The sequence below is a fragment of the Zootoca vivipara genome, chromosome 14 (assembly GCF_963506605.1).
Source record: "Zootoca vivipara chromosome 14, rZooViv1.1, whole genome shotgun sequence".
Classification (NCBI taxonomy): domain Eukaryota; kingdom Metazoa; phylum Chordata; class Lepidosauria; order Squamata; family Lacertidae; genus Zootoca; species Zootoca vivipara.
Window position 1 is genome coordinate 19,973,970 of NC_083289.1, and position 60,948 is coordinate 20,034,917.

The following is a 60,948-nucleotide window of genomic DNA, read 5'->3' on the forward strand; positions in this document are numbered from 1 at the left end:
TTGCTTTTGTCTTGCTGCAATATGTGCTTGAATTCTGATCCCATCTGCACTATGCATTTAAATTGGCATCATACCACTTGGAACCAGTCGTGGATTCCCAAAATGAATTCTGGGAAGTGTCGTTTGTTAAGGGTGCTGAGAATTTCGGAGACCCTGATTTCCCAAAAGGGTTCCCTGCCCTGGTTTAGACACTTAAGTCTTCTGTTGCCACGTTGCATGAGGGCAGTGGCCCATTTGCCCTAGTGGACCAGCCTCCACTGCATCTAAGTTATGTTTTTAAAAACCCATCATTAGGTCTTAGAATCATAGAGTTGGAAGGGACCCTGTGGATCATCTAGTCCAACCCCCTGCAAAGCAGGCATATGCAGCTGTCCCTTATGGGGATCAAACCTCCAACCTGGGGGTTACCAACACCACGCTCTAAACAACTGAGCTATCCAGCATCTTGTGATACTGAATGCTCCTATCCCACCAGGATCCACCTCCTAACCTGGCTGTCCCTTGAGCTCCCCGGCTCCACCTCCTGCCTCTGTGTGTGTTTGAGATGCAGAACACCAGGCAACCCCTGTGAAGCCCATTCTCATAGACTGCACACGGCCTCTGCAAAACTTCCCAGATTTCACTGCAACATACCTGGGGTCCTGTTCTTATAAGATGATGTGGGGGAAGATGCTCTGTAACAAGACGGGACAAGACAGAACCTTAAGATGTTCAAATAGAGTCTATGATGCCGTCCCTTCTTCCCATGGTGAATTCATGCTCTTAGACAGCCCTCCCAAACTTGCCACTCTCTAGGGCTTTTGGACTACGATTCCCATCAGCCAGCATGGCCGGTCATGGTTTGATTTTAAAGTATTTGTGCTCTAATTAGTCCTTAGTTTGTAGCCATGGTTTCTGTGTGGTTGTGCACTTTTAAATCTTTGTGTATCTGAGAAATCAGCAACCAAACAACAAAAGCAATCTAAATTATATGCCACAAGAATCTGAATTCTGTGTCCTGCATAGATTGTGTCAATTGAGTAAATTTGTATAATAATTTTCTTAATTTAGTCATGCAGCCATAAAGAGATGATAGATAGATAGATAGATAGATAGATAGATAGATAGATAGATAGATAGATGATAGATAGATAGATAGATGAGATCCAAAATAATGAAAGGACAGCTGTAGTACCCAAGAATTATGGCTCTTGCCATAACAATTTGTTGAAACTCTGCCCCATGCTCTTATTAATGAACCAGACTGGATTCTGCCACTCATTATTCTCAGGCACTACTACTTAAAGGTGAAAAGGTTGCAGCAAGTCCAAGTAGCTCTCTGCAGAAATTGCACATCTCTCTTTTATGGGTTGTTTAGCTGCAATTACTCTTCAGTACGGAGCCAAATGTACATCCCATAAAAAGCACTCTTCTTAGTAACATGCGCAAATGGCTGCCTCACATAAAATACCCATCATTCAACCATCGGTCTCAATATGCACCTTGCCCCTGAAGCCTCTTTTCCTCGGGGGAAGCCTCCAATTAACTGAATTCCTCCTCTGCCAAACTCTCTTAAAGCATCGGTAAGTAAAGCCAGCCAGCAAAAGATGTGAGGCTGCATGCGTCGCAGGCTCTGCAGCAAATCTGGCAGCAGTACCCAAGGCCCTTGCTATCTTCATCCCGGGGCAGTTCAGGGGCAGGGAAAGCCACAGGAATGCCCATTGCTGCTGTGCAGTGCCACCCTGATAATGGCCGGAAACTGTGCTGCTGCAGTCCAACTTGATCAGGAGACTTTGGTGGGATAAAAGACGTCCTGCTAGCTTGATAGACCTCCTTCAGACTCCTGCCAGTGGTAGTGTGAGGAGGAGGAGGAGGAGGAGGAGGAGGAGGAGGAGGAGGAGGAGGAGGAGGAGGAGGAGTCACCGGCCATTGAAGCCATGTGGCTGCCATGTTTGGCTCTACCCTGGCTCCTCCCAACATCCTGATCTCACATGCATGATGTTGCAACGTCATGCATGCAACATTGCCCCCCCCCCATCACCCTCATAAGCTGGCACCTCTGCTAGCTAGAAATCGTGAGCTACAGGTTCTTGAAATCCAGGCCAGACCCTGCTTCCTTCAGCACTGTACAACTTCCTTGCATAACCTGACCAACCATCTGCCTGCCTGCATTACCTGTATCGTCTGCCTTTGAGATGACCCCTCGCCTACCTTCAACCACACCAATCACTCACCCTGACAGCTAGCATCCCATGGACCCTGAAACATGACTGGCTGGCGGATCTCTGACCTCGCTGAGCTGTGATAGTATATCCGGAGAAATGGAAAGCACTGGGGGAGGATTTGCAAAGTGGAGGGAGGAGGATGGGGGAGGGTTTGCACAGGAAAACCAGTGGAGTGGGTGTTATGTACTGAGCTGAATCCTAGAACAATAGGATTCAGAATCAGCAGTCTGATTGGTCCGCAGGAGCTACCCAATCCAACTCCAGGTGGAAGTGAATCCGCAACCTGATTGGCCTGCAGGAGCAGCCAATCAGGTGGCTGGCAGAAGTGAATCTGCAACCTGATTGGTCCACAGGTGTAGCCCTGAAGTAGCCAATCACGCAAGGCCCATTGTGTAAATAATGTATATAAGCAGATGGTTTTGGGAAAAGAGTCAGTCTTCTCTTCTTCTCCTTGATGACTATGAGCTGAGTAAAGAGCATGAAATACACTCTCGACTTCAGTGAGGAAAGGGCCAAGCCGACCCTCTCACCTGCCACTTCTCGCCTGCAAATGCAAAACCTTGTTCTCCATTCAATGACCAGTCAGATGCTTGAGGACACGGGTAGGCAAACTAAGGCCTGCGGGCTGGATCAGGCCCAATTGCCTTCTGAATCCAGCCTGCAGACGGTCTGGGAATCGCCGCATGGATTGCCAGCATGCACATTCTTTCCCTCTCCCTCATACGGCGGCGGCGGCCCCTCCTCCCTCCCTCCTCCTGGCTTCTCCCTGCCCCGCCTAGAGGAGGAAGGGGGCTGGGCTTTGTTGGTGCCAGCAGCAGCAGCGCTTGAGCGGCCACCATTTTAAGCAGCCCCTCTCCGGAGCCCTTTCGTGTGCCACCCATCGTCCTACCGCCATCGCCGCCAGCCCCTGCCGCTCGCAACACACAGGTAAGGAGCCACCGGGGCTCAAGGTGCTCTTGCATCATTTCCCCCCCCAAAATATAGTCCAGCACCGCACAAGGTCTGAGGGACAGTGGACCGGCCCCCTGCTGAAAACATTTGCTGATCCCTGCCTGAGGACCATAGAAGTCAACTCCTAAGGGGTCGAGGTCCCTTTGGGGGCCCCAAATAAAATATTTGAGAGGGCGGCCCTCCCCAAAGTTGATGGGCACTGCTGTTCAAATGGTGTGCGTGCACCGCATCATGTGATCAGTTATGCGAGGCGGGGCTCCCCTGGCTCCCCCCAATAAAACAGATTTTATTCAAATGCTGCAGACCCAAATGCATCAACCCACTAGTGATTCCCAGCAACTGGTAAGAGTTGCTTACAATCTGCTGCCTGCACCAGCCACAGGTCAATGCAAGGCTGGGGATGTTGCAAATCTTTTGTGTCTGGTCTTCCCTTTCCATTCCTCCCTGCCCAGCCAGGAAATTTAGCCTGGAAGCCCACAGGCTGTGCTGAAGGAACAGAGAGGTGCCTTCTGTTGCATGACTGGAATACAAACGGATGGCATCCAGTTATCTCGGTGTCACACTCTGATCACTTGGAGAGAGGCATCATCATGCTTCGCTTAGCCTCCCTACACTCTGCATGTAACCAATGTGAAGCTTTGTATAAGGCGGGGGGAGGGAGGAGAGGCAGCTACCTTGTGTTGGTTCAGAGGGCACCGCCAGCCCTCTTATCACCTGGAAGGAGGAAGCGGGTGCCAATGGAGAGACAGATGACTGCTGCCCACACGCCCCATATAACTTGGATTAATTAACTGCCTTTCATTTGTGACACCTCAGCATGAATTTTGCATTAGGCTTGATTCAGTAAAGTTCACAACTGACACAGTCCCCTTTTTATGACAATCTTCTCAATTGTTCCTTTCATGGAAGAAAGGGGGGAAACACCCAACCTGGCTTTTAAAAAGAAAGAAAAAACCCTTTTCACATTTGAGGATGTCATAAAGATGTTTGAGCTGTCTCTGGTGTAGAGTTGCCTTTAATCTCGAGAAAGCGATTTTATAACCCACTCGTGCCTACAGCATTGTTGAATGAATACTGGGGAATGAGCCCCCCACCCCACCCCCATCCATTTACTCTATTAACGCAACAGGCTTTTTTATTTTATTAATGTCAATGAGAGGCAACCAAGGGACTTGCCTCAGTGCAAGGCTTGTCACGGCAAAAACATTTCAATGGAAGGAAGCTTAATGAAGGTGATGGATGTGATATGATCGCATCAGTGGGAATCCTCTGGAGTTTCTAATACACAGAGAGTAGATCTCCTTGGCCAATTAGGGCTGGCGGTGTTTATCAAAAGCAGAATCTACTCTCTCTTTCCTCAGTCTGGATACACCGAGTCGGACATCCCCAGAGATTTATCCCCCACAAAAAAAGAGAGATGATGAATGTGTTTTTTGAGACTTCGGAGGGAAATAGATGTTCATGCTCTTTCAGAGAGGAAGACAGGCAAAGATTGATGAAAAGAGGTGCCTATGAATCTGCGTATCCAACACGTTTACATGTCTGCCATGAAAGCAGAGTCTCTCCAGCTCATTCTGGTCTGAAAATATCCATTACCCACCCATCGCATCTTTTGAAAGGGAAATCTGAGCCTTTAAAATCCTACCCACCTCCACCTACCCCACCCCCCAAAATCAGGCATTGAACTATCTCAGTGTCTTTACCCTCCCTCCACTTCCAAAATAAAATTCATTTATGGGGGGGGGGGAGAGGGCAGGTGAATTGGACTCCTTCCTTCATTTGTTGACTGATTTTAAAAACTAGTCTGAAAGCCCATTACAAATCATTAAGGAAGCAAATTACCAGAGCCAGCTCTACCATTAGGCAGAGTGTGGCAGCTACCTCAGGTGGTGGCTTGCTGGGGATGTGGAGGCCGGTGGCAGAGTCCCTTTGGCCATTCTTCCTGAGCCACTCCCACCTGTTGGAAAGCAGAGCCCCATCTAGCTTGTTGCCCTCGGGTGAAGGGTGCTGACCTGTCACCATTTAGGAAGTAAGATTCAGCTACAGACATTGGCAAATTCCATTTGAAACTGAAATGGGAGTCATAATTGCCACAATTCACATATTTTCCTGAGGTCAGGAATAGAAATCAAGCAAGCAAACATGAGCGGTTCTTGCTATTGTTTTCTCAGTCCACATACATTACTTGCATGATTGCATTGCTTTTTGCATTGCTTTTCATGTTTCCCTTCCATTGAAATGCATTTAAGTTAATGACATAATTAATTATGTTGGTTTCTGCCATAGTGGATGGTGAGGTGAATAACATAGGTTTTAGCAGAAGGTGAACTGTGGCAGCAATGAAGCAGTGCTGATTGTGACAAACACAGGACAGGGTGGAAACTGCTTCCGTTTTGCATCCCTAGATTCATTTGCCTATTCAGTTTGCTTCTTTAATTGGAAATCCTTTTTTGGCAGAGAGGTCTTGTCCTTCACCTCAGCCTGGAAAATATATTGGGCTGGCCCTGCAACTTACTATTCACTCTCAGCTAGAAGGCTATCAAACAGGTGTGCCAGAGACCGAATAGCCTTCTTTCTACAGCATATACAAGACATGACATGGAGTGATTCTACACACGGGTGGGTGGGGGGGTGGGACACTATAAATAAGTCAGAAATTAGATAATAATAACAAAAGAAAATAAACCATATGAAAAATTGTGTTTAAATATTTCTTGCTCTCTGGCACCATCTGGTGTTGCATGTTTATAGTGCATGCAAATCGTTTCTTTACTAATGTAGCTGAGTCCTAGGTGAGCTGAGATGTTGATCTGATGGTTGGCACACGCCTTGGACTCCCATTATTAAGTAGTGAGGCAGGCGTGGCTTTAGTGCGGCAAGTGGGGTGCATTTTTTGACTGAGCAAACAAATAGAAAATCATCCTAGTGGGCTGGGCCTGAGCCAAGGTGTCCAAGGTGATGGAGGAGGCTGTGACAGCTTGGAGCCAGGCTTAGCATCTGACACCACCTCTGTAAGCGGAGGCTTCCCAACATAATTTTATGGCCCATTCTAGCCTGCAGAGTCCTTCCCCAGGAACATCAGCGTCCAAGTCCTAGAACTCCTCCCACCCCTTGTGCTGATCTGACCAGTCTCTCTGAGAAGACTCCATACATCCTTTGCTCATCCTTGCTCAGGATGGGGAATAGATATTGGCCATAATATAGATATGGAAGCATGGGAATGATTGTGGAATATGAATATAAAATTTACAGCATGTTATGCTCTAAGCGAAAATTATATGAAAATGATATATCGATGGCACCTAACACTGAGTAAATTTGCAAAAATGTATAAATCCAAATCAAATAAGTGTTGGAAATGTAAAGAGAAAGAAAGTGGTCTTGTAGTAAGGTTAAAGCTTATTGGGAAATGATATAGAATGAATTGAAAAATATGTTTAAAATAACGTTTGTAAAAAACAACAACCCAGAAGTCTTTCTTTCGGGAATTATACAGACAGAACTACCCAAACTGTATAGAAATTTATTCATGTATGTGACTAATTACATGATTACAAAACTAATCTTTATTTTTATTTGTCAACCAAGTCTACCACTAATCTAATGTAGCTCCACTTGGGAGACTTTTTGCCGTTAATGCTTGGATATAGGTTTCTGTGTTCTTTGGTACTGTAAATTTGGATGTTTCTTCTCCCCTTCTGACACAGAAAATAGCAGGTAATCTGATGCAGATCTCCAAATTAGCCTCTCTTGCCATGCATCTTGCTTGGAGGAAACCACGTCTTTGGTCTGCAAGTTGTTTTGTGAAGTCTGGAAATATGGAAATTTCATTCTTTCCCCAAATTAGTGATGTTTCTGAGGACCGTTCATGTGTTGCTCTTAGAACCAAATCTCTGGTTTCAGTGTGGAGACACTCAACTATCACCAAATTAGAAGGAGCTGTGTTTCTTGGTTGTCGATTTGGGATTCTAATGGCCTGATTAATTTGCAATGGAGTATCTGGCCCCAGCTATAGCAGTTTTCTGAGAAGGTCCTCCAAGAACACTGGCAGATTGCCTTGAGTTGGAATTTTGCCAATACCAACTATGCGAAGCTTGCGTTTATGTGCTTGGTTCTCCAGAACTGTTATTCTGCTGTCCAAAACATTATAATTGGCTTCTGCCAAGGCTTCATGGAGTGCTAAACTTTTTTACAATCTCAGTTCAGTGCACACCCATCCCTCCTTGGTGCTGCTTGTTTAGAAGAGCAAAAACTGGGATGGGGGGTTGCTAAACTATTGTATCTATTAACAACACACAAGTTCAATATGCAGACTGTAAGAGATTATTGGAGTAAAGAATTGGAACTTTCATTACCCAGACAGTGGGAAAATGTATTAGCTTCAATACCAAGGTGTTATTAGATTTAAAATTAAGACCAATACAACAGAAAATAATAATAATAATAATAATAATAATAATAATAATAATAATAATATAGTTAGTTATATTCCACCCATCTGCCTGTGTTTCCCCAGCATTGGGCAGCTCCCAACAGAATATTAAAAACACAATAAAACATCAAACATTAAAAACTTTCCTAAACAGGGCTGCCTTTAGATGTCTTCTAAAAGTCAGGTAGTTGTTTATTTCCTTGACATCTGATGGGAGGGCGCCACTACCAAGAAGGCCCTCTGCCTGGTTCCCTGTAACCTCACTTCTCGCAGTGAGGGAACCGCCAGAAGGCCCTCGGCGCTGGACCTCAGTGTCCGGGCAGAACGATGGTGGTGGAGACGCTCCTTCAGGGATACTGGCCCAAAGCCGTTGAGGGCTTTAAAGGTCAGCACCAACACTTTGAATTCTGCTTGGAAACGTACTTTTTATTGGACTCCTTTACAATTGTATAAAAAAGTATTAGCTCAGTGTTGGAGATGTGGGATCACTATGTGCAGAAAAAGTTTTTCAGCAGAGAATATTTTATTGAACTATATACCTGCAGTATGGAAATTATCAACGGGACAATGGAAATGGATTTTCCGTGTCCTAATGGTGGCCAAAAGATTGATATTGAGGAATTGGAAAAATAAAGGTATGATACCCTTCAGTCAATGGACTGACAATATAACATCACTGGCAACTTATGAACACTCTGCTTACAGGCACAGAGGCTGTATTGATACATACAATAACATTTGGAATGAGTTTATGCAAAATGCAATAGGCTATTAACATTTACATAAGCATTAGTACAATAACACTATGCCAAATTCTACAAAAATGTATGGAGATATCGTACGTACATTGCTGTGGTTTTGTTTTGTTTTGTTTTTTGCATATTTTCGCTTTTATACGTATGTAGTTTTGTTGTTGTTTTTCTCCCTCTCACTTTTCCTTCTTTTTTCTGTATCACCTTATTACTTTTAAATGAAACCACCTTAATAAAACATAAATATTTTAAAAAATGAAGGGCTGTTCTTATTGTGGCCAGTCAAAGGTTGTGTAGTTTTGCTAGGGGGAAAAAACCCTAACCCATGTCATTCAGCCCAAGAGAATATCATGGCCCATAAAAGAATACGTAAAAAGAACACATAAGCCGTTTCTGATGCTGTTAGAATAAAAGCCTAGTTTTATGAACTGAAATGTAATTATGCCTTTGTTTATTGCAAGGATGGGTCCACCAAGCCACTTTTGAGGAGCGCAACATGTTCTGATAAGCGAGACTCTCGCCTGCCCCATGATCCGCCACCTCCTAGCTAAGCCTGCTGCCTTCAAAAACAGCTTCTAATTAATTTAACCCCAAGCACAGCACAGGCAAAATTTCCTGCTGGCAATTAACAAGAAAATAAAAGCCGGCATTCAGGCAGGATCAGGGGCTCCCTCCAGAGCCTGATGAGCCTGCAGCATGGGAACTAAACAGGAGTATCAAGGGGGGAACGGATGCCTCTGCTTTTAATTAAGCAACGGAGCACAACCGCTGATAATAAAACGAAACAGAGAGCCAAGGAGCCCAAACTGTTGTCTGTCTCAGCAGCCAGACATTCAAAGTGTTAGAGAACAAGAGATGGGGGGGGAGGTGTCGCTAAAAGAGGAGAGGAAACGCTATGTCAAAAAAACGAGGTCAGGAGAGAACCCAGGTGTGCATAAAATTTGCACATGCTAATTTATCTGGGCGGATGAAAACTCTGGGCCCCTCCTGGCTGACCTTTCCTTGCGGGTGTATTCTGCAACACGTCACTGATACAGCCATAGTGGTGGGTTTATACAGGGCCCTCCACACATAATTCCATTTTATTTGTTGTTCTGTGATGTTTCCCCAGGCCACGTTCACAACACACCGTATTTTTCCATGTATAAGACTATATTCCCCCCCCCCCATTTTTTTTTAGTGGAAATGAGAAACTGGGAGATACAGAAATTGACATATTCGCTTCCCCCTGCTCAACCCACTCTGCTTGCCAACACTTTGGGATGGCATTTTGTGAAAAGCACTTCCAAAACACACACTCAAGGAAAATCTTGCCAAGTAACACCCTCCATTTTCTGTCCTTATCGGCACCAGTCATCACTGAGTAATAGCTTGGAGTCAGGGCAGCCTGCTCTCTGTTGTATGTATGTGTGGCACTTCTTTGGATAAGTGGTTTTTACATGCGGCAAGGTGTGACATCAATCTAACTCTAATTGCCCCTGCAAGAAACCAGTTGTATTTTTGAAAATGCAGCCATGGCTAAAAGGCAAAGTTATGACTCAGGCAGGACCCGGTTTGAAATCTCACTTGTGCCATGAACTTTGCTAGGTGGCCTTAGAGAAACTACTCTCTCTCTCTCAGCCTCAGTTTCCCATCTGCAATATGGGGGTATTAATAAGGACCTACCTTACAAGGTTGTCATTAGTTATAAAAACAAGGGAATGTATGTGAAGCACTTTGAAGACTGAGAGCTAACTGGGTGCTTAGATTACCATTCTATCAGGATAACACATAACATGTTGTTTTCTTAAACGAATGATAGAATCAAACATGTGTGCCTTTGTGTATCATTATATATGAACACCAGCAATGTGCATAGCTGCCAAGTTTTCCCTTTTCTCGCGAGGAAGCCTATTCAGCATAAGGGGAAATCCCTTTTAAAAAGGGATAACTTGGCAGCTATGGCAATGTGCTCAATTTGTTATGTGTGCATACATGCATCATGTAGCCAGCAAGACTTCCATCTACAATCAAAACTCGGTAAATCAGTAATGTCTTTAGAGACTGCTTAAAACTCTAAAGCTAGGGACACAAAATTCTTGGGCAAAGATGTGGGGCTATCACTGAAAAGGCCCTGCCCTTGTCAAACCATAACCTGTGGGTAAACCATACAACTTTGTCCATGGAGTTTTCTTGGCAGGGATACTGGAGTGGCTTGCCAGTTCCTTCTCCAGGTGGATCATGTTTAGTCAAAACTCTCCACTATGACCCGTCCATCTTGGGTGGCCCTACATGGCATAGCTCATAGCTTCTCTGAGTTATTCAAGCCCCTTCGCCACGACAAGGCATTGATCCATGAAGGACGCCTTCATTCTTGGGAGAAAAGCAATGACAAACCTAGACAGCATCTTAAAAAGCAGAGACATCACCTTGCCAACAAAGGTCCGTATAGTTAAAGCTATGGTTTTCCCAGTAGTGATGTATGGAAGTGAGAGCTGGACCATAAAGAAGGCTGATCGCCGAAGAATTGATGCTTTTGAATTGTGGTGCTGGAGGAGACTCTTGAGAGTCCCATGGACTGCAAGAAGATCAAACCTATCCATTCTTAAGGAAATCAGCCCTGAGTGCTCCCTGGAAGGACAGATCGTGAAGCTGAGGCTCCAATACTTTGGCCACCTCATGAGAAGAGAAGAATCCTTGGAAAAGACCCTGATGTTGGGAAAGATTGAGGGCACTAGGAGAAGGGGACGTCAGAGGACAAGATGGTTGGACAGTGTTCTCGAAGCTATGAACATGAGTTTGACCAAACTGCGGGAGGCAGTGCAAGACAGGAGTGCCTGGCGTGCTATGGTCCATGGGGTCACGAAGAGTTGGACACGACTAAACGACTAAACAACAACAACAAAACCATACAACAGAGCCTCTGAGTCCAATCTCAGGTTATGTAAAGGACCACCAGGCAGCTGCTTTTAAATGATATGAAAGGGCAGCAAACTGTTAGTGATTTCATTGATAAGTATTGTATTGTATTTGTCCTGTCAGGCAGAGAAGCCCTGATGGGGTTTTCTGCCGCAGGTGGCAATCTAACTTGGCCAGCCTTAGATGCAGCTGAATTTGGGGAAGGGGTGGACACAGATCACTATCCTACCCAAGGAAGCAAAATTGTGACATCTTAGGAGCAAGCCATGCCCAAGACATTTTGCTGCCTGAGGCAACATTCCATGCGGAGAAGCTGACTGGAGAGGCAGTTGAATCTTACTTCTCCAGCATACTGGAGGCCAGCAATCTAGTTTAGAGGCTGAATAGCAGGCCTGGGAAATACATCACTCTGGGGAATAGCTGGGAGAAGGACGACTATTGCTGCCCCTCAGATCTGCCACCAAAAGTTCAGTGGAGTCTGGTCCATTAGGACAAATGGAGCACTGCTCCAAAACCTCATCTTTCCTTCCGTCAGCCCCCACCTGCCTGCCCTCTTTCTTACAACCAGTCCAGGAGGTGGCATTGCATGTCAGCTTCCTCCTCCTTTGTCTCAGTGCTGTGCCTTGTAGAACTCATCAGAGAGGAGGATGGGGAGAGAATCAGAATTAGTTGGCGCCACCTGCCATTGGGTCTGGCGCCACCTACTGTTGAGCTCCCTGCTTTCCACCCAACCAGTCCTTGTGGGAACCAGCCACCACTGCTGAGGCAATTGCCTCACTCCGCCTAATGATAGTCCGAATTTTCTTGGGAGTGGCGCTCTCAAGATGGCATTAGCTGCCTCCCTGGTGACGCATGATGTCCACACACTGTTTCATCTGCCTTGAACAGTTTGTTGTCAAATGCACATTTAATTCGTCCATTAAAATGCGTATGGTGGATTTACTGCTTTAATTGGGTTGTTAGCCCTAGAGAGCATTCTCTCCTTCCAGTTGCACTCCTGGGGGAAGACAGGCTGTGTGCTGGACGCTGAGGGATTTGGGAGAGAGAAACAGCAGCATCGTAGATTCCCAGCTATCAAGTTCAGAGACCAAAGTGCCACGTCTCACAACCCTTCATCCAGACAGCGTTGTTTCCTTGCCCTAACCAAATCTGAAGCAGGAGGGGGACAATTTGTCACATAAAGAGGCTGACCTCTTGCTGTGTTCGGAGAGACAGCTTTCACCTCATGAAGTCTCCTGACACGCACCCCATTTGGGACAGTGTCTGGCCCATTTTCTCCCTGTCTGACAGTCGCACATCATCGACAGTTCCCATTTGAAGACGCAGACACCCTAATTGACTCATGAAAAAAGAGAATGGAGGGGAGAAGGAGGGAGGGAAGTGGAGGGCCTCAACCAAAATAAAGCACCCTGAAGCCTTCCATCAGTAAACTTGTTGCCATAGGAACGGCTGGGCATTCTTGCTCATCCACAAGCACAGAGCTACAACGACACCTACAGATCAGTCGCAATACAGCAAAAGCTTCACAGGGTTTTGTTTTTTCATGGCTAAATGCCTTGGAAACAGAACTGAAGACCTGCATGGAAATGTGGTGACTTAGCATTCCCCCTTCCCCGAGGAGGGATGGAGAGCGTCCGACCCAAATGTGGCCTCCCAGACCTGTCTATCTTGGCCCTGCGGACTCTGTCCCTGGGCTGCATCTCCTCAGCCACGCCCCTCACCAGTACCTTCCTGGAGTGCTTTTGCCTGGCTGGAATGTGTATTTGACCTCCAGCCATGCCTTTTGCTTGCCTGGATGGAAAACAGATACGGATGCATGTAGAAATTAGCCTACTGCACAAAGCTAAAATAGCATTCATGGCTCCACCCCATTTTTGCCTCTGGCCCCACCCATGTGGATTCCAGAAGATTGCCCAGAAGGGAATGTGGCCCTCAGGCTCAAAAAGCTCCCCACCCTTGCCCTATAGAACAGGCATGTCAAACCTGCGGCCCTCCAGATGTTTTGGACTACAATTCCCATCTTCCCCAACCACTGGTCCTGCTAGCTAGGGATCATGGGAGTTGTAGGCCAAAACATCTGGAGGGCCGCAGGTTTGACATGCCTGCTATAGAATGTATGCCAGAGCTTACCAGGACTTAGCGCCATAATCTGAGGACCAGCCCTTTTTGCTCTCTTTCTCTGCTCTGCCGACTGCTGAGGTGGGATGAACAGCTGGCCCACCGCCTTCCATCTATCTTCCTTCTCTCCACACTCTCCTGCATGAAATTAGGCCAATGGACCATGGGTTATCCAGCCCTGTGGATATTGTGGCCCTGCCGCTTGTTTTTCATTACCAATGCAACGTGGACAATTATGCTATAATAAGGAATGGGGAAGCTTCTGGCCCCCTGGATCTCATCAGGCTTCAACTCCCATCATCCCTAGCCAACATGGTCAGGGGTGGTGGCAGCTGTGAACCAACAACATCTGGAGAGCCACAGCTTCCCCATCCCCATTGTCAGAGGTTGAACAATAGGGACCAGACAGCACTGTGACACAAACCCTGAACTAAGCAAACCCCAGATTTGTTTGCCACAGTGCACTGAAGTGCCACAAGAAGAGATGAAGGATGCCTTGAAAATTGATCACCATGATTGGAGTTTTCTTCACTCTATGCTTCTCAAAGCGAGGAGCTCCAAGGCAGCATTGACCCCCTGTTGCCATCCTCTCAAAGGAATAAGTAAAGATGCAGTGGGATTGCCCAGGGTAGTCCAGTGTCACAGCTAGGGGTGAATAAGGAATTTGAGTCAGTTCCTGTTTAAAGGCAAATTTACCCAATTTGCACTTTCTGAAACATTACACGGACCAGAACGCAGCCATCCATTTAAACTTGCACTTCCCTGAATTTTGCAATGCAGTTCTCCAGCCAGGTAATTTGTACAAAAGTGCACATGCTAAGGAATGCATTAGAGATGCATATATTAGTGAAAATAACATGCCAGATGCATTATATATGGGGAAATTGCTTTGCAAAAGATTCACATTAAATCCCGATGAATTTTCATTATGATTATAATTTTTTTTTTAAAAAAAAGCAGACTGATATGGAAATGTGGAGATCTGAATTTAAGCTTGGGAAAATGAAAACCTGAGAGAGAGAAAACTTGATATATCCATCCCTAGTTGCAGCTGAGTTGTGCTACTGGGAGAATTTTAGAGGCATCACCATTGCCCAGAAAGCACAGCTCCATCCCTGAGTCCTGGCTAACTCAGCAACAAACAGATTATGGCTGTAAGAGCTTAGATATTTTTCTGTCACAATGTCCAGTCTTTAAAACTCTAGGCCTTCAAGAAATCAACAAAAAAAGCACCCAGATATTCATACAGCACATAAATAATTGAATCCCCACCCTCCACCACCTGTCTGTCTTTCTTTCTTTCTTTCTTTCTTTCTTTCTTTCTTTCTTTCTTTCTTTCTTTCTTTCTTTCTTTCTTTCTTTCTTTCTTCTTTCTGTCTCTCTCTCCTGATTCTCTAGGGTGCCCTGATGCCCCTAAGCTGGCGCTGACAGTCATGGCAGGGGCAGGAAGAACCCACAAGTATCAAAATGGCTTGTGGGTTCATAGCTCAAGGTGCCCTTCTCATCTTTAAAATGGGCGCAATAAATTTTGTAAAACTTTTTTAAAGGACTGCCGCACATAGGATGTCATGGCAGGCATGCTATGAAAAAAACCTAGATTTTCAATTTGATCAGCACTTAAGTGGAACAGATCTGGATGAGATGATGTCCCATAAATAAGCGCTGAATGAATGACAACTCTGCTTCCACCCATGCAGAACTTGTTCACTGCCCACCCAATTGCCCACGCCCTCCTTTGATACCTCTCAGGGGCCCTTCCCTGCTCTCCAGTGCAGCACCATTAATGGATGTGTTCCTTTTGTGTCTAATAACCATTCCTTAAGAAATCAGCGGCTGGGAAGGCTAACAAAGCAGCTAATGTGCAAACCGTGAGGAGTGGGGCCCATTATCCTTCTGCTCTTGCTGGCTCCCACGCCATGGGCAGCAGAGTGGAAGAGCCAGCACCTTGTAATTAAGTGCAAACCAAGGAGATCAATTAAAGATGTGGGAAAGGGAAAGAAAGGGACGCATTGTCATAACAAACATGAGCATAGCTAAAACTGAGCAAGGGGAGGAAATGATAGGGTGGCCTGAAAAATTGGTTCTGGGCATAGCAATGCCTTGAATTACTGGTCTTTGAATTTTCCATGACCTCGCAGTTTTATTCAGTTTGCATTTAAAGGAAAACCTGCCAAATTTGCACTTTCCAAAACAAATTAGAAAAGTTTGTACCTTCTTCCTAGGGAACCCTGGGGATTGTAGCTCAGGGGGTCAGGGTGGAAATAGAGGTCGCTAGTGAGGTTTTTTAGCAGGTGTTGTAGTCAGGCACAGTGAATTAAATGAGCACTATCCCACCACACTGTCCTGAGAAAAAGCCCAGTCTTCAGGCTTCTCACTCCTTTCCCTTAGACTAGATAAATCCTGCTGCAGGCCTGTGCTTAGAGCCCTGCCACAAACTGTATGTAATCCCCTGGGGGGGGGGAAACAAAAACAAATTATTGTACATTACAAACACCTATGTGTGACCTGAATCAGTAGTTGAGATTCAGACATCACAGCGCCCATGCCAAGCTACCGTTCTCCTTCCCTGCCTTCCTTTGAACTAGATAAACCCTATTGCAGGCCTGTGCTTAGAGCCTTGCTGGGGACTGTATAGAACCCTGTTTTTTTAATATTAAAAAACACCTGTTACCTCACAAACATCTTTGTGTAACCTAAATCAGCAGTTGGGAGTCAGATATCACAGCAACCACACCAGACTATCAGTCCTTGTATTAGTGGAGGAAATAATGGTAGCTAAAAGTTATATTAGTTCTATATAACTTTTTAGTGTATGCATATCCAACCCGCCTTTCTACTTCTCCCTGTCTTTTCTATCTCTCCCTTGTGATGAGAAGGGACCCAGGTGGCGCTGTGGTTAAACCACTGAGCCTAGGGCTTGCCGATCAGAAGGTCGGCGGTTCGAATCCCTGTGACGGGGTGAGCTCCCGTTGCTTGGTCCCAGCTCCTGCCCACCTAGCAGTTCAAAAGCATGTTAAAATGCAAGTAGATAAATAGGAACCGCTACAGCGGGAAGGTAAACGGCGTTTCCATGTGCTGCTCTGGTTTGCCAGAAGCGGCTTTGTCATGCTGGCCACATGACCTGGAAGCTATACGCCGGCTCCCTCGGCCAATAATGCGAGATGAGCGCGCAACCCCAGAGTTGGTCACGACTGGACCTAATGGTCAGGGGTCCCTTTACCCTTTACCTTTACCTTGTGATGAGAGGGGAAGTCACATGTTGTGGTGTTATTGGTATAACCCACCTTACATCAGCTGACAACCAGCTGTGGGTTCTGATCCACCAACTGAAGACCAGTGTCATAGGAACACAAGAAGATACATTATAGTGTATCAAACCGTTTGGTCTATCTTGCACCATATTGTCTGCACCGACTGGCAGCAGCTATCCAGGCTTTCAGACAGGAGTCTCTTCCAGTCCTACCAGGAAACGCCAGGGATTGAACCATATACAGTGGTACCTCTGGATATGCACACCTCTGGTTGTGTATCCTTCAGGATGCGAACGCGGCAAACCCGGAAGTATTTTTCTGGGTTTCTTCGAGTGCACATGCACAGAAGCAGCACCTCCAGTTGCGAATTCTTTGGGATCTGACCGGAGTTCTGGAACGGATCCCATGTGCAACAGGAGGTACCACTGTATCCAGAATTTCCCGACATATCCGGAATACCACAGTTGGAAGCAGTGTCCAGGCGGAAATCGTTCGGGGAAATCCGGACATATGGCAACTCATGTTGGTAGTGTTGGTTTTGCTGGTTTTCTTTAAAAATAGCTCCAAAACTTCATTTTTTGAGCAAAACACTTTGGGCAAAACTTTATAATTTAGGCCTCAAAAAAGCCCAACTTTTCTGTCCTGATTTTCACAGTTTGAAATGTGACAACCCAATCTTTCCATTGCAAGATGCCCTAGACCAGGGGTCCCTAGACCAGGGGTCCCCAAACTACGGTCTGCGGGCCAGATGCGGCCCAATTGGCCTCCCAATCCGGCCCGCGGTGACCCCCGCCGCCCGCTGCTGCCGCCCACTCTTACGGCGCGCAGCACGGCGGCGCTTCCAGATCGGAAAAAAGCGCTGAAAATCATTTGTGCGCATGCGTATGGGCCTCTCCCGACCCAGAAGAGGTCATTTCTGGTGCACTTCCGGGTCGGGGGGAGGCCCATACGCATGCACACAAACGATTTTCAGCGATTTTTCCTACCTGGAAGCGCGCCACCGCGCCAGTAAATATGTGTGCGCATGCACACGGGCGCGCGCTCCCCTGCCGTCCGGCCCGCCGCGCGATCAGCGCAGCAGGCACCGGCCCAAAACCGGATAAGTCTGGGGACCCCTGCCCTAGACTGCAACCCTGCACCACTTACCTGGGAGTAAACCCATTGAACTCTGGCTTACTTAGGCACATATGGAATTGCTCTGCAAGGTTGAGTAACACTGGAGCAACTTACAGTAGGATGCTCTGCCTCAAAGATTGACGAGGTTTTGTTTTATTAATGTTCCAGAGTGTTTGTTTGCGCATGTGCATTTGTAAAGCTTGGTTTTGTTTCAGCCTACGCCTTTGAAGAAACAGAAAACTCTTACATCTTAATCTGAAACAAAGTTTTTCCCCAATGTCTACAGTAATAATAATAATTTATTATTTGTACCCCGCCCATCTGGCTGGGTTTCCCCAGCCACTCTGGGCAGCTTCCAACAAAGATTGAAATGTCAAACATTAAAAACTTCCCTAAACAGGGCTGCCTTCAGATGTCTTCTAAATGTGAGGTAGTTGTTTATCTCTTTGACATCTGATGGGAGGGCCCCACTACCAATAAGGCCCTCTGCCCGGTTTCCTGCAGCTTTGCTTCTCGCAGTGAGGGAACTGCCAGAAGGCCCTCGGTGCTGGACCTCAGTGTCCGGGCAGAACGATGGGGGTGGAGACGCTCCTTCAGGTATACTGGATCAAGGCCATTTAGGGCTTTAAAGGTCAACACCAACACTTTGAATTGTGCTCGGAAAAGTACTGCTTCCCTCTAAAGGTAAAGGGACCCCTGACCATTAGGTCCAGTCGTGACCGACTCTGGGGTTGCGGCGCTCATCTCACATTATTGGCCAAGGGAGCCAGAATACAGCTTCCAGGTCATGTGGCTAGCATTAGGCGAACCAGAGCAGCACACAGAAATGCCGTTTACCTTTCCGCTGTAGCGGTACCTATTTATCTACTTGCACCTTGACGTGCTTTCGAACTGCTAGGTTGGCAGGACCTGGGACCGAACAACGGGAGCTCACCCCGTCGCAGGGGTTCGAACCACAGACCTTCTGATCGGCAAGCCCTAGGCTCTGTGGTTTAACCCACAGCACCACCTGCTTCCCTCTAAATGTGCTTCAAATCATAGCCACAGTGGAAGCAGCAAAGTAATGACAAAGTAATTGCATCAGGCACCAGTTACCCAGAAAAAAAAGTTGCGTTCTCAAGCATACCTGCAGTTTAGAGAATTCTGTGTGAAATAGCCACTAAATTGTGAGTTTCAGATTAGGAATTTTTTTCCTTCACTAGAGGGCTCTCTCCAGCAAATAAGAATTCCTTCCTCATGTAGCAAAGGGGAAATCCCCCTAAAGGTATGAGCTGTAGAAGTACTTACACAAATAAATTCATCCAAGTAAGAGTTGCCAGCAGTCCAGCCTAACTGGTTCTTTTGATTTAGGGCCAGCTGACAGAAAAGCAAGATGCAATAAATATATTTTTCCTCCACAACCTTTAAAAAAAACAGCAACATAAAATCTGATCACATAAGTTCAAGGTGGCAGCTAACCTCTGGCTCACCAGATATTGTCCGGATGCACTTTTCATCTTCCTTGATGATTAGCTATACTGGCTGGAGTTTGGGCCTTAACAACATCTGGAAGGCCGCAGGTTAGCTACCCCTTGTCTAAGAATGTCACTACTTCCACTCCCTTTACCGCACATGCCTACAGGTGAAACTCAGAAAATTAGAATATCGTCGAGAAGTGCATTTGTTTCAGTAATGCAACTTTTTATTTTTTTTATTTTTATTTTAATTTTTACAAATGCTTTCTTTTGGAAATTCCACAGTAATAAAACAAATAGTTAAAGGTAAAGGTAAAGGGACCCCTGATCATTAGGTCCAGTTGTGACCGACTCTGGGATTGCGCGCTCATCTCGCAATATTGGCCGAGGCAGCCGGCGTATAGCTTCCAGGTCATGTGGCCAGCATGACAAAGCCGCTTCTGGCAAACCAGAGCAGCACATGGAAACGCCGTTTACCTTCCCGCTATAGCGGTTCCTATTTATCTACTTGCATTTTTGATGTGCTTTCAAACTGCTAGGTTGGCAGGAGCTGGGCCCAAGCAACGGGAGCTCACCCCGTCACAGGGATTTGAAACGCCGACCTTCTGATCGGCAAGCCCTAGGCTCAGTGGTTTAACCACAGCGCCACCTGGGTCCCTCAAAAACAAATAGTTACAATAATACAAAAAAACAAAAACAAATTATTATTAAAACAAATTGTTACAATAATACAAAAAAAAACCATCACTATTACATTTCATTAATTACATTCAATTTATAATTGACCCGCCTAATGACAAATAATTACAATTATAACAAATAAAGGCTTGACATATCTTGCTTTGCATGTCATGCATCTATCTCATATATTGGTTTCACCTTTTAAGTTGCGTTACTGAAATAAATGCACTTTTTGACGATATTCTAATTTTCCGAGTTTCACCTGTATTTCTGTTGCCCCATGATTCACCCATGAAAATGGCAGGAAATAACCATATGTTGGCATAGTGCCCGTTTCATCACTTCAGTCCCGTGATGTTCTGGGTTAAGGGGGCTGCTAACAGGTTATAATTTTTTTCCCTAGAAGCTAGCAACACATAAATAAGCACTAAACTTCCACTGTATTCCACTAGATTTCCAAAAGTGGCTCTTACACCTTGCATAAGCTCAAATGTAATGTGGAAATTAACAGGGAAACATCAGGGAAATGGAATGAACTGCTGTGTGGATGAAGCCCTAATTTAAGTAATTTATCTGGAACTGATATCAGAAAATGAGACGTGTTTGTAGAAGAATGGAGGCTCTTTTCCACAGCAGAGGGAATGATTATGCTAAAATCTTTCCCTTGGAAGCCGGCTACCCTCTTGCTGCCCCCACCCCAAAGAATAAAATAAACCTCATTTGTGTTGCGTGGGAAGACTGGGTGAATTTCAAAGCAACGCAGTTGCTAGTCTTAAACTATCAGTGTGATTTGGCCCAAACACAATGTCAATCTTTGATTACTTTCAACATCCTCCTTAGAGGCTCTCTCCCATCATATAAACATGGCCATTGTCCCAAAGTCAAGGGGGAACACTCCTTGTGAATGCCTAATTAGTTCCCCATTAGCAGCTCTTACAGAGAGCAGAGGCAGATTTCCATCTCCAGTGCCATCTGTTGTGCCTTCTCAGTCCTTTTGCATGTGAAAGTGTGCTCCTGGTTCTATATTTAATAGCAATGTGCTTGCAGCCATGGAGGCGGAGAAGAAATGCCATTTAAAGTTGGCAACTCAGTGCTTTGTTGTTGTGTCTGCCTTTATCCTGAGGTGGTGAGGCAGTGTGGCAGAGCTGTCCTCTCAACACCAGCATCACTGCCACTCTTTTTCTTCTTCTTTGGCGATCACTCGTAGCCGAGTAAGATTGTCTTCCATAAACACGGTTTTAACAATGAGTCCGTAAGTGACTGTGGAGGCCAGTTCTGGATCTACACATCCTTCCACAGTGGGGACATTGGTTTCCGGGCGGGAGTTGATCTTCAAAGTTGTCTTCAAAGCCCATGACACCTTTGATAAAGGCTGTTCTCCAACTGGAGCGCTTGCAGGCCAGTGTTTCCCAGTTGTCAGTGTTTATACTACATTTTTTTAAGATTTGCCTTGAGATAGTCTTTAAACCTCTTTTGTTGACCACCAGCATTACGCTTTCCATTTTAAAGTTTGGAATAGAGTACAGTAGTTGCTTTGGAAAACGGTCATCAGGCATCCGCACAATATGACCAGTCCAACGTAGTTAATGTTGAAGAATCATTGCTTCGACACTGGTGATCTTTGCTTCTTCCAGTACATTGATATTCCAGTACACTGATATTGCTTCTTCCAGTACACTGGACAGTGCAGGGGCAAGACAGCAAGGTCAAGGCTGGGTAGGCACATCGCTCCAGTATTTGAATGCTCATAGGAAGGGGACGACAGAGAAGGGGACGACAGAGGACGAGATGGTTGGACAGTGTTCTCGAAGCTACGAACATGAGTTTGACCAAACTGCGGGAGGCAGTGCAAGACAGGAGTGCCTGGCGTGCTATGGTCCATGGGGTCACGAAGAGTCGGACACGACTAAACGACTAAACAACAACAACAGGATGATGTTATGAGTAGAAGGGAGGGCAGATCCCCTTAAACTGTTGAATTTAGTAAATATCTGGAGAGAAGATGCCAGACACAGTGTAAAAATACAGGCCATACCGGTTTCCCTGTTCAGGAGGTCGCCTGATAGAGGTGCCATTAAGAAACAAAGAGAACAGAGTAATTGGCCATTAAGAAAAACTGGCAATGCAAATATTGTTGTTCCCCTGGCCCTGAGTAGTGGACAGTGACAAAAGAGTTGGGAGGGGCGGGTTACCAGGGCTACAGGGGGTATGATGTCACCACAGGGGGAAAGTGCCCTTCTGCAGGTGTTTTTTTGGGAAGAGTGAGAAGGAAGTGTGGGGCAGAACTCCATGTGGGCTGACTGGGAGAGGCGGTCCCCAGAGACTGGGGAGCTGGCTTCTGTTCTGGACCGAGCTTGCTGAAGCTATATAAATAAAACTATATATCTTAAAGACACTACAGTCTCCGCTGTGCCTCATTTTCTAAAGGAAGACCCCTGGAATTTCCCACCATTCGGCAGAGATTAGAGCGGCCCGTAACAATATGCAAGTCAAGGGCCTGGATGCCTTTTTGCTATCTACTCTCTTTGATGACATCCTGAACAGATTTCAACCCCATCTTGGTGTTCTGCTTCCTGGAATGAGCAGAAACAGAAATGCATCTGGGCTACTTCCAAACACAGCCACCGCAGTTTGTCGTGGAAGCGAATTTCACATTCTGAAAGACATCACCTTCTCCCTGACCATGTGACAACATCTGGAGGATATCAGGTCGATGGGGGGGGGGGGGGGGAACTCAACCAAGACTGGCACGGTTCTTGAAGCATGCAAAAGCAGTCAGGTTGATGCTCCTTCCAAAAACGCTCTAATACAGAAGTGGAGAACCCAGGGCCCTCCAGATAAAAGAAAGAACTTATTTATGTAGCACATAGTTAACTTATGGAACTCACTCCCACAGGATGAAGTGATGGCCACCAACTTGGATGGGTTTAAAATAGGTTTAGACAAATTCATGGAGGAGAAGGCTATAAATGGCTACTCAACCTAATGGCTATGTGATTTCTCTAGTGATGGAGGCAGTATGCCTCAGAATACCCGTTGTTGGAGGCCATAGGAGGGGGAAATGCTCTTGGGCTCAGGTCCTGCTTGAAGGCTTCCCACAGGCATCTGGTTGGCCACTGTGAGAACAGGATGTTGGACTAGATGAGCCACTGGCTTGATTCAGCAGGATCTTCTTAAATTGCTGTGGTTTCCAGCTCCCGCCAGTCCCAGCCAGCCTAGCCAATGGTCTGGGATGATTGGAGATGAAGTCCAGTAATATCTAGAGGTTCCCCACACCTTGAGAGCCTGTGTGGTGTAGTGGTTAAGAGCGGTGGATTCGTAATCTGGTGAACTGGGTTCGCGTCTCCGCTCCTCCCCATGCAGCTGCTGGGTGACCTTAGGCTAGTCACACTTCTTTGAAGTCTCTCAGCCCCACTCACCTCACAGAGTGTTTGTTGTGGGAGAGGAAGGGAAAGGAGAATGTTAGTGGCTTTGAGATTCCTTCTTCTGTAACACATATGGTCACATCATCAGGTGCTCTTGTTGCTGCTCACGATGAGAAGGGATAATTGACATTTCATTTTGCCTAGAAGGAAAACTGACTGGCCCCTAATGCAAGGCAGCTTTTCAGACTGACAAGGCTGCTCCCTTGAGAATTATGCACTCCAAGCTCAGTCCTGGGAACAGTTGCAAATAGGCACTCAGGGCAAAATGTCTCATCAGCATCTTCATGCTTCTTAAAATTGCTGTTGGGCAATCTTTTGTCCTAACAGTACCACCTGGGGAAGCCATTGGAGATGGCAAAGAGCAAATAGCTCATTGTTAAGTGAATCTGATGGGCTTTATTATCCTGGTGCAAAAAAGGGGCAGCGATGCTGAAGTCCACAGAGCTGCACCAGGGTGTATCCACTTCATGGGGCAAGAAAGCCCCTTCCGAGACAAGGCTCTTTTCTGAAAGGTTTGCGGATATTTCCTTAGTAGGCTTTCTCTGCAGACAGCCGCTATAAATTTTCCCCTATCCATGGATGTGGATGGCAGGCTGGGTTAGCTAGAGTTTGCTGAGGCAAGGGTTTTGCTTGAGGGGCAGCCCACTGAATTTGCTCTCAGAATTACGGTAACAACTGCTGCATTTATGTTCCTCGGTGGATCTTTCATAAACTGGAGCGGTAGGGGAGAGTAGGCAGCCAATTATCACCATCATATTTGATATCGCTTTTAGCCATATTTATTACCATTATAATTATTTCATATTTTGCCGTGAGCCGCTTTAGAAGGATTTGTAATCTGAAAGGTGAGGTATAAAAATAAACTCCGTCTAATGCTGAAATCGCCGCTGGCTCAGAGTTTGAACTTATGGAGACACTGGTGAACAGCCCTGGGACCTCTGGGTATAGGGTAGTGTATAAGTTGAATAAATAATAATAAATAGAGAAGGAGAAGACCCTAACAATGACATGTCTAGCAACTTACTCTGACAAAATTGTAGTAAGGCACCCACAGAAATAGAGTTGAAGGTACAAGTGCCAGAAAAATAGGGACTTCTGCCCAGGGCAAAACAAGATCTGTCAGCGTATATGACAGTCTGTCAGAGAGACAGTGTGGTATAGTGGCTAGAGCACTGGACTAGGACCTGGGAGACCAGGGTTCAAATCCTCACTCAGCTATGAAGCACACACTGAATGACATTGGACTGGGACCGTATCTCAGCCTAGCTTATATAGGCTAACCAACTATTTAGAATATTGATGTGTGTTTTAATCTGTTTTTACTTTATGGTTGATTTTAATTTTTGAATGTTTAACATTTTTTTCGTAATATTTTTATTGATAACTTTATTAGTTTAACTTGTGTGTGTGTGTTTTAAAAAACAATCAAGCAGTGTATGAATTTTATGACATAAATAATAAAATAACCTACCGCACAGGGTTGTTTTGAGGATGAATTGAGGAGTGGGGGGAGCCTTGCATGCCACATCCAGCTCTTCCTAAGCAATGTAATATGTAAAATATGTAAAAAAAATTGTAAAATAAATAATGTAAATGTAATAAATAAATAAATAAAACGTGAGGGGTGGGAAACAGAAGGAAGGGATGAAAAGAGGGGGGGAAAGACAAGTGTAATAAAAGACTGATACAAGTCGATGCAGTTACCTAAGCTTTAGGGGTTGTTTTGATTGCAGATGTGCACATATTGACTAAAACTGTTGAACCATGCAATAAAAAAAATTTTATTCTAATTTTGAGGCGCCTGTACCTTTAAAGAAAACAACAACAACAACCAGCCTGTACTGTACTCCTTTCTTTCCCCCCCCCCGCCCCTTTGGAGACTTCCAGACCAATCCTACAGCTCCACCCAAGAATCTTTTCCCCGCCATCTGATTGGTGAATCAAAGCGCTGAGCCACTCGCCTTTTCTCTCCCAGGAGACGCATCGATTGGTGCGGCTGGGTCACTTGTCACAATGCTCCCTCCTCTGATTGGCTGCCTTGCACCGTAGGCTGTAACCTCCACCTCCTGTTTGGGGAAACTAGTTACTTTGATCACCCCCCCCCCCATTACATTGTATCATGTGAGTGAATTACTTTTAAGTGGCGGGGGAGAAGGCATGAGTGCTAATCAGCGGAGGGATCTACTGTGATCTGCAAAGTGAAACATCACCCTGGAGAGATTCTGAATGTGAGTACTGCACTGTACTTTTGATAGGCGCTCTTTTATGAAACATCCTCCCTGGGGGCGAAGAGGAGTCACACCGGAGGGAAGAGTCGATACCGGAGAGGTTAATATACAGAGCGCTGATATGGATGCAAACGAGGTCCAAGTGGGGGCATTGCTGTTGCCCTGAGCAGGTTGCTTTTGAGCCCTGTCTGGACAATCCAGCTCCGACGAGGCAGCAGGAGAGATCAAGGGTTTGGAGAGAGGGCTCTGCTGATTGCTGCCTGCCACGCTTCGCGGAGGGGGTTTAAGCTATTTGCAAAATAATGCTGGAAATAACTAGAAAGGGAGGAAGAGAAAGCGATGAGGAGGTGAAAATTCCCTGACTTTGAATAAACAACCCGCAACGCGTCCAAAATCAGTATTGCTGTCTAAGTTTAAAAACTAGAGGTGGGTTCTATTCTCACCCCCATCCCGATTATTTTATCTTTTGTTGCAAAACCTTTTGGCTTGCAAACATTTTTTTTAAAGGAATGCTAGCTTAAAAACATTGACATCTTTTTAAATATATAGTCATGGGTGTTGGAAGGGAAACGTTTTCTTGCGGATTCCGGTTAAAAACATGAACTCCTTTGTTTACTACATAGTTATATGATGGCATATGAGGTTAGGATAATACCAGGACGAGCCTAGGGTTCGCCGGTATGGGATCTGAACTTTGTTGTTGTTGTTGAATTAACACCCATCTTTTTTCTTGAGCTGGTTGTTTTAAAATAAACTCCGAAAAGTCAATGTGGGATTATTGTGGACGGATGCGTGCTGTATATAAGTGTCTTTTAATGTGTGTCTGTGGTTTTGAGAGGAGGGAGACTTTACAGAATAGCTTTTAGAAGGTGATGTGGACTGTAGCATAATTATTTCCAGAACCCTTTCCTGCTCTCTTGAGTGCATTCGAACGCCCAGGGAGACCTTAATTAGGGTCATGGATTGCTACTTCCCTACACTAAATACCTAGCTTCCCTGCTGATGCTGGTATATGACACTCTGGAATGATGTGGGCTTTGTCTGCTGAGCTAAGACACAGCTTTAAAATCCATGATCACCATTCTTTTTTGTTGTCCAAATTCTTCTGAGATATATATTATCAAAACACACACACACACACACACACACACGCATGGAGGTGGGGGAGAAAATAATATACAGTATTGTGTGACCTATATCAGAGTATTACCGGTATGTGTGTGAGACTAAGAGACTGCAGGAAGCTTAGCTAACTGGATGTGTTTGTTCATTCATTGCATATAGCTAGAAATACACTGAAAGTGATATTTGGGTCACAGGGTGCTGTTTACTGCAAAAAGCCCCCATTTCCTGCAGTACTTAGCTAAGCTGTTTATAATCTTACCCAGTACTTTAAAATTCAGCAACAAACAATGGATCTTGCTTTGGAGGGAGTGCATGCTAGGAAAAAAAAGAATGATTGGTTGGAAAGTGACACCCAGAGAACCTTTGTGTGTGTGTTGTGTTCCATTGTATACAGAAGCACCTGGTTCAGGCTAATATAGATTGAATTGCTTGCTATTTAGGCTACGGTGGTGGTTGGTTTACATACTTCTTCCCTCACATCAGGAATTTTCCTTTAGCCCTGCTACCTTGATTTATTTTCCAACAGTACACTTTCCAATATAGTTTATTTTTTACGTTAACAAACATGACAAACTTAGGTCTGAAATTTCACTGGTGAATGCCGGCCCGTCCATGAGGCAGACGGAGGCCGCTGCCTCAGGCAACGGAATCCAAGGGGCACCTAGGCGGGCAGCCACCCCTTGATGCCTCTGCAAGAGAAGGGGGGAGGAGAAGCGGCTGTGGTGGCTTCGGGGTTCCACTGAGATCTCACAAGAGCCTCGCAAGGCTCTTACATTTTTCACTAGTGGATGTTTCCAAACATATATTTTTTTAAGGATAGCCTTGTGCACAATGCATTGCAGTAATCTCTTCCTTTAAGATCTCCAGCACAGTGCTGCAGCTCGTGTTGTGAGGGGTCCAGGTTCAGTTTCTGGCACCCCCAGTTTAAGAAAGCACCTCTTGCAGAAGCAGAAGCAAAGAGAACTTCAGAAGCTGCATATAGATATTCAATAGCATGTTGGACAAGATAGAACCCTGTGGGACAGGACACCTCCCATGGTCCTGAACAGTTGCTTCCCATGAGGACTTTATATTTTATTAGAAGATTTTCATTTATAAAAAGATGGAGTGACAAAAAAGAGAAAAAAGTGTGTGAGAATGAAGAGGGAGGGAGGAAAGTCAGTTACATTTCCATACATTAGTATAAAGATATCTTTATACTAATGTATGGAAATGTAACTGACTTTCCTCCCCCCTCTTAATAAGTATAACTTATTACCTTAATACATTTATATATACCAGGGGTCAGCAACCTTTTTCAGTCGTGAGCCGGTCCACCGTCCCTCAGACCATGGGCCGGACTATATTTTGGAGAGAGAAAAAGAACTAATTCCTATGCCCCACAAATAACCCAGAGATGCATTTTAAATAAAAGGACACATTATACTCATGTAAAAATATGCTGATTCCCAGACTGTCCGTGGGCCGGATTGAGAAGGCGATTGGGCCGCATCTGGCCCACGGGCCTTAGGTTGCCTACCCCTGATATATATAAAACACCTAATATATTCTGTAGAAACTCATTCCAAATATCATTGTGTTTATCCAAGGAAAGTCTGCATCTATAAGCAGTTCGTTCATACGTTGCTAATATTGTCATGTTTTCAAGCCATTGATTAAGGAGAATCCTGTCTCCATTCTTCCAGTTCATCGGTATCAATCTCTTGGCTACCATTAGGGCATGTAGAATCCAAAAACTGCTCTGGAGGTGGGAGCGGGACCAGTGAAGTCCAAGGGCCCCAACCCCCAACTCCCTGAGAGACCTCAGAAGGATACTGTGGTCAACAGTATCAAAAGCCACCAAGAGATCACTGAGGGTGAGCAGGATTGCACTTCTTCCACCTCTCTCCTGATAAATGTCATCAACAAGGTAGTTTCAGTGCCATGACCAGGCCTGAAGCCAGCCTGGAATGGTCTCACAAACAGCGCTAATCTGGATAAACGGGACCCATGTAGAGAGGGAAAGAGGATCATAGTGGCAAATGCCAGCCCCAAACTTCACACACTTAGTTGGTCGTGGGAACAAACCTTGTGTGCATGGGCTCTGAACATCCAGCCGTAAACTCTGTACATAAGCACATGTGCATTTCATTGTCTCCACACTAAGAGCCAGTGCGTTGTAATGGTGAGGGTTCAGGTCCCCACTTGGTCATGAATCTCACTGGCTGAACGTGGGACAACCCTTCCCTATCTACCTAATGTACTTCAGAGAATTAATGTGAGGATAAAAGGCATGCACTTTTGGGGGGGGGGGGCTTCCCTTGGGATTGGTCTGGAAGGTGCAGCCAGGTTGTCGAGTGGAACATCTGGATGTGCCTATTACACCTGCACTGAAGGAACTGCAGTGTCTGAGGATCAGCTAGCAGGCCATGCTTAAGGTAACTGTTGTTAACCTATAAAGCCCTCAACAATCCAGGACCAGGTTGCCTGAAAGACTCCTTGCCCCTGTATAGACCTGTAAGATGACTTAGATCAGTGTTTCCCAAACATGGATCTCCCAGGGGGTTTTTTTGGACTTCAACTCCCATCATCCCTGGCCACTGGTTCTCCTAGCTAGGAATGATGGGAGTTGTAGTCCAACAACAGCTGGAGACCCAAGTTTGGGAAGCACTGGCTTGGATCATGTGGGGAAATTCTACTCGTGGCACAGCACTTTACAGAATATCATAGGTCAGTGACACAGAAATGGGCATTTCCAGCTGTTACCCCCAGGTCTGTGGAGTGCCCTTCACTCTGCCATACATAATAATAGTAATAATATAATATAATATTATTTGTACCCCGCCCATCCGGCTGGGTTTCCCCAGCCACTCTGGACGGCTTCCAACAAAGATTAAAATACATTAAAATGCCACACATTAAAAACTTCCCTAAACAGGGCTGCCTTCAGATGTTTTCTAAATGTCAGGTAGTTGTTTATCTCTTTGACATCTGACGGGAGGGTGTTCCACAGGGCGGGCACCACTACCGAGAAGGCCCTCTGCCTGGTTCCCTGTAGCTTTGCTTCTTGCAGTGAGGAAACCCCCAGAAGGCCCTCGCCGCTGGACCTCAGGCTGAGTAACGCAGGTGGAGACGCTCCTTCAGGTATATAGGACCGAGGCCGTTTAGGGCTTTAAAGGTCAGCACCAACACTTTGAATTGTGTTCGGAAACATACTGGGAGCCAATGTAGGCATGAGGCAACAACCATTAGCTGTCTTGTGAAAGCTTATCTCTCTGTCCAGGCTTTCCATGAAACATAAGATCAGACCTTGATTTATGTGTTTGAATCCTCTGCATGCCTGTTTTATTTGTTTTTAATATGCTTTTATGCTGCTGCTTTGTTGGGGGTTTTTTGGTTGTTGTTCTATTTCTATTTTAATGACAGTCTTTGCTTTTCTCTTGTATACTGCTTAGAGATCTTTAAAAATATTATAAATGGCTTTGAATAAATCAAATAAAATGGGTGTGTTGGCGGGAGGATGGAGAGATACGTATGCTAATGAGCTCATGAGCTGAAAGATGGGATACAAAGGTTGTTGTTTAAAAAAGAAATTGTGGTTAGCATGTATTATTGAAACTGCTGCGTTTTTAACACTTGGCTATAGTCTTTCAGTTATCCCTACAATTATCCTGTAAAGTACTGAGCATTATGACCCTGAAATCACTGGTGTGGAGGGGAAGGTTGAGCAAGAGAGCTGTTATCAATTTCTGGAGGCAGTCCATGGATTTGTGCCTGAGATGAGATCTGAACCAGGGCCACCCTGGCTAAAAAGCTCCCTTCTCTCCACCAGTGTGCTTCCTTTGATCTAGTTAAAGCACAACTGTGAGCCTCATCTCCATAATTCCAAAGCAATTTGCTGGTTCATCAACTTCTTAAGCAACAATCAGAGGCGGGAGCAAGTGGAACAAGATAGACAGGACCAGGTTAAATGTGTGGACAGGCTACAATTAAGGACGTGCCGCAGAACGGTATATAGCTTACTCTGTGCTTGAAAAATCTAGCCTCTGTGCCAAGCTGAGCAAGAGTTTGGGCCTAAAATATTTAATTCTGCAGCCTGAGTACAGACACGTGTCTCTGTTTTTTCCATATCTGTTGTTTTATCCACTAACTTAAAAGTGATGGATCTTTCCTGTCGGTATTCCTGAAGAAGGCAGCTTGCAGAGAATATCTGTTGTGTGGGGTTTCCCCCCCTAATGGAACAATAAAACTAACTTGCAAAAACTGCAACAGCTGTAAAAGAGTGTAAGAGCAGCAGAATAAAATTGCATTTTAAAAGGCCTGAGAAAAGTAAGGGCACACGGTGGCAAAAATACACACTACAGAATAGAGAAGGGTACCAAAGCAGCAGCTCCCTGGGAGATTGTGGCATAGATGGGGTGCCACAGCTGAAAAGGCCCCGATCTAAGCATCTGGATGTGCAGGCAAATACACGTGAGAAAGCAACAGGCCTTTGGGTACCTGAGTTTCTGCCTTCCAGGGGAAATGACTTGTTGGAACTATGTACACCTTCAGAGTTCTCAATCCTGAGGACTAGCACCTTGCATTTTATTAAAAACTGAAAATCTTATGGTTCTGAAGGTGCAGCATTGTACATCACACGCCAGATTGCCTGAGGGTAGAATACAGAATACTTTTTCATCCTTAGAGACCGGGAGCAGCCAAGAATTTAAGCCAGGGGCTCCAAACTACGGCCCCCGGGCCGGATGCGGCCCAATCGGCCTTCCAATCCGGCCCGCGACGACCCCCGCCGCCCGCTGCCGCCGCCCGCTCTCACGGCGCGCGGCGCAGCGACGATCTAAAAAATCAGCAAAAAAATCGCCGAAAATCCTTTGTGCGCATGCGTATGGGCCTCTCCCGACCCGGAAGAGGTCATTTCTGGTGCACTTCCGGGTCGGGGGAGGCCCATACACATGCGCACAAGCGATTTTCGGCATTTTTTTCCCGCCCGTGTGCGTGTGCGCATGCGCACGGGCGCGCACTCCCCCGCCCTCCGGCCCGCTGCGCGCGCACTCCCCTGCCCTCCGGCCCACCGCGCGGTAAGTCTGGGGACCCCTGATTTAAGCCTACAAGGAAAAATCCAGCAGCAAGCAACAGGAGATCTGAGTTGTTGAGGACAATCCCAAGCCAAATAGAAAAGGTTTGCATTTATTTAGGTTGCATCTCTCCAGCTGTTGCCAGGGATGCTTAGCAATCCGCTGGCCGGATGCACTGTAGGAAAAGGGCAGGTGAATTGGAACTGCAAATGTCGAAGCTTGTTTATGGAGAGTTGCATTTCTTCCTTTCCCTTTCCGACAGTAAATTAAATTGCTCTGATGCTGCTTAACAGGACCCAGTTCTGCTGGAATGCCTGCTAAGGAAGCATTTGGGATCAACTTGTTGCATCAGCCCACAACCACCGACTTGACTTTTAACCACAATCACATCAATGCGTTTTTCCTCATCAAGTTTACATCCCCACAGTGGCCGTTAGCACTGCTTCAGCTGGCCAAGGAGCCCTTTCTGCCAATGCTGGGTAGTCCTTTTGCCTCATTGCGGGATGCTGAGCCTTTGCAACTTGTCTGCTTTGCAAACTTGCAAAGAGACTTTAAATTCTGATTTGTTGGCCAAAGGTCAGCCTGTCTTTGCCCTGCATCCCAGAGGCGGGGATGGGTGCCTTTGATTTATTAGGCAGGGTGTTCATAAAGGCCAGAGTGAAATAGGGGGAGGGCATGGTCTTGTGGCCTCCTAACGTATGGACTACTAGACTCATATTGTGGCACAAACTCTTTTCCATTCCAGCGTTAGAAACTCAGATATATAAGCTAGGCACCAAATGGCTCTTAAAACCAAGGTTATAGTAGCCAAAAGTAGAATGTCCAGTTGTTGCTTTGGGGCAAGATGGCTCTAAAGTCTTATTTTTCAGATGATGGACTAGCTGACTGATTCTCAATTAAAATTCAGATGACCTTGAGCTAGGTTAAGAGCTTTGAGAACTTAAGGAAGAAAAGTCACTTGATCCAGGGAGAGTCCACATATATATTGGCCTATTCTGGCCTCTTTTTCTTAATGGTAGCTGCTCCTGCTCAGGCTGCACAGAAAAAGCAATATGGTTCCAGAAATTCATTCTGATTGTGCAGATAAAATATAACCGATAGAATTCTACAGGATGGGGTATTAGTTTGTTAAAACAGTCCAGATCCAATGATCCCCAGATGGCGGAGATGTCAGGCGCCATCCTGGCACCCAGGCATCTTCATTTGGTTGCAAGTGGTTGATAGGTAAAGGTAAAGGACCCCTGACAGTTAAGTCCAGTCGTGACCGACTCTGGGGTTGCGGCGCTCATCTCGCCTTACTGACCGAGGGAGCCGGCGTACAACTTCCGGGTCATGCAGCCAGCATGACAAAGCCGCTTCTGGCGAGCCAGAGCAGCACATGGAAACGCCATTTACCTTCCCGCTGGAGTGGTACCTATTCATCTACTTGCACTTTGACATACTTTCGAACTGCTAGGTTGGCAGGAGCTGGGACCGAGCAACGGGAGCTCACCCCTTCGCGGGGATTCGAACCGCCAACCTTCCAGTCGGCAAGCCCTGGCTCAGTGGTTTAGACCTGGCGCCTGGCTAATTTTGAACACTGCCTTTGGCATAGCCTAAGTGCGGTGTGCCTCTCCGATCAAGAGTCTCTTTCAACTTCATGCTTTGCCAAGATCTTGTTCGCAGCCTCTTGAAACACACAAAAATACCACCGCCCCCTGAGAAATTTCATAGTAAGGTAGTGTTTGAAACCTGCTGACAGTCAGTCTGAAGAGCCGCTGAGTGTGGAATATACAGGTTTGGGGTGGATCAATGGTCTGAATTGGTGTAAGGCTGATTCCTGTGTTTCTAAGCTTTTGAGATTCGGAACTCTTTGTTAGCAGCGGGGTTAAGTGAAGCAGAGGGTGGGAAGACATTCATTGGTGTTAAAGCAATTGGCCTTAAGGTAGAGTGTGGGAAGAAGTACAGTAGCAGGCTTACTAGAATAGGCCAGTCTTTCCTGGGCTGGGGACTTCCAGCTGTTTTAGACTACATTTCCCATCAACCTCAGCAAGCACAGCTTCATGTTAGCATTGTAGCTCAGTGTCAAAACATCTGCTCTGCATGAAGATTGTCTCAGGTCCAGTTCCTAGACCTGGACCTATTAAAATCTCCTTGTCTAAAACCCTGGAAAGCTACTGCCTGTCATTGCGAACAGGGCTGAGTGAGATGGACCAATAGCCAGGCTTTGTGCTGGATGAAGAAATACACAACATCTGATGCCCTAGTTTTGAAAACACAAAATCCAGAAGTTATCTTACCATTAGAGCTGTCTCCGGTCTTAAACACGAAGCAAAGAGTTTCCTTGCGCTAGAGAACAGCAGTTAAAAGAAACCTGGTGATTGTTATATTAGCAAAACTAGAGTTTAAATACATACTTTTGAAATAGATATTCCTGGCTATTTCAGTACATTGGCCAGACAGGACTTAGGCATTGTTAGTGTCTCCGAAAAAACAATGGCAATTTGCAACGGTCAGTAAACCGAAGGCATCAAAGAGTTGGAGCTGCATTGCAGCAAGACTTCAGCACAATGTCCCTGGCTTTGAATCAACAATAGAGCAAACTTTGAAAAGAAAGTCCCTAGAGGTACAAGTACCGTGCAAATGCCTCATTTCCACACACATGAAAAAGCATTTTTGCTTGCAGAATTGAGGTTTCCCTCTTTGCTTCCACTGTCTCCCAGCTCTAATGATAACAGTAGTGTGATTGTACTTGATAAATGAAGTCAAATCTAATGGGTAATGTGTTATCTTTGGGGGCAAGCTTGCTTCTGAGAGCCGACACACAGGCTTCTCGGGTTGGAAGCTTCCATGGTTCAAAGTATGTTGGAAAAGCAAGAGAGATAATTTTGGGCTTAACTAATGTTCAAGTTACCTTCAAAGAGATTTCCCCTCCCTGAGGATCCCCAGCAGCGCAGCTCAGGGGTGCAGATCTCTACTAAGGAGTTTTGAATGTGCTCACCCAACTATGGTTTCCATTTCCAGAGGGGTATCATTGCTTGTTGTGTTTCGGTGCAACGGACAAAGGGTCTTTTGGCAACTTAGAGAGGGGGACATTTATTATGGTGCAAGGTTTTGTGGACTGTACTTTGTCAGATCCACTTGAAGCTAGTGAATTGGACTCATAACCCATGGAAGTATCTTTATGGGGGTTCTTCATTAGCAATGACTTCCCCCCACTCCTCTCCCTGCTTTCCAATATTTATTACTTCTCGTTTCTGCATCTAAATACCTTTATCCAAACTATTTTCCTTGTTGGTGTCTTTATCAAATTATATTACAGTGGTACCTCTACTTACAAATAACTCTACTTATGAATGTTTCTACTTACGAACAGAGCTCCATCCGGCATCTTGGATGCGGTTTAGATAGGATTTTTTCTACTTACGATTTTTTAGCTATGGTTGCTTCGACTTATGATTTTTTTCTCTCAATGCATTCCTATGGGATTCGACTTACAAATTTTTTCAACTTACAAAGGTGTGTTCGGAACACATTAAATTCGTAAGTAGAGGTACCACTGTACAAGTGCTAATCCAAATCTGCGAACATTTTTAGGTGCTTACAGTGCTCCTTCATGTATTCTACAAAATCAATCCATTCTTTTTAAAATATCTTGTCCTCTTGGTATCTGATCTTCCCGGTCAGTCTTGCCATTTCAGCATAGTCCATCAGTTTCAATATCCATTCTTCTTTCATTTTTTTTATTAGTTTTCTCATTAAAAGCATTAATAAACAACAGAATTACAAACACAAAACATTCTTCATCTACATATTTTTACAAAATAAAACAAAAACAAAAAAGAGAGGAAAAAAGAAAGGGGGGAAAGGGAAAAGGGGGGGGGAAGCAAAGCACAAAAACAAAAACACACACGACAACGAAAAAAACAAATACCAAATGCCACATAAAAAGCAACACATAAGGTATTAAACAAAAACAAAGAAAATCTTTAAATGCTGACTTCCAATTTACCTCTCTGTAATTCATAAACTTTTAACCTTTTTATATCGCACAATTCTTAATCAATTTACATCATTATCTCTTCTTTAATTTATATTGGGTTCAGGTGTACTCTGCCGGTTGACTTTTAGATATCTAATTATTTGCTAAATAATCGTCAAAAATCTTCCATTCCTTTTTTATTTTTTGTTTTGTCTTCCTTCTTTCCATGAGACTACCTAAATCGTTGCTTTGGCTGCAGTTCTTAAAAGAGCTTAACAAAGTGCATTCATTTGAACCCAAGGAAGCTGCTCAGACTGAAGGCGAGGTTGGCTACACCCAAACTTGTGCTGCTTAAAATATAAACGGGGGAACACCCTTTGCTGCTAAGGGTAAGCCGGGACGGCCTTTTCGGAAGGCATTGGCCAAGGGAGCGCCACCCTCTCTTCTCCGGCTGTCTTGCATTAGGCTTGCGGAACTGAGGACATTCCCTACCTAAAATTAATTGGCAGCCCCCGCCTATAAAGGTACAATATCTTTTCTTGTACATGGGATGGGATGCTTCTTTCAAAACCATTTTTTGGCAGCTTCTGGGAGTTTTGCCACCATCAGTTCCCTGTTTTCGCGCTAAGTATAAGTTGCTATTTTTACTCCTCCCTTTCTAAATGTTTACTGGGAGGGTGTAATTAGCAACAAACATCTGTTTAGGCCCAACCAGCTGCAGTGGCCCGTGGGGGAATGTGTTGCTGCAAGAAAGGCCTGGAGGAAGATGATTTGGTTTCTGACTTAAGGAAGATTCCCTCCTTAAAGGCTCTGGTCCTCTGTGGGATGGAGCAAGGGGGAATGGAATGTCCAGCTGGAGGGTGGGTGTATCAATGACCTTTGGATGTCCCAGAGGTGCTGATTGTTCTTACGCTGCGTTATAAAGACAGAGGTTTATATTATACATAGAGAGATTTACTCCTGCTCCTCAAAATGATCACGGCACTTCCCCAGCATGGATGGGGGAGAAATGCCATTCACGTTTGAAGGAAAACTTCACCTAATCCACACTTTCTGAAACGGTATGTGAGCTGAAACACGGCTGTCTTTTGAAATTTGCAGGTCTCTGAACTTTTCATTGCCAGTCTCCAGCCAAGTTAAGTGTACAAAAATATACACTAGTGTATAAAAGTGCAGTGTGTTAGAGGAAATTGCATACAAACGTGTATATTAGGAGAAATTAAAATGATTATGAATTTTCGGAAGTTCTCTTTTTTTAAAAAAAAACCTTGTATGGATATGGAGAACTGAATTTAAGATTCGGAAAGATGAGAAATTGAAATCGACGTCTTTGCCTAACCCTATTTCACCCTACCCACAAAACTGAAATTGGGCACATATGAAGCTCAGAATGCCCTGATTTCCATGAAAGTCTAACAGGGTTGATATATGTATAACACCAGCACCCTTAAAAAGGAAGAACATGTGGCACACCAGAAAGCTGGTGTAGCACGATGGCCAAAAGACTGAGCTGTGGATTGGGAAAACTCTACTTTGAATTCTGTCTCTGCCATGAGGTCACTAGGAATCCTTAGGCTAGCCTGTTCCTCTCGGCCTCTGGCCTCTCATCTGCTAGCTAGGGATGCTGAGAGTTGTCCAAAACATCTGGAAGGCCCTTGGTTATCGTAAGGCAAGGTTGGGGAGCCTCTTTCAGCTCAAGGGCCACATTCCCTTCTAGGGCAGCCTTCCAGGGGCCACATCAGTGGTGGGAGGGGCCAGAGGCAAAAGAGGGTGGAGCAATTGATACAAAAATTACCTTTGCCCAATAGGCTAGTTTCTAGGCTCACCCACATGACTCCCTCTTACCTTCTATCCAGGTAAGGAAGAGGCGTTGCCACAGTTCAAGGACGCATTCCCACCACTTAAGGACAGTACAAGACAGGGGTGTTACTGGAAGAGAATCCTGAGGGCCAGATATAAAGACTTGAGGGCCGTATTTGGCCCCCTGTTGTAAGGATTGCAGCTAGAAAAGCATGTGAAGTTTTTTGAACACTTGAAAGTAGCATGGAAATGTTTGAGGGTGATTATTACTCCTGAGTGTGTATTCAATAGAGCAGGAATTTTGTGCACAAGTCACCCAAGATGGGGCAGGGGTGGAGTGGGGAGGGGATTCCCACTGGAAGGCAAGATCTATGCCTGTAGCATGTTAGCTGAATGCGCTAGCGTGCATCCCGTACAACATATAAGTTGTACAATGCAAGCTGGCATTGAAATGGCAATTAAAGGCGGTGCTGACAGAAGGATTTTATTCCCTTATCTTATTTGTGTTTGTCATCTTGCTTCTAGCTCTCCTCAGCAAAATTCCCCCTCTGCTCCCCAACGTAGAGTCTGTCTTGCTGTTGATCCCTGCCCAAAAGTTTGATCCAGGTGCCTTCAAACCCTAGCGTATTCATCTTTGGCAGATTAGGTGAATAATTAGCTCTCGTGTTTACAGAACACTTTGCCTCTTGAGTCACTCTCCAGAGGAGAAGTCTGCTAAATGCCACACAGGACGACAGGGCAGACATTAAGGGAACTCCACCTCTTGCAAACTAAACTCAGTGGGTGGAATATCATCAAGTGGTTAAGGTTTGATCAAAGTCAACACCTGGCTAGGAATCTGCTGTGGAACCAGGGCTCAGGGGGATTTTTTTCCAGACACAGTGCCTGGATCGCATCAATGAGGCTGTTTGTTGCCTGATTAATAGACTGAGATTTTATATAATTGTTTAACTTTGCACGATAGGGGGGGGGGGGGGGACAAGGCTCTGCAGCCAAAAATGATGATGCTGGGATCAGTTGGGAAAACATACTTGCCCTTTTCTTGAAACTGGGGTGGGCAACCTCGTTTCTGTCTACTTACAGTATTGGGTAATTTCCTTGGCCCACAGAAAATTGATCTGAAGGTGACACCATGGATGATTTTGTTGTTTAATATTGATATGAACCTGCTAGGTTTGAGACAAGGTGGCACCCATATACTGATGACACCAAGCTCCGTTTCCTGTGTAACATCTGAACCTGGAGAGGCTTTTCATGTCCTAAACTGTAGGAACACAAGAGGAGCCTGCTTCATCAGGCCAGCGAACCATCTAGTCCAGCATCCTGTGCTCACATTGACCCAAGCAGGACAACAGAAGAGCACTTTCCCTCCTCTGTGTTTTCCAGCATTTTGGTGTTCAGAAGCATTACTGCCTCCAGCCATGGAGGTACAGCATAGACATCATGGCAAGTAGCCATTGATAAACACCTTCTCCATCAATTTGTCCAACCATCTTTCAAAGCCATCCAAGTTGGTGGCCATGACTGCCTCCTGGAGGAACGGGTTCCATAGTTTAACCATGCAATGTGTGAAGGAGTCCTTTCTTTTATCGGTCCTGAAGTCCAACATTCAGTGCCACCAGATGTCCGCAGGTTCTTGTATTACAAGAGTGGGAGACAAGTTTTCCTCCATTTGTTTTCTCTATACCATCCAGTTTTATAAACTTCTATTACAGTAATACCTCCACGAACGTCCGCCTTGTCTTGCGTCCATTCCGGCAAACGTCCGGAGCAAACCCGGAAGTACAGGAACCGGTTACTTCCGGGTTTGCTGCTCACACATGTGCTGAAGCGCTAAATCGTGCTGTGCGCAGAAATGCAAACCGCTCCACACGCACAACCGCAGCACTTTGCCCTGCATCCTTTTCAGCTAGTGGCCGTGGCTCCGGAACAGATCCCGGCCACAAAACGAGGTACGACTGTGTGTCATGCTATATTCACATTTTTTTTTTCTAATCTAAAAAGTTCCAAACACTGGAGCCCATGCCTGGAATGTGAACTACTAAATCAGGCATCCCCAAACTTCAGCCCTCCAGATATTTTGGACTACAATTCCCATCTTCCCCGACCACTGGTCCTGTTAGCTAGGGATCATGGGAGTTGTAGGCCAAAACATCTGGAGGGCCGCAGTTTGGGGATGCCTGTCCTAAATGGCAACAGAATCCTGACAAGACAGAGGCCGCATCCACACAACACATTTAATGCATTCTTATTCCGCTTTAACAGTCATGGCTTTCCCAACACAATTATGAAAGTGGGCCCTTTGCGTGGCATGTAGGTGCCACACCACTGAGCTGTGGAGGCATTTAAGTGGTCACTGGGTGTGAGGATGCTTGACAAGATGACTTCTTGGCTGGCTAGCGCTGTGGTCTAAACCACTGAGCCTCTTGGGCTTGCCGACCTAGAGGTTGGCAGTTCAAATCCCCATGACTGAGTGAGCTCCCGTTGCTCTGTCCCAGCTTCTGCCAACCTAGCAGTTTGAAAGCACGCCAGTGCAAGTAAATACGGTAGGTACTGCTGCGGCGGGAAGGTAAACGGCATTTCCATGTACTCTGGCTTCCGTCACAGTGTCCCGTTGTGCCAGAAGCGGTTTAGGGAAAAATACAGAAGCCTTTTAGCACCAAAGACCCCAAGATGGATATCACTGGTGGAAGCAAATGCAATTTAAAAAAATAATATGAAGGGCAACTGGCTAACATATAATGGAATACTGGTAGAGGAGGAGGGAGAAATTAAATTAAGAAAGTATGAGGAAATAAAGGACCAACTCTCTGGATGGTTGGAATACCACCAAATTAGCAAAGTATTTAAACAAGATAAAAAGACTGGATTTGATAAAGAATTTTCATAATTGGAAACAGAATTGATAAATAATAAATTAAGATCATTTCGAAAGTTTACCACCTACTTCTTGAATGGGAAGTCAAGGAGGAGGAAGTGAAAAGTACAATGATCAGGTGGGCATGATGTCTCATTGGGAGAGTCTTTGGAGAATCAGTATGAAATTTACGGCGAGTTATAATATCAAGGAGAACATGTCAAAGATGCAGCACAGATGGTACCTCACCCCCTCAAGATTATCTAAGATGTATAAAATTTTTGCAAATAATTGTTAGAGGTGTGGGGTGAATAATGGTGATATGTACCACATGTGGTTCACGTGTAGGAAGATCAAAATGTTCTGGGGCTTAGTTTACGAAGAGTTGAAAAAAAATGTTTGGAATTACCTTTCTTAAAAAACCAGAGGCATTTCTATTAAGTATTCTTGGTAAAGACATCCCAAATAATTTACGATAGATATTTATATATGCAACGGCAGCAGCACGGGTCTTGGTGGCAAAAAGATGGAAGGAAGGGGAGGTCCCAACCCTAAAAGAGTGGCAAAACAAGCTACAAGAATTTGCCAAAAGTTGACAAAATAATCTGAGAGGTAACTCCAAACAAAAATTTATGGAAAAGTGGGATAGATATAAGATATATGTCCAAAAATACAGTAAGGGTACGCTATCTGTGCTAGCATTTGAGTGACCTTTAAGGGAGAACGACTTGATTATTATGAGTGCGGGTACATGTTTTTATAAGAATGTAATAGAAAATAGATAAAGATATGTACAGCAAATAAGAGTACATTCATTTGTAATACAAGAATATACATTGGGAATTGACGGGAAGTCTAATTTGATGATTTATTTAAGATTTGGAGAAATGGATTTTTCTTTTACTTTTTTCTTTTCTTTTTTTCCCTTTTCCGTTTAATTTTACTTAGTGGACTTTGTGGTGTGAATTATCTTTTGTATATAGGATAAAAATGTAATACAGTGGTACCTCTACTTACGAATAACTCTACTTACGAATGTTTCTACTTACGAATGGAGCTCCATCCGCCATCTTGGATGCGGTTTGGATAGGATTTTTTCTACTTACAAATTTTTAGATAGGGTTGCTTCGACTTACAAATTTTTTCTCCCAATGCATTCCTATGGGATTTGACTTGCAATTTTTTTCAACTTACGAATGTGCGTTCAGAATGCATTAAATTCGTAAGTAGAGGTACCACTGTATAAACTATTGAAGATGACGATTGTATTATAAAAATGTTTATTATTGTCATATACAAAAATCAATATGGGCACAAAAAAAAAAGAAGAAGCGGTTTAGTCCTGCTGGCCACATGACCCAGAAAGCTGTCTGTGGACAAACACCGACTCCCTTGGCCTGAAAGCAAGATGAGCGCCGCAACCCCATAGTCACCTTTGACTGGATTTAACCATCCAGGGGTCCTTTACCTTTTTACCTATTAATTTCAAGTATTACTAAGCACTGGTGTGGTGTGGTGAAAATCGTTTGCATCACATCAGTTGAATGACTTTGCACCCAGAGCGGCTTCAGTGCCACATCTGCAAATTCGTCATGATTCAGACTAGTTTAAAGGGAAGAGACAATAAAAGTATGCAGTGCGTACTCCACTCTGCAAAGTTTAACAATGTGTTTTCTTTTAAATTGTTTCAAATCCTCTGAACCTTCGGGGATCAGCACAGGAAAGTGAAAGCTTTAAGTGGGTGCTTTTGCATGCTGGGGGAAAATGAAAGTGTTGGTTATCTCACTTCTCTGCACCAGCCTAAGTATTTACTGGGTTGTGTGGGTGCCTGTGGAGGCAGATGCCTAAATTGATGCCTTTGAGTAGATTCATACATATTTCATTTGTTGCTGCTTTGGGGATGCTGAAACCTCTCGCATCTGCGCACATCCATCAAATCTTGGGCTAAGCCCCAAACTTTTAATTCAAAGTTGATGACTTGGTTACCCCCAGAACCAGCCCTTCAGTAGCAGAAGCAATAGCTCTGGTGGGCTTCATTATCTCTGTAGCAACGGCAACCTCAATCCTGCCAAAAAAGTCTGGCCAGAAGCGCTTTGCAATAATGTACATTGCCCTAGAGCCAGGCTTGTTCAAATAGCACTCAGCTGGTCACCTGTAAAGGAGTAAAAATTACCTCTAGGTGAGCAGGGAAGGAATACTTACGCAATGCTTCTTTTTTCCTTGCGTATCTGGAAAACTCTCCCGATAGCTAGAGAAGTAGCTGAACTGATTGGTGGTGGTAAATTCAGTAAAGCATGATGCATGCGGTTTAAATTTTATAAGCAAACAAATTTAAAGCTTTACTTGTAAATATTTTAAGGTATGTGAGCTCTATAGCAAACACTTCCCTTACATTATTTATATTTGCTGTGGAGGGCAGGGTGAAAGCACTGCAAACATACTAATTTTAGCACGCCTGAAAAACTGAATGCTCCCTAGAAATAAAAGGTAAAGGTGCCCCTGACCATCAGGTCCAGTCGTGTCCCACTCTGGGGTTGCGGCGCTCATCTCGCTCTATAGGCCGAGGGAGCCGGCGTTTGTCCGCAGACAGCTTCCAGGTCATGTGGCCAGCATGACTAAGCCGCTTCTGGCGAAACCAGATCAGCGCACGGAAACGCCGTTTACCTTCCCGCTGTTGTTGTTTAGTCGTTTAGTCGTGTCCGACTCTTCGTGACCCCATGGACCATAGCACGCCAGGCACTCCTGTCTTGCACTGCCTCCCGCAGTTTGGTCAAACTCATGTTCATAGCTTCGAGAACACTGTCCAACCATCTTGTCCTCTGTCGTCCCCTTCTCCTAGTGCCCTCAATCTTTCCCAACATCAGGGTCTTTTCCAAGGATTCTTCTCTTCTCATGAAGTGGCCAAAGTATTGGAGCCTCAGCTTCACGATCTGTCCTTCCAGGGAGCACTCAGGGCTGATTTCCTTAAGAATGGATAAGTTTGATCTTCTAGCAGTCCATGGGACTCTCAAGAGTCTCCTCCAGCACCATAATTCAAAAGCATCAATTCTTCGGCGATCAGCCTTCTTTATGGTCCAGCTCTCACTTCCATACATCACTACTGGGAAAACCATAGCTTTAACTATACGGACCTTTGTCGGCAAGGTGATGTCTCTGCTTTTTAAGATGCTGTCTAGGTTTGTCATTGCTTTTCTCCCAAGAAGCAGGCGTCTTTTAATTTCGTGACTGCTGTCACCATCTGCAGTGATCAAGGAGCCCACTGCGGTACCTATTTATCTACTTGCACTTTGATGTGCTTTCGAACTGCTAGGTTGGCAGGAGCTGGGACCGAGCAACAGGAGCTCACCCCGTCGTGGAGATTTGAACCGCCGACCTTCTGATCAGCAAGCCCTAGACTCTGTGGTTTAACCCACAGCGCCACCTGGGTCCCTTCCCTAGGAATAGTGACCTAAAATAAAAGCAAATTAGATTTCATGGGCATTATATTCCTTCCAGTTGTCCTTTTCTTTTCCTTGCCTTTGTTTATTATGCTGCTAGTTTTACTGAAACAATGCATTTTTAAAAAATGTACTGGGGAAATGTCCAGAAATCTCCCCATTTCTGCCCCACACCAGTGGCCCGCCCCCCTCAAGTTTCTTCCCCAGGGATTTGAGTCTCTTTCCATTCCCAGAAACATTATAATTGAAACCACCAGTCTTCTTACCTATCATCTGGGAATGTGTACCAGGAAGGCGAGGGAGAAAAAGGGAGGGGGTACCGCCCCTCAATTATTCTTCTGGGATTTTAGCTTTGTAATTTTCCTCTTTATTTCTTGCATGTGTGGCCAAAAATAAAATAAAGTAGGCTGTTCCCTCAAGCTAGATCCTAGTCAGCGGGAGTGAGCAATGTTGGCAATTTGCAGCGAAACAAACCCAAATTGGGGATGAATTATTTGTGTGGGTAAATAACTCTTCGCAAGGCCTTGTTGTAGCAAGCGAAGGGATGTCTGGAATCCAGATGAGTCACCTCAGAATGGCAGGTGAGAGGCCTGGCTTGCCAGGGGCCAATGACCACCAGGTGGGCCTGCGCAATTCACGACCCACCAACTGAGCACAGCCTGCTGGCATTGTGTTGTGGCTGGAAAACACTCCCCAGCACTGCCACCTTTAAAGGAAAAAATAAATATTATTTCTGCAGGCTGAGTTCAAATGGGTTTGTCAAGCCCAGGAGGGTGGGGAGTGTGCTCGGCTGACTGCAGTTGCAATTTGTCATAACTCCATAGAGGAGATGGGAGCACCGTTGGCCCGGGCTGCATTCATGCCATACATAAGCGGTACTATACCACTTTAAACCAGGAAGCAGGTGGCACAAACCACAGAGCCTAGGGCTTGCCTATCAGAAGGTAAGCGGTTCGAATCCCCACGATGGGGTGAGCTCCCGTTGCTTGGTCCCTGTTCCTGCCAACCTAGCAGTTCGAAAGCATGTCAAAATGCAAGTAGATAAATAGGTACCGCTCCAGCGGGAAGGTAAACGGCGTTTCCGTGTGCTGCTCTGGTTCGCCGGAAGCGGCTTTGTCATGCTGGCTACATGACCCGGCTCCCTCGGCCAGTACGCCGGCTCCCTCGACCAGTAAGGCGAGATGAGGGCCGCAACCCCAGAGTCGGTCACGACTGGACCTAATGATCAGGGGTCCCTTTACCTTGATACCACTTTAAACAGTCATGGCTTCCCCTCAAAGAATTATTTCTAACCTGGTTTTCTACACATAGGTCACTAAAGCATATAGAAAATAAAAGATGCATACTAAAAAAGATCTCTCCAAGCCTTGTTGTCTGAAATATTATAGGTGGAGCTTTCAGAGGTTGAACCTGTGGGACGTTGTGACTGGGAGTATTGAAGAAACCCAGCTTCAAATCCCTCGTCTGTCCTAGTTCATAAGTTTATATTGTTCTGGCCAATGGCCATGACAAACAAACCCCTCGTCAACCACAAAAACTAACCTGGTGACCTTGGGGCAGACACTATTCCTGAGCCTGACCTACCTCACAAGGTTGTTGCAAGGATTATGGGGTATGTGTGAGGGGACTTTCTTTTGGGGAAGGGATATAGCTCTGTGGTAGTGTCTGCCCTGCATGTATAGAAGGGCATCTCCAGGTAGGTCTGGGAAAGTCTCCCTGCTTGAATTCCTGGAGAGCAGCTGTAGGTCGGTGTAGGGGCTCTTCTGAGCTAGATGGACTCATGGTCTGATTCAGAATACAGCTTCCTATATTTCCATGTGTGCACCACCTTCAGTTTCTTGGAGATAGAATGAGGTGAAAATGCAATAGCCTGCGACCTTGCTATGGTTGCTTCTTTCTAGATGGAGGACAATTTCGGTGGAGTAGCTTCAAGAGATGTAGCTGTCGGTTTGCCAGCATATTCTGTTCATGGCGTTCCATTAACTCATGTTGTGTTAGCCTGAAGATTGTCATGCTATGGGTGTAGCTTGCCAAGAGATGGGAGACTGTCATACCCATACAAAAACACTCTAAATAACCATCTAGTTGGGCGGGCGGCTTTGGGAGTTATTTGTTTTGTTTTAAACCAGTTGGTAGACAGGTAGGAGGCCTACCCAATTCCCTGATGGGAGCTTAAACCTGTTTTTTTTTGCAAAGCAAATGAGTGGCAGGATTGGGAGCACGAGGCTGTGCAGAAAGACAGGCTCGAATCTCTGCGCCCTGCTAATAGCCACCTATTTTATAAAGAAGCCAGTCTGCCTGGAAATTGCAGTAATTTCTTCTGCACTTAAGGCCAGCATGACCCAGGCTAAGTTAAGAACAGCCCAGCGCCCTTTCCTCTGAATGTACTGGTCAGGGGTTACAAGCGCCTGTCTGCATGCAGAGTATAGATGTATTTTTCTTCAATGTCCAATGGGAGAATGGTGTGGAATTTTCATTTATTTTCATATTTGTTTTTTAAAAAAGAATGATTTCTTGCTAAACGAATCCCTCCAGATACCCCACGGTTTATGTACAGTTAGAATTGAGAAAAATATGTTAACAGGATTTTTCAGAGTGTTCAGATTGCAAAACTGAGCAGAGCACATGTCAAAAGGGTGCAGTCTCTGATTTATTAACTGCTGGAAATCAGAGTAGAATAAAAATCAAGACTATAATAAAGTGAAAATAATAACAATAAATTTAATAGCAAAGTTAAAAATAAGGATGATGAATAATAAACCTTTATTTGAAACACTCTCAAGTATTCCAAGCGTTTCCTAATTGGAATCTTTGCAGCAACCCTGTTAATTTAAGTCAGTACTGTGATCCCCCGTATTGCAGATGAGGGGATTGAGGCTTAGAGAGTAAATAACTAGCTGAATGGGGCAAACGAGATCCCTTGAGATGCGCAGTTTAGGCTGCATTGGATCTCCAGCTCAGAAGCTTATTCCTGGTTCAGCTGGACTTAAGGCCCTAACCAGGCCTGGCCTACCTATGAGGCAACTGCCTCAGATGGCAGGATTCACAGGAGCAGCAGACCCCGATGCAGAATTTTATTCGGTTCTTGTTCATATGATGTAGATAGCTGCTTTTCATTGATGTCACTGTTGGATCTGAAGAAGTGTGCATACACCTGAAAAACCCAGAACAAACTTAGTTGGTCTCTAAGGTGCTACTGGACAATTTTGTAATTTTTTATTTTATTTCGACTGTTGGAGATGGATTGAGTCATTCTCCCAGTTGCTCACCCTCGGCACCTCAAAATTGGAGGCATACTTCCATGGAAACAAAACGTTGCATTTACTGTAACTGTTTGGGGCAATATGCAATACATGTTTCTGGCTCATTTTCTTGAATGGCTCTTGGTAACGTACAAAATGCATGTCCCCACCCCCACCCCCTTTATCCTCACAACAACTTTGTGAGGCAGACTAGACGCTGTGACTAGTACAACGTTGTCTGCGGAGTCTTCCAGCTGTGGATGGGTTTGAAACTGGGTCTCCCTAGTGTTAGTTGAACTTTCTAACCACTATGCCACATTGGGTCTTGATCGCCCATGCTCCATTATTCTTGGTTTTTGTAGAGATGGGCCTGCATTGCTGAAACTCAGGTGGGGAAAAGCAGCAGGTGCCAATCTGTTCATTCCTCTGAAACTCAGAATTTCTATGTTCATTTTCCTGCAGATAGCAATCCAGTAGTCATGTCAGTCAGCGTCCATGAAAACCGCAAATCCCGAACGAGCACTGGTTCAATGAACATCTTGCTGTTCCACAAAGCCTCCCATCCAGATTGTGTCCTGTCTCACCTCAACACCATGAGGAAGCACTGCAAGTTCACTGACGTCACCCTCTGGGCCGGGAACAAGTCCTTTCCATGCCACCGGGCTGTGCTTGCAGCTGCCAGCAGGTACTTCGAAGCCATGTTTAGCAACGGCCTCCGCGAGAGCTTGGGCGACAAGGTAAATTTCCACGATAGCCTGCACCCAGAGGTGTTGGAGCTGCTTTTGGACTATGCTTACTCCTCCAAGATCATAATTAACGAGGAGAATGCAGAGTCCCTCCTGGAAGCCGGGGACATGTTGCAGTTCCAGGACGTCAGGGATGCAGCTGCTGAGTTCCTTGAGAAGAACCTGCACCCTTCCAACTGTCTGGGCATGATGGTCCTTTCAGATGCTCACCAGTGCAAGAGGCTCTATGAGCTTTCTTGGAGGATGTGCTTGGTTAACTTTGAGACAGTCCACAGAAACGAAGATTTCAATAACCTCTCCAAGGACACCCTGCTGGACTTGATTTCCAGCGACGAGCTGGAAATTGAGGATGAGGAGAAGGTCTTCAAGGCAGTCATGCAGTGGGTGAAGCATGACTTGGACAAGAGGAAGTCTTTCCTCCCGGAGATGTTGAAGAACGTGCGACTGGCCTTGCTGCCTTCCGAGTGCCTGAAGGAAGCCATGACCTACGAGGAACTGATCATGGCGGAAGACCAGAACAAGCAAATCATGGATGAAGCTCTTTGGTGCAAAAAGAAGATCCTGCAGAACGATGGGGTGGTCACCAGCCCCTGTGCCAGGCCTCGGAAGGCTGGGCACACTTTGCTCATCTTAGGGGGGCAGACGTTTATGTGTGACAAGGTTTACCAAGTAGACCACAAGGCGAAAGAGATCATTCCCAAAGCCGACCTCCCCAGCCCTCGAAAAGAGTTCAGCGCCTGCGCCATTGGCTGCAAAGTCTACATCACTGGAGGCAGGGGCTCCGAAAATGGGGTCTCCAAGGATGTCTGGGTCTACGACACAGTGAACGAGGAGTGGTCCAAAGCTGCCCCGATGCTCATCGCTCGCTTTGGACATGGCTCGGCCGAACTGGAAAACTGCCTCTACGTCGTCGGTGGACACACCGCTGTGGCCGGGGTCTTCCCAGCCTCTCCTTCTGTTTCGCTGAAGCAGGTGGAGAAGTACGACCCTCTCGCCAACAAGTGGACCATGGTGGCCCCTCTGAGGGATGGCGTCAGCAACGCGGCTGTCGTCAGCGCGAGGCTGAAGCTCTACGTCTTTGGTGGGACCAGCATCCACCGCGATATGGTGTCCAAGGTCCAGTGCTACGACCCGGTGGAGAACCGGTGGACCATCAAAGCCCAGTGCCCCCAGCCCTGGCGCTACACGGCGGGCGCTGTCTTGGGTAGCCAGATCTTTATCATGGGTGGAGACACGGAGTACACGGCGGCCTCCGCCTACCGCTTTGACTGCGAAACGGACCAGTGGTCGCGGATTGGGGACATGACGGCCAAGCGGATGTCCTGTCACGCTTTGGCTTCTGGGAACAAGCTTTATGTGGTGGGCGGCTACTTTGGGACGCAGAGGTGCAAGACGCTGGATTGTTACGACCCGACCTCAGACACCTGGAACTGCATTACCACTGTGCCTTACTCTCTCATCCCGACAGCATTTGTTAGCACTTGGAAACACTTACCGGCTTGAGGCACACAGTCTGCAGGCAAGAACTGAGGAGCTTGAGGAGGTAAGGTATCTTAATGGAAGTTTCTGCTGATGCCTGCAGATTCCTCTTTTGCATGGACTTCTAGACAGGAACCCCAGAAGCTTAACAAATATAAAAGATGTGACAACCCTGCAAAGGTGTGTATTTTGATGGCGTCTTTGCTCTTGTACCATGACAAACTATTTATTTATTTGAGTTTTGTTTTGTTTTTTAAAAAAATATTCAACTTTTCTAGGGTGAGTTTATAAAAGCAACAACTAGAGACTTTTTGTGGGGTGGATGGGAACTGTGCTAAAAGCGTTCCAAGCAGAAATAAAAATGCCCTAGTGATTGCCAGCTCTTGAGGGGGTTATATTTCTTTGCTGTGGCTAGAGGCCCAGTTGGCTCGTTGGCACAGAGCACCTTCCATCAGCTTTGGCTAGTAGCCCAGCTGCACCCCTACCTATCTGGACAGGGATAGCCTAACTTCTGTCATCTGGTAACATCTAGGGGCGAGTCTACACACAGGAGAAAAACCTGCTATAAACACAGTGGTACCTCAGGTTACAAACACTTCGGGTTACAAACACTTTGAGTTACAAACTCCGCTAACCTCAGGTTGAAAACTTTGCCCCAGGATGAGAACGGAAATAATGCACCGGCGGCGGGAGGCCCCATTAGCGAAAGCGCACCTCAGGTTAAGAACGGTTTCGGGTTAAGAACAGACCTCCAGCACAAATTAAGTTCGTAACCTGAGGTACCACTGTAAGTCACAAATTAAATCGTTATAACAAAAGAAAAGAAAAACGCTATGGAAAATTGTGTACTGTATATTCCGGCGTATAAGACGGCTTTTGAACCCAGGAAAATCTTTTCAAAAGTTGGGGGGCCGTCTTATACGCCTGGTACAAGAATCTGCGGGCACTGCATACGGTGGGGAGTGCCTAGAAACGGCCGCGGCCGCATCCCCACTCTCCTCTCTATGGCTTTTCCCTTTTCGCTGGCTCTCCTGGCCTCGATTCTCTGCCTCTCTATCTCTTTCCTCTCTATGGTTTCTTTTCCCCTAGATTCTCTGCCCCCCCCCTCTCTCTCCTCTCTCCTCTCTCCTCTCTCTGGCTTATTTTCCCCTCTCAATAACTTTTAAAAAAATCCACCATTTCCCCTGCTGCAGACTTGAGTGCTGGAGAAGACAGCCTCCCTTCCCTGGCGAGCATATCCCAAACTCTATATTCCAACTTGAAAATTAGGGGGTCATCTTATACGCCCAGTCACCTTATACGCCAGAATATATGGTAGATTTTTTTTTTACTTTCCAGCACCGTCTAGTGTTGCATGTTTATAACGCATTCAAAACACGGTTTCTTTCCCAGTGTAGCAACCCATAGTTAGATTACTGCAACACATTGCATGTTAGGCTGCCATTGAAAACAGTTTGTAAACTTCAGCCAGTTCAGAATTCAGCAGCCAAGTTACTCACCGTGGCAGGATGTTTTGAGCATAGGACGTCAGTCCTGGCCTAGCTTTACTGGCTGCCAATTGGTACCTGGGCCCCATTCAAAGTGCTCATTTTGACTTACAAAGCCTTAAATACACCAGAACTGCCTTCCATCAAGGACTGTCTTTCCCCATATGAACCAACCACATCAATGAGCTTGAGAAGGCCTGGTTAAGCTTGCTGTCCTCTTTGGGGTTCTAACACAGAAAGAAGAGGTCTGCTCTGCCCTGAAGCAGCTGCTTGCTGCTATGGGACTGCCCTGTGTTTCCCCCAGTTCCAGCCTCCAGTCCTTTAACACCCCCATTGCTGCTGCCCCTTCCCACTCCCTCCCCTCCACACAGCACTGCCTGACAGCTGACACAGCCACTTCAGCATCTAATTAACTGCCGCTTAGCTATTAAATACTGCTGCAGAACGCATTGAGGAGTCCATCTTTTCTCCAGCTCGGGTTACAGGGCTTCCCCTTAAGAGCTGCTTTCTCACCGGAGATTAATTTTACGGGCCTGCCATGCAGCTGCGTCCCACCTACTGAAGGGCCAGGCTGCTTGTATCAGTGGCAGCCAGTGCTGAGGATAACAGCTGGTGGTTTAGTTCTCCAGAAGAAAAAGGCCCAAGCTTTCGCCGTTTCTTAACAGAAAGAGGTTTCCACCAGGAAAGCTGTTCCAGCCAGGTATAAGTTGTCACAAAATGCTCTCACATACCAATACATATTAGTTTGTAATTATCCTTTCCTTCTGCCCCTGCACTGTCCCTCAATAACGTCAAGTCCCAGAATGGGAAGTCTTCTGAACAGCAAAATACCTAGGGTATTCAAACCACCTTCATGGGGATACTCTGCCCTAAAAGGGTTGAGAATGACATAGTTTTACACCTTAAATGTTTGGGCCAGATTTTCCCGGGGGCTTCAGGCTACCTCTGCGGACAAACAGAATCATAGAATCGTAGAGTTGGAAGAGACCACAAGGGCCATCCAGTCCAACCCCCTGCTGAGCAGGAAACGCCATCAAAGCATTCTTGACATATGCCTGTCAAGCCTCTGCTTAAAGACCTCCAAAGAAGGAGACTCCACCACACCCCTTGGTAACAAATTCCACTGCCAAACAGCTCTTACTGTCAGGAAGTTCTTCCTAATGTTTAGGTGGAATCTTCTTTCTTGTAGTTTGAATCCATTGCTCCGTGTCCGCTTCTCTGGAGCAGCAAAAAACAACCTTTCTCCCTCCTCTATATGACATCCTTTCATATATTTGAACATGGCTATCATATCACCCCTTAACCTTCTCTTCTCCAGGCTAAACACACCCAGGTTCTTGGGCTTTTTTTTATAAGCAAAACTGTTGTGTCCCCAATGTGCTCTGTAGTTTAGCAGCAAAAATTGTGCCAAAGAGCAGTGAAAAACCAAAGTTGAAACAGCTGGAAAAACAGTGATGAAGTGCTTGCTGAAATATACACTTCTGTTTCTTTGCCGTTTACATGTATATACATGCACACACATACCTTTAATGTCAGTGATGGGGAAACCGCTGGCCTTCAGATGTTGCTTGATACGAGCTCCCATCAGCCCCAGCAAGTTCATCCATGATGGAGTTGCAGGTTCTCTTCCTTCCCCAGTATGTTTTCACAAACAGAGCTTGTCCCCTGCAATTAGTACTGGGGCAGGAATGATATTGGCAGAGTCAGATAGGATGCCTCTGCCTTTTTTTTTTTTTTTGCAAAAGAGAGGGCCTCCATTTCAAATCGAAATGTCGTATCCTCTCTACAAACTCCTCGAAGTCTAAACTTGGTGCTTGTGCGCTGTGAAAAGATATGCAACTCTTCAATCACACTTTCTCAATAAAGGGACCTCTACCTATTTTCTGACTACAACTCTCATCTGACCCGACCAGTGTGGCCTGTAGCTGATAGAAGTTGTAGTTGACAACATTTGGATGTGACCAGGCTGGGAAGGTTGTCCTAAACTTTCAAGATCTTTCTTGGAGGTTTGTAAATCTGAGCCAGAGATGAGCAGCAGGAGCTGGAAGTTCTTGCTGATCTCTGCAGAAACCTGGGGTGGGGTTTTCAAACTTCTGCCTTAACTGGCTTTCTCACTTACAAATTGGCTTCCTAAGGGCTTGGGTTCCTTGTAGTACCAGCAAGCATTCATCCATTCAACTTCTCGCTACTTTCTGTCCTCCAAGAGCTGCTGCATGATCAGATCAGCACTTGCCAGTACCCCCAGGAGCCTGTCCTGTCTCTTCTTTAGAAGTGATTTAAAATAAAACAAAGAGAGACTGGAATAGTCTATGATGATATCGACAAATTGAACCATTGCCCCTGTAATGTATATATGTAATAATGTTGGCTATAAAGGAGGAGTGTGAACTGGATTGCCTTTCCCCTGGTGTTAATCGCATTAGATCATATTTCAGAATGAATTCTCATTTGCTGACCAGAACATCGTGTGACACTAATTTATTGCGCAGGCAGTAATTCTGCAGATTAACTCTGATTAACATTGTGAAAGTAAAGCCCAGATGTGCTTTCCAAACACAGCACGGTGTCCTAGATTCCGGGCTGTAAACTGTCTGCTGGTGCTCCATAAAAAATGGATTTCAGGTTATATTGGCTCACCATCCCACTGCTCTCCTCGACGCTCACATGATTACCTCTCCAACCACCTCTTCCATTTACAATAAAACTCTCCTTTTCGCTTGTTATTTTACTATGTAAAAAAAACACAGCCTAAATGAGCGTTCCCCAACCTGGTGCCCTCCACATGTTTTGCGGTGACCACAATTCCAATCGGTGGGAGCTGATGGGCGTTGCAGGCCAAAATATCTGGAAGGCACCAGGTTAGCAAAGGTTGGCCTCGAAAACCAGTTACCAAACTAGTACGATTTTGTTGGCATAGCTTGGAAGAAGAGTGAGGATATGGTGCTGAACTTCTGGCTCCTTTGCCAATCAACCCATTTACAGTTAAGCAACCCATGGGCCTCAGGGAGTTCAAACACCACGAGTAATTAATTACTCCCCGTGAGTCATCTGCTTTGAAAAGCTGCCAGTCGTGAAACTCTGCAAGAAGCTAGCTGACTGGCAAGTGAGGCACTCCGGCATTTCCAGTTCATTTGGCACATTTCTGCATTTGGATCTGCCCAGGATCCAACCGCACAACTCACCTGTCCTCCCTCCCTCCATTTGTAGAAATCTTATTTTCCTCCTCTGGGGCTGTAAAGCCTGCTGAATGTACCAACTTGTGTCTTATCTTATTCCATTCCCTCCCTAAGAAGCCCAGCTGGATCAAACCAAAAGTTCATCCAGCCCAGCATCCTGTTCTCACAGTGGCCAGCCAGATGCTTATGGGAAGCATGCAAGCAAGACTCTGACCACTTGTGGTTTCCAGCAACTACTGTATAATAATAATAAAATGATGGTGATGATGATGATTGATTGATTTATACCCCGCCCATCTGGCTGGGTTTCCCCAGCCCTTCTGGGCGGCTTCCAGCAAAATATTAAAATACAATAATTCATCGAACATAAAAAAAACTTGCCTAAGCAGGGCTGCCTTCAGATGTCTTCTAAAAGTCAGATAGTTGCTTATTTCCTTGCCATCTGAAGGGAGGGTGTTCCACAGGGCGGGTGCCACTACCGAGAAGGCCGTCTGCCTGGTTCTCTGTAACTTTGCTTCTCGCAGGGAGGGAGCCGCCAGTAGGCCCTTGGTACTGGATCTCAGTGCCTGGGCTGAACAATGGGGGTGGAGACGCTCCTTCAGGTATACTGGTTTGCCAAAGCATACTGCATCTGACAGAGGAAACTCTCCAGGGTTACAGGCCGGGAACATTCCCAGTCTTACCTGGAGATGCTAGGGATTGAACCTGGGACCCCGTGCATGCAAAGCAGAAGCTCTATCACTGAGCTACAGCCCTTCTCCAACTAGTACTCATTGAGAGCCTCGAGCAGTCCTCACCTAGATGGAGGGGGATTTTGTGTTACTCAGTCACACACAGTGAAGTCCCTGACAGCCAAAGAACTGACAGCTCTCGGCATCCCAGATTTGCTTTCCCTTTCCATCCATTTTAGGCTTCCCTTTGTCTTGCATCCTCTCCCTTTTCCAGACTCCTCCTTTTCTACCCTTCCTCACCTGCTCTGCTCCTTGGTAGCTTCTACACAAGCTCATCCAACAAAGAGCCAGAGGACCTTTAGTTTTAGAGCAGCTCCGCCAGCAAAAGCTAGAGCCCCACCTGCCTCTGACATCAGGGCAGTTCAGCCAATCGTCACCTCAACATTCCTCAGCTGCTGCGAATCCGCATTGTCAGGCGGCTTGAGGTGCAGTGCCTCGCAAGGAGGAATTAACTGGAATGTCCTCTGTAACCTCGGTGGTAGAAGACTGGCTGCAGAAAATGGGCTGGTTCTACCGAGCAGATGGTTGTCTCCAGAGCCTGTTTATCAAGCCAAGCTGGGCAGGAGTGGCTGCCTTTGGGAAACAAGGTGTTGTGCAAACTAAGCTCTAGCCAAGTCTGGATTGGAATCATAGGTAGGACACAAGCACCAGCACAGAGCACTCTTACGCAGAAATAAGAAAGAAAGAAAAAGGCAACTCCACTCCTTCCTAACATGATGGTCCTGTGCCCAGCAGCATGGGTTGGGGTTTCTGAATATTCCAGGGAACTCTCCAGGTATGCAGAAGATATATTAGTTTGCATTAAAAAGCCCAAATAAACCCCAATGGTCTGATGAGGACTAGGAGCATGCAATCCCCTGCAGAAGCCACGGAACACACAGCATTCAAACCCATCTGCATGGTGTATTTAAAGCGGTATCCTTCCACTTTAAATAGTCATGGCTTCCCTCAAAGAATCCTGGGAACTGTAGTTTGTCATGGGTGCTGCGAGTACTTAGGAGGCACCCCCCCAATTCGCCTCACACTTAACAATTCCCAGGATTCCATGGGAAGAGGAATTGGTTGTTAAACCACACTGTGAATTGTAGCTCTTCGAAGGGAATAGGGGTCTTCTCACAGCTCTCAGGACCCTTAGCAAACTACCGTACTAAGTCATGCAAACAGTTCATATCAACGGCTTGTTGCCAGCTTTTCGATTTGAAAGATTCTGGCCCCCTCAGCCCGGTGACTCTGAGCATGTGCAAAATGAAATTATTCTGCCTGGAACAAGAGAAGTTTTAGTTTGTTAGAACTAAACAAACTAAATGGATTGGGGGGGGGCGTTAACAAAAATGGAATTTACTGAACTTGCATTCAGCTCTTCTGCCTGTGCTTAAGGCAGCAAACAACCCAGACACAAAACACACAAGTAAAATGGCAAGACGTATAATTAAAAACATGAAAAGGAGTAGCACTTGCAAAGAGTCCAGTCATCAAAATCTTAGCAAGCTCCGGTAACCAAAAATTTAAAACATAGGTCCTGAAGCAACATAGTCCTGAAAATCTAAATGCTGTGACAAAGAGATAGGCGGCCTCACAGTAACTTCTGAAACAGTGATGGGGAATTTGTGGTCTTCCAGATGTTTCTACCATGCTGGCTGGGGCTGATGGGAGCTGGAGTCCATCAACATCTGGAGGGTCACAGGTCACCCACCCTGAGATGATGATGATTAAAATAAAATAAAATAAAATAAAAATATATCCCCCCCCAAAAAAAAAAAATCCGGGCGGCTCCCATCAGATAAAAAACAGAAAAAATGTCAAATTAACCCATAAGAAAGGAGGGCAGCAGGGGCCTTTAAGCTGCACATCCAGAGTTTGCACCTGAAAAGCAGACTGAGCTGGCCAACAGGGCACCTGGTCAGAGTCCTCTTTAAATGGGCATTTCCATTTATATCATAGTAATGAGTTCCAATCATCAGGGACCCAGGTGGCGCTGTGGTTAAACCACTGAGCCTAGGGTTTGCTGATCAGTAGGTCGGCGGTTCGAATCCCTGTGACGGGGTGAGCTCCTGTTGCTTGTTCCCAGCTCCTGCCAACCTAGCAGTTCGAAAGCACGTCAAAATGCAAGTAGATAAATAGGAACCGCTACAGCGGGAAGGTAAACGGCGTTTCCATGTGCTGCTCTGGTTTGCCAGAAGCGGCTTTGTCATGCTGGCCACATGACCTGGAAGCTATACGCCGGCTCCCTCGGCCAATAATGCGAGATGAGCGCGCAACCCCAGAGTCGGTCACGACTGGACCTAATGGTCAGGGGTCCTTTTTAATGATTTTACCTTTTTAATTATTTTACCTTTTTAATGATTTCCAAAGGTTTGTCCATGCCTCTAAATGAGCACATTTAATGCAAATCCCCGTGGTCTTCTGACAACTTCTTTTGGAGATACATAAGGGGCCACCCTAAGTGAAGGGACTCAGTTGCTATGCAGTTCTAATCTCTGGACACAAGATGGAGGGCTGACTCTGGACTCTGGGCTGGTGCCATTTTGCTTCGTGGAGGGCAGCTCGATTTGCTGGTGTTGACGCATGAGATCAGATAGCTGGGAGAAGGAAAGCAACTAGTCCCATTGTTGGTAGGTGACTGGGAGGCGGACTGAGAGAACGAGGATTGGGCAGTCCATTTCTCTGAGGTGGTTCCTGCAAGCTTTAGTTTGTTGTCCAAAATACAGGCCTTTCTGGAAACACAGGCCTTCCCCAACCAGGTGTCCTCCAGATACTTTGGACTCAAGGTAGCACATGAGTAGTTGTGTGGTCAGGATACTAACGTGTTATTCCCTCTCTCCCCACAGATAGCGACACTGAATTTGTATGTCAGTAGTGATACTGGAATTTGCACAAGTGGCTACTGGTCTACCGCCTCCCACAGGGCTCATTCCTCTCGCTGCCTCAGTATGGGGAGGGGTGTCAGGCTGCTCCAAGAAGTAACCAGATGGATGGATGGGGAGCCTGAGCAAATCATATTGCTTCGCTCGAAGGTAAAGGGAGCACCGCACTGCGGACATCCTTCGATGGCAGCAGCTTTGCCAGCGCCACACGGGTGCCATGTTGGCACCAGGCTGGGTTTGGAAGAGAGCCCAGTAAGTGAAGGGACTGAAAAGCCTCAGCGTCTTTCCTCAGACAAAGGAAGCCTTTCAAGGACTTCAGGAACTCGTCTCTCGGCAGCACCACATGATTGAAGCACAGGCACCTCTGCAAGGGCTAGATTTGTGTTGAGTCGTTTTGGGAAAAAAGAAGCACGTCTTTCTTTGTACTACTTTGATGGTTCCCCTGGAGTTCTGACAATTTTAATAAAAGCTCTTTGGGAAGCTGTCTGCTTTGGACGGGGCTTCTTCTTTTTGAAGTACACCTGATGGAGGGATAATGACAGGGCTAGTGAAGCGGTAATTGCCGTACAAACACACTGTTCCCTGGTATGGTACAACCTGCAAAACACCACCGCAGAAATCGAATGAAGCAAAAGCGAGGTTGGGTGGGAAGAGGGACAAATACTGAGGCCCTGCTGCAGAACCTGGGAGGGTTAGAGTTAAGCCCTTGTACCTAGGCAACTTCTGTGGGCACAGGGGCACTCTTGAAGTGCCCGCAACATCTCATTGTCCCTGCCAGGACCTCCTTCAGCACCCATGAAATATGCCCTCAAAAATACACAGCTCATGATTTGGCTCTCCCTTCTCTGTTCCTGTTTGCACCGGCGCTCAGCCTATCATGCGTTAAATGTGCCCACATTTCACCCAATGCCAGGATAGCACCAGCCCTTCCTTCCGTAGAGGTCAAATAGCGTCTTTGTGAGTGAGCTTGGTGGTAGCCTCTTTTTCCCATTGATAGGATGACTGCACCCTTTCGTCCTCTGGTCTGCTCCTTTGGGTGTGGTTCCCATTTTATACAATGCCACACACTCTACAATAGCCATTTTGTCACTGGCACCCCCCACAAATGTCACTCAAGTGTCCCACTCCTGTGCTGCAAAGATGGGAGCCTGTGTTGTGTAGCTGGGCTAGGATGGGTTAGGAAAGGGACCCAGGTTCAAATCTCTACACGACTCTGAAGTTTACTGGGGAAACCTGGGCCAGATAGTCTCTCAGCTTCACCGACCTTACTAAAAGTTGTTGTGAGGATAACATGGGGATGTGGGGACCATTTATGTCACCTAAGATTCTTGGATCTCTTGGATCCCCTCTCTGTTCTCTGTTCCTCTTCTATGGAGCTACTTCTGTACTCCTCTCTTTGTAATTATTTATTTTATACAAACACATTATTCTTTTTTAAAAAGAAACACCCTAAATCTGAAGAGGTAGTTTAAATTACGGTATGCAAAGGAATTCAAACACATGCGAACATATTTAATTTCCAAGATTCTGAACGCAAAGTTTAACATTCCTTTGCAAAGAATTTAAGCAAGCACCTATGTGTTTGGGGTTTTGTTTGTATTTTAATAATCTTACAAAATACACAACATAAATAAATTTATTTATATGTCACTGAATGCTCAAATAGGCTCCTAAGCAGTTTACAAATATCCATAATTAAAATGCACGATCAGATTATTGCACAGGTAAAATAACAATTCAAAAAGGAGACTTGGGTGCATTGCAAAAGATATACAACAGATTAACGTTTTGGGTTTTTTTAAACCTAGTTTTTCTCTTCTGCCTTGAAAGGCCCTGGCAGGGAGAAGGTTGGGGGAAGAGGGGTGTTACTGGGTCACTTTGGAGGACAAAAAAAAATGAGAGGTTATTTCTTCCTCTTTAATCTTTAGACTGGTGTTGGCCCAAAAAACCAATTCAGAGGCGATTGGCAAAAGCAAGAGTAGTCCCCCACAGTCTGTTGCTAAGGGATTAAGTAGGAGGCCGGGGGGGGGGGGGGCACAAAAGATCCTTAGCAATAGCTGAATAATAAGGTTCAGCCTGAGGGACATTTTGGTTAATGCTTTGGGGAGGGGGAAAAAGAAAGGCTGCATGCTAATACCCAGCCCCAGATTTATTCTCCAGGCTGAAAACAAAGAGCATTTTGTAAACAATGATGGGTTGTCTGCCTTTCGGGGTCAACTGCTTACCCCTTTCTCATGCCCCATGTCCCGGCTGGCTGCATTCAAGTTGACTGAAAATAGGGATCAATCTCTGGCATCGTTCCTAGAACATGAGTGTAGCCGAGTATGGCCATCTCGTCCTGTAAGATCAGGCTGCTCAAATTTATCTCCCATGATGCACAGAAGTGTGAGGTGGCCATTGCTGTCCTAGGCCCCATTTGCAACATACACTGAAAATTCACACAATGACACCACTTCAATAGACATTGCCACCACCCCACCCCCGGCCTGGCAAAGAATCCTGGAAACTAGTTAGTTAAGGGTGCTGGCATGTTATGCCACACCAATAATACTGTCCGCGGAGGCCCCAAATCGGGACATCAAATGTGTCTCATTAGTTGCAGAGTGAAAGTGAGATTCGCAATAAAAAGAGGAGTATTACCAGCAGTGAAAATTCATAGACCAAGCCTATTAGTCTCCAACTTTGCCAGCTCATTACCAGGCAGCAGTGAGGACAAGGGCTGCAAATTCATCGATTTCAAGGTTTGCTCTGTGCTGGGTTCCTAAAGTGCGAACGTCCTACGCTGTACCCAGACAGGCCAAGAATTACACAGAAAAGCAGAGGAGAAAATGGCATTGTCCACGCTCATCTTTTCCCTTTCATCAGGGTCCATTAAATGAAGCAAAGCTAGGGACTGCCTGCCTCTCGAAACAGCCACGTGAATCCCAAGTCGAGTAACTTGTGGCACGGTCACAACCAAAGCAGCTGTCATTTCCAGCGAACCCAACAGCCGCCTGCTTGAACTAATCCCATCTTCACGCTGCCAGCATTCTTTGTGTCCTCGGCTCTCCTAGGCAAAGGTGATGCGCTCCACCACTGGTTCCCTTCCATCGACAAAAAGAGGCCTCTAAAACCCAGCTCAAGGGGTTAACCCAGGTTACACACACACACACACACACACACACACTACAAGGGAAAGGAGTGAAGCATTAGAAGTGATGAACCTAAGGCAGTTTCCTAAGGCCTAAAGCACTTTTCCCATGGGGAGTTGTTGTGGTCCATAAGGACTTACGAAGAGCCCTGCTACATCGTACCCAAGGCATAGCTGCCAAGTACCCCGTTTTCCCTGGGAAACCCCCTGTATTTTCTTACCGTTTCCCGCAGGTGTCCCGAATGGCAAAATACCCCTTATTCCCTCCGGATTACGGAGCTCCTGCCGGCGGCCATTTTCTTCTGGTGCTGCACCGGCACCGGAAGTCGCTTCTACGCACTTCTGGACA

The 60,948-nt window shown here is 45.8% G+C and overlaps 1 protein-coding gene across 4 annotated transcripts; it reads left to right on the top strand.

The window, feature by feature from the left end:
• Positions 1-25,389: 25,389 nt before the first annotated feature.
• Positions 25,390-60,616, top strand: KLHL25 (kelch like family member 25). 4 transcript variants are annotated; one of them, XR_004693582.2, is made up of 3 exons: positions 25,390-25,510; positions 47,449-49,391; positions 57,434-60,616. XR_004693582.2 is itself a non-coding variant. In XM_035131632.2 (3 exons), the coding sequence occupies exon 2, from the start codon at positions 47,466-47,468 to the stop codon at positions 49,233-49,235; it is 1,770 nt and encodes a 589-aa protein (XP_034987523.2). In that variant the 5' UTR covers positions 25,390-25,936; positions 47,449-47,465; the 3' UTR covers positions 49,236-49,275; positions 57,434-60,616. The 4 variants fall into 4 exon arrangements, 3 of the variants coding, with proteins under 3 accessions (XP_034987523.2, XP_060138423.1, XP_034987521.2); XM_035131632.2 differs by having other exon boundaries at positions 25,390-25,936; positions 47,449-49,275; XM_060282440.1 differs by having other exon boundaries at positions 47,424-49,275.
• Positions 60,617-60,948: the final 332 nt, after the last annotated feature.

Excerpts from the sequence above, each read along its gene's own strand:
- KLHL25 (XM_035131632.2), top strand. The coding sequence starts at position 47,466 with ATGTCAGTCAGCGTCCATGAAAACCGCAAATCCCGAACGAGCACTGGT.